We start from the raw sequence: 72,089 nt of genomic DNA on the forward strand, positions 1-72,089 counted from the left end.
AATTTTGAGAGTAATAGCTAGCTTTTTAAACCAAAATAGTTCCAAAATTACCCGCGATAGTAATGAAAGGGCTAAAAATAGGCCAAAGTAAGTCCTGAAATGATCCAGAGGTAGTCCCGATATTATCCCAAAATTTACCCCGAAATTATACTGTAATTATTCCGAAAACTGAATGACGGGATGTCTGGATGTTTGCTTTTGTTTTCAACTGCGTTAGAATAGCTAAACTTTTGTAAAATTTGGCATATAGAAAGCTTATGGTTCGGAAGAACTTAAAATTTCCCGAAATGGTCTTGAAAATTTCGGAAAAAATATGCGGCGAAACCCGAAATTAAAACCTGAAATTTCTTTTAAAACATCCTCGAAATGGCTCCGCAAACCATCCCGTAAATATACGAAATAGCGCCAAAATGATCTATAAAACAATCACGAAATCATCCGAGGTTATGACCTCGAAATAGTATCGAAATGATATTACTTCGAAAGCAATCAGTAAACTGATCCGAAAAAGAGGTAAATTATTTTAAGCTACACCTTCGCAGTCAAGCAAATTTTGGAACAGTTGGCAACCCATATTGTTAAAATTATATCTACGACTAAGCCGCAATAAATGTTTATAAATTTTAATTGTCAAAGATAAGTAATTATATTTAACTACCAAGTATTGATTATTTTAAATATACAGGGTTCGCAACGCTTTAATAGCGATTCTAGATACTGGCCCGTTGGTCATGCTAAAATTCCAGGATTTCCAAATAAATGTTGTTGATCAAAACTTAAACCAAACAAGTAAGGAAGGCTAAGTTCGGGTGTAACCGAACATTACATACTCAGTTGAGAGCTATGGAGACAAAATAAGGGAAAATCACCATGTAAGAAAATGAACCTAGGGTAACCCTGGAATGTGTTTGTATGACATGTGTATCAAATGGAAGGTATTAAAGAGTATTTTAAAAGGGAGTGGGCCTTAGTTCTATGGGTGGACGTCTTTTCGGGATATCGTTATAAAGGTGGACCAGGGGTGACTCTATAATGTGTTTGTACAATATGGGTGTCAAATTAAAGGTATTAATAAGAATTTTAAAAGGGAGTGGTGGTAGTTGTATATGTGAAGGCGTTTTCCAGATATCGACCAAAATGTGGACCAGGATGACCCAGAACATCATCTGTCTGGTACCGCTAATTAATTTATATATGTAATACCACGACCAGTATTTCTGCCATGATTCAAAGGGTTTTTGATTGCGCCCTGCAGAACTTTTTCATTTTCTTCTACTTAACATGGTAGGTGTCACACCCATTTTACAAAGTTTTTTTCTAAAGTTATATTTTGCGTCAATAAACCAATCCAATTACCATGTTTCATCCCTTTTTTCGTATTTGGTATAGAATGATGGCATTTTTTTCATTTTTCGTAATTTTCGATATCGAAAAATTGGGCGTGGTCATAGTCGGATTTCGGCCATTTTTTATACCAATACAAAGTGAGTCAGATAATTATGTGAACTGAGTTTAGTAAAGATACATCGATTTTTGCTCAAGTTATCGTGTTAACGGCCGAGCGGAAGAACAGACGGTCGACTGTGTATAAAACCTGGGCGTGGCGTCAACCGATTTCGCCCTTTTTTACAGAAAACAGTTATCGTCCTAGAATCTAAGCACCTACCAAATTTCACAAGGATTGGTAAATTTTTGTTCGAATTATGGCATTAAATGTATCCTAGACAAATCAAATGAAAAAGGGCGGAAGCACGCTCATTTTGAAATTTTCTTTTATTTTTGTATTTAGTTGCACCATATCATTACTGGAGTTGAATGTTGACATAATTTACTTATATACTGTACAGATATTAAATTTTTTGTAAAAATTTCACTTTAAAAAATTTTTTTTTTTTAAGTGGGCGTGGTCGTTCTCCGATTTTGCTAATTTTTATTAAGCATACATATAGTAATAGGAGTAACGTTCCTGCCAAATTTCATCATGATATCTTAAACGACTGCCAAATTAATTTAAATTATTTTAAAAGTGGGCGATGCCACGCCCATTGTCCAAAATTTTACTTATATACTATTCTGCGACATAAGTTCAACCCGCCTACCAAGTTTCATCGCTTTATCCGTCTTTGGTAATGAATTATCGCACCTTTTTGATTTTTCGAAATTTTCGATATCGAAAAAGTGGGCGTGTTTATAGTCCTATATCGTTAATTTTAAATAGCGATCTGAGATGAGTGCTCAGGAACCTACATACCAAATTTCATCGATATACCTCAAAATTTACTCAAGTTATCGTGTTAACGGACGGACGGACATGGCTCAATCAAATTTTTTTTTCGATACTGATGATTTTGATATATGGAAGTCTATATCTATCTCGATTCCTTTATACCTGTACAACCAACCGTTATCGAATCAAAGTTAATATACTCTGTGAGCTCTGCTCAACTGAGTATAAAAAGTCGTTCCTGCTGCATAAGAAGTAATGCGGTCCCAAATGCACAGACTACCGATAAATGAATTGATTGTAAAATATTATTATACTCAGTTGAGCAGAGCTCACAGAGTATATTAACTTTGATTGGATAACGGTTGGTTGTACAGGTATAAAGGAATCGAGATAGATATAGACTTCCATATATCAAAATCATCAGTATCGAAAAAAAAATTCGATTGAGCCATGTCCGTCCGTCCGTCCGTCCGTCTGTCCGTTAACACGATAACTTGAGTCAATTTTGAGGTATCTTGATGAAATTTGGTATGTAGGTTCCTGGGCACTCATCTCAGATCGCTATTTAAAATGAACGATATCGGACAATAACCACGCCCACTTTTTCGATATCGAAAATTTCGAAAAATCGAAAAAAGTGCGATAATTCATTACCAAATGTGGATTAAGCAATGAAGCTTGGTAGGTGAGTTGAAGTTATTACGCAGAATAGAACACTAGTAAAATTTTGGACAATGGGCGTGGCACCGCCCACTTTTAAAAGAAGGTAATTTAGAAGTTTTGCAAGCTGTAATTTGGCAGTCGTTGAAGATATCATGATGAAATTTGGCAGGAACGTTACTCTTATTACTATATGTCTGCTTAATAAAAATTAGCAAAATCGGAGAACGACCACGCCCACTTTTAAAAAAAATTTTTTTTTAAATTAAAATTTTAAAAGAAAAGTTAATATCTTTACAGTATATAAGTAAATTATGGCAACATTCAACTCCAGTAATGATATGGTGCAACAAAATACAAAAATAAAAGAAAATTTCAAAATGGGTGTGGCTCCGCCCTTTTTCATTTAATTAGTCTAGGATACTTTTAATGCCATAAGTCGAACAAAAATTTACCAATCCTTGTGAAATTTGGTAGAGGCTTATATTCTAGGACGATAACTGTTCTCTGTGAAAAAGGGCGAAATCGGTTGAAGCCACGCCCAGTTTTTATACACAGTCGACCGTCTGTCCTTCCGCTCGGCCTTTAACACGATAACTTGAGCAAAAATCGATATATCTTTACTAAACTCAGTTCACGTACTCATCTGAACTCACTTCGTATTGGTGTGAAAAATGGCCGAAATCCGACTATGACCACTTTTTCGATATCGAAAATTACGAAAAATGAAAAAAATGCCATAATTATATACCAAATACGAAAAAAGGGATGAAATATGGTAATTGTATTGGTCTATTGACGCAAAATATAACTTTAGAAAAAAACTTTGTAAAATGGGTGTGACACCTGCCATATTAAGTAAAAGAAAATGAAAAAGTTTTGCAGGGCGAATCAAAAGCACTTGGAATCTTTGAAAGGAATACTGTTCGTGTTATTACATATATAAATAAATTAGCGGTACCCGACAGATGATGTTCTGGATCACCGTGGTCCACATTTTGGTCGATATCTCGAAAACGCCTTCACATATACAACCAAGGACCACTCCCTTTTAAAACCGTCATTAATACCTTTCATTTGATACCCATGTAGTACAAACAAATTCTAGAGTCACCCCTGGTCCACGTTTATGACAATATCTCGAAAAGGCGTCCACATATAGAACTAAGGCCCACTCCTTTTTAAAATACTCATTAACACCTTTCATTTGATACCCATATCGTACAAACAAATTCTAGAGTCACCCCTGGTCCACGTTTGTGGCGATATCTCGAAAAGGCATCCACCTATAGAACTAAGGCCCACTCCCTTTTAAAATACTCATTAACACCTTTCATTTGATACCCATATAGTACAAACAAATTCTAGAGTCACCCCTGGTCCACCTTTACGGCGATATCTCGAAAAGACTTCCACCTATAGGACTAAGGCCCACGCCCTTTTAAAATACTCATTAACACCTTTCATTTGATACCCATATAGTACAAACAAATTCTAGAGTCACCCCTGGTCCACCTTTATGGCGATATCTCGAAAAGGCGTCCACCTATAGAACTAAGGCCCACGCCCTTTTAAAATACTAATTAACACCTTTCATTTGATACCCATATCGTACAAACAAATTCTAGAGTCACCCTTGGTCCACCTTTATGGCGATATCTCGAAAAGGCGTCCACCTATAGAACTAAGGCCCACGCCCTTTTAAAATACTCATTAACACCTTTCATTTGATACCCATATCGTACAAACAAATTCTAGAGTCACCCCTGGTCCACCTTTATGGCGATATCTCGAAAAGGCGTCCACCTATAGAACTAAGGACCACGCCCTTTTAAAATACTCATTAACACCTTTCATTTGATACCCATATAGTACAAACAAATTCTAGAGTCACCCCTGGTCCACCTTTATGGCGATATCTCGAAAAGGCGTCCACCTATAGAACTAGGGCCCACGCCCTTTTAAAATACTAATTAACACCTTTCATTTGATACCCATATAGTACAAACAAATTCTAGTCACCCCTGGTCCACCTTTATGGCGATATCTCGAAAAGGCGTCCACCTATAGAACTAAGGCCCACGCCCTTTTAAAATACTCATTAACACCTTTCATTTGATACCCATATCGTACAAACAAATTCTAGAGTCACCCCTGGTCCACCTTTATGGCGATATCTCGAAAAGGCGTCCACCTATAGAACTAAGGCCCACGCCCTTTTAAAATACTAATTAACACCTTTAATTTGATACCCATATAGTACAAACAAATTCTAGAGTCACCCCTGGTCCACCTTTATGGCGATATCTCGAAAAGGCGTCCACCTATAGAACTAAGGCCCACGCCCTTTTAAAATACTAATTAACACCTTTCATTTGATACCCATATAGTACAAACAAATTCTAGAGTCACCCCTGGTCCACCTTTATGGCGATATCTCGAAAAGGCGTCCACCTATAGAACTAAGGCCCACGCCCTTTTAAAATACTAATTAACACCTTTCATTTGATACCCATATCGTACAAACAAATTCTAGAGTCACCCCTGGTCCACCTTTATGGCGATATCTCGAAAAGCCGTCCATCTATAGAACTAAGGCCCACGCCCTTTTAAAATACTCATTAACACCTTTCATTTGATACCCATATCGTACAAACAAATTCTAGAGTCACCCCTGGTCCACCTTTATGGCGATATCTCGAAAAGGCGTCCACCTATAGAACTAAGGCCCACGCCCTTTTAAAATACTAATTAACACCTTTCATTTGATACCCATATAGTACAAACAAATTCTAGAGTCACCCGTCCACCTTTATGGCGATATCTCGAAAAGGCGTCCACCTATAGAACTAAGGCCCACGCCCTTTTAAAATACTCATTAACACCTTTCATTTGATACCCATATAGTACAAACAAATTCTAGAGTCACCCCTGGTCCACCTTTATGGCGATATCTCGAAAAGGCGTCCACCTATAGAACTAAGGCCCACTCCCTTTTAAAATACTCATTAACACCTTTCATTTGATACCCATATTGTACAAACGCATTCTAGAGTCACCCCTGGTCCACTTTTATAACGATATTCCGAAAAGGCGTCCACCTATAGAACTAAGGCCCACTCCCTTTCAAAATACTCATTAACACCTTTCATTTGATACCCATATAGTACAAACAAATTCTAGAGTCACCCCTGGTCCACCTTTATGGCGATATCCCTAAATGGCGTCCATCTATAGAACGATGGCCCACTTCCTCTTAAAATACTCTTTAATACCTTACATTTGATACACGTATCATACAAACACATTCCAGGGTTACCCTAGGTTCTTTTTACAACATGGTGATTTCCCTTACTTTGTCTCCACAGCTCTCAACTGAGTATGTAATGTTCGGTTACACCTGAACTTAGCCTTCCTTACTTGTTTTTTCTATATTTTTCTATTTGATGAGAAACAAAGCAAACAAGCAAAAGAAAAAGCTCAAAAGTTAACTGTTCTTTCCAATTAAAAACTTGAAAATAAGTGTTATTATCTGAGCGAAATATAAAATCGGAGCAAAATAAAAAATTCGTTTACGATTTCATTTGCCTTTGGGGATAGCGCTCGCAGATGTTTTGAAAAAATCAAGACGCAGAATACTTGAAGCCGGCTGAACATAACGTTAGAACATAAGCTTGGCCTAAAACTCCCCACAATTAACACACATTATATATACATTATTATATATCGACTGCGTAGTGGAATATCACCCTATCTCGGCTCGTCTCTCGTTTCGAAAACGCTCTATTTCAGAATTTCTTTCAAAAACGCCCTATCAGAATTTGTTTTAAAAACACTCAACACCCTAACCGGGCTCAAATTCAATATATTTTGACATAAGCTGACGTGTTTATGAAAAAAGTTCTGAGATAGGGCTCTTTCTTCAACCGAATGCTGAGATAGGCCGTTTTTTAAACAAATTCTGAAATAGGGCGTTATTCAATCGTTTTCTGAGGTACGATCTTTCCGAACCGGCAGCCGAGATAGGGTGACATTCCATTAAGCAGTCGATATATACATAAACCTCGTTACTTTTCGGTGCCCTTATGTAAAAAAAAGTGCCAAATGATAAATCTACACATACAAATGTTTCCGCCGTATATTGTGAAAGCTTTTGCATCACCATCGACAATTTATCTTTAAACTTTAGAGCTTATTACTACCACTGATAAGATTCAGTTGAAAGTTATATGTCTATATTTTTATCTATGCAGGTTACACTGTCGTATATAAAAATAGCTTCACTTATACAAAAACTGGTAACCGAAAAAAAAACCGAACTACATTAAGAAGAGATTTGAGGTACTGGTAATTTAAGAGCGACTCTGAACCCAGTAGCAATCTAATCTTAAATCGATTATTCCACTAATTTTAATCGAAATATCGCACAAAGCAGAGTTGAGCAAAATATATTCAAATAATGAAAAAAGTAAAATTATTTTGTTGTAGGTCATTTACGAATACAAATCATTTTTTTTATTTAAAGAAATTTTATTTAAGGCAGGAATAAATTATTTTGTTCGTTATTCGAATATTAAATAAACAAGAAAAAAAACACTTGTTTTCTTTCAGTTCAAAAAAACAAATCTCTATGAAAAATTTATTCAACGATAACTCATTCACCAATAAATGAACTGTGAATAATTTTCTTAAGAAACATTTTCATTCGAATAATAAAATAGAAATTTATTCGAATAATGCCTAGCTCTGACACAAGGAAATGTAATTATATTAAAGCGAATTATTATTATGTATTATGCTAAATGCGAAAAGTTACAAAATATATATGAAGAAGTTGCAGTATTGTTAACATTAATACGCAGCCAATGAATTAAGTTAGGTTGAACTGGCCGGTCCGCGAGGACCTCACATAGACTATCAAAAACTTGGACCTACATATGTTAAAAAAACTCCATCCTCTTGGTAAATACGAGAAGCACTCTAGGACCTATGCCACTTGCTGCTTCCAAATCTGACAGATGTATCACAGCCAAATTGGACTTTTCTCTTTAATTTTTCTATTTTACTTTCGATTTTCACTTTTGCAATGTGGCAATTATACTGAATGTTATTCTTACTCTACTTAAAATTTGTATACCTTTAATGAAAATGAAATGGTTTATTAAGATTGTTCCGAGCGCCAAAAATCGTAAGTTCTTGAAGGATAAGACATAGACCCACTAATAAGTATACCGAAATTATCAGAAAGACGAGCTGTCTGGATTTAGCCAGTCTGACAGTCGTTTTAACGCAAACAAGTCCCTCAATTTTCGATATATGTATCTTGAGATTCGGTGAGTGGGTTTATTTGGGTGTCCAATTGATCATTTGTCGGAAACGATCGGGTCGGAACACTATAGCATATATTTGCCACACAACCGATTGTTCAAATAAGAGGTTTCGTGTTCCGATAGCGCTGGTGACGTGATTTCGCTTTATCTTGCTTTGATTACCTCTGTTGGTTAGCCGTTCACCAGGGTGTCGTTTGGCATTTCGATCGGTTCAATACATTATATATATCCCAAACAACCGATTGTTCATATCAATCGATAAAAGTATGCAAGTGAGGTTTAACGTCATTTCTTCCTCATTTTAACAGCCAGAAGCTTGCTTACATATAAGGCATACATTGTTGTCTGAAAAAATTGTCAAGATCGGTCGTTTGTATAATACATCGCATACAACTGTTTTTTTTTTTTTTTTTTGTTCAGGTTTTATGAATTTTTTTTAAATTTCATCAGAGTTTTTCCTAATGCTACAAAACTTATCTCAAATCAAGGAAGAAAGGGCAAAATTTAAGGACATTGTATAATTAAAACCAGTTCATATTTCGGTCGCTTCTTTATTACAGTTAATGTACACTACAATAACAATATTTTCTAATGTCATGCACGAAATATACTCAACTGAAAGCTGCAATAGTGTTACTTTTCTTTTGACACTGTGTGTAAGAATTTGTATATTTTTTAGCAGTCTGTATAAAATTTTGTTCAGTTACAGTTGTGACTTCAAATCCGAAGGAACGTCGAGTTTGACGATTGAATCAAAATCGTAAAAGACAATTAATTCTAGTTAAGTTATTTAGAAAATCTAAACAAAATGGGTAAGTAATCAACTAATCGATACAAGTATGCAAGTGATTTAGAACCTATATATCCGAAGCCGGTAGAATAAAACTATCAACGAAAATCGCGTAAATAATTCATACAAATTTTTTGAAAATGTTTCACTAATAATTAATAGCTTTGCCAAATAATAAAGGTATAAACCGCTTTTTTTGATAGTGGCATAAAAAAATACTTGGTGCGAAATACCTCTGAGAAGATTTAGGCCGAGCGTCTCTTCCAATTTGCGTCGTGCTCCTTTTTAATTTGTCCCTGAAATTGGCGGGAGGAGACCTTTTTATACCGACTCCGAACGGCCGTTGCAAAACAGTTGAATTTTCACTGAGAAGCTTTGAAAAACTTGTTTCTAACTTTTTGATGTTGCTTTGCCCACAACCTTCGGTGTGGTAGGCTGAGCACGTTACCATCACAGCACGGCGGATGTATACTTAAAAAAAACAGTTCTGGTACTAATGTTAGTACAAGCAGTTATCCCACTTACAAAGATGAGCATTAAGAAATTAAAAAAAAAAAAAACTGGACTTATACCACTTTAAAAACGGCCATGTTATGGTTTTTATACCAAGACCTTGAGAAAGTGGTGTGTTAGTGAATTGAAAGAAGACTGTCGCAGAAAACATTGCCTTAACAAAACTAAAAATAGAGCGAAAAGTTAACTAAACAATATAAAACCTAACAAACCTGGTATGAGTTTTGTTTTTACAGCTGTTAATGAAAAAATGTTTAAATTAAAGTAAAAAAATTTTTTAAACACACATAACTCATTAGCTAAATTATGAATGTAGGCACATACAAAAGTACATACATAATACATCAATTATTATTTAAATTTTTTTCTTTTCAAAATGTCCCACTTGTTTCGAAATATTCGACTATATAATTAGCTCATACCTGGAAAAGGTTACATGTCTTTCTTTGTCTACGAGTTAAATTTGTTTTCGATTTTTTTTATCTTATCAGTCACCTTTATAGTAGGTACTAAACTAAAATACAACAAAGAATTAATGCACCTTCACTTATTCTGCATGTGATACTAATATTAAAAAAAAATATTTAAAAATATATTTGTATTTGAATAGAGTTTTCAAATATGTACATATGTGTACTATACAAGCACTAGGGTGTGCCTTATTTAGCAACTTTGTTGCACAGAGAACTATCTTATAAAAATTTGCTCTACAAACAGATACTTATCTGTACTTTCAAGCATAACTCCTTTGTGAGTAAACGCAGCTATTGGAAGTGGCGAAGCACTGATGGAAGAAGAGCCTAACTTCAATAATTTTACAAACGACCTAGGCGGTTACCGCTTATAACTACAAAAATATAATTTTTTAGTCAACAAAACACATTGTTCACACCACGGAACCAGTACAAAATTTTCGATATTAATATGAGGTTATATTTTTTAATCTATATATATAAAAAGAAGTGTACATTTTGATTGTCACTCCATAACTCGAGAACGGCTCGACAGATTGCCATGAAATTTTTAGGAAAGATACAGGAAGGAGAGATGATGGTTAGTTGATTTTGAAATCCCAAATCGGTTTAGCCATATATATATAAAAATCAAATTCTGTGTGTGTGTGTGTTCGCTATGGAAACGTATTTCCCACACATCAATCATCACCAAATTTTGGTTATGGGTTCCTTCGAACATCGGGATGGTTTTAGGCTAAAAATAATTTCGATATATAAAAGGGGCGTGGCACCTCCCATACAAATGGAATCTTTGGTACTGCATACCTTTGAAGGTATACATGCCAGAACATTGAAATGAAAATTAGGTCAATCCCTAACACCACCATGAAAATGCGGAATTTGGAGAAAGGGGGCGTGGCACCTCCCATACAAATGGAATCTTTAGTGATGCATAACTTTGAAGGTATACATGCCAGAACATTGAAATTCAGTAAGGAGTTATATGAGGTCAATCCCTAACACCACCAAGAAAAGGCGGAATTGGGAAAAGGGGGGCGTGGAGCCTCCCATTCAAATGGAATCTTTGGTACTGCATAACTTTGAAGGTATACATGCCAGAACATTGAAATTCAGTAAGGAGTTATATGAGTACCGACTCTTATTTCATGTAATAAAATTTGAATTAGATTAGCATATGGTGTGATTAGCATTTTATCTTCGTAGTTGCATAATGTTATCTTTAGTGCTTTCAAAACCAAAATCCAACCTATTCCCGAAAGCTCTTAAAAGTAAGTCACTTTCTATCTGTATCTCTCTACAGCCAGACGTACGCTTCCTATGTGTCGATTTTGTAATTCTTTAGTTTAGTGTCAAAATTGTACTGAATGAAATGTCAAACCACATTAAAAAAATAGCAATCAGCCAGTTTCTGTATTTTTCCACCGTGATATCTATGCCACTGGAAAGTTGAATGTTAAACAGATGTAGAATATATCTGATGATGAGTATGACGAGGAGACTTGATAACGACGAGATGTTTGATAAATATTTTACGTACCTCTCCATAAGGCTGGCTTTTCGCATCATCGCAGATACATAGAATGAAATACTCCTTTTACGAAGCTTCACAATTTGATCGATCCTTCAATAAACAAATGTACATATGAAAGATAAACAGTAAGCTTCTTACTCAGTTTATAAAAAAAATATCGAGGAAAACATCAAATAAAAAAATATTCGATGAACATTTTTGTATGCCCATCACTAATGTTCATTTAAAAGCATGGGAAAAATTAAACAAAGAGCACATAATAAGTATTTTTTATAAAAACGATGGAATATAACAAAAATTTAAGCCATGGTTCCAATCTATACTAATATATAATTGGAAAGGTACCAAAAATTAGCTTAAATTCCATTTTTTTCAATTGCGCTTTTCGAATAAAAATAAAATAATATTTCAAGTTTTCCATTGGAATTTTTTTTTGTTTGAGCATCACTAAAATTAATTAAAAAATACGAAAAAAATGCTACGAAAAGCACTAAATAAGTATATTTATAAATATAATAAAAAATCATATTTATAAATACGTTTTACAGAAATAACAACATTTCCTTCCCCTTTATCATGTATCCCAATGTTATTAAGTCTTGCTTTTGGGGCATATATGTAAGTTGAGGTCAAATAGTAAAACAACTCTGAAAAGTTTCATCAAAATTGGAACATAAAAAATTGTGGGTGGTACTCTTGGGAAACTTTACCCCATATTTGCCTTCCTACAAATAAGGCACACCCTAATCTATACATTCAGACACAGCATGTTTCCTTAAAAGCTTCGCATAAACGGCATAGATCTGGGCAAACTTACTCCAAAATTTTAGAATAAAAGATATTTAATCGTAATTCAAATTCATGATTATTTGAAAAAGATACGCCCCTTAGATGGAAAAACCCCCAAATATTCATTTGGGAGTTTCCACCATTTCATACCCCTCTGAGCCAATAAACAAATTCCATCTTTAACTATCTAAAATAGTCTACATGTGTTCAAGTAAGGCTACGCCATTATAATTTACCAATTTTTTGCATTTGGACCCAGTGACGAAGACGTAAGCTAAGCTCAAATTTGATAACCACATAATTTGAAAAATCTTTAAAATCGTAATCGTAATTACAAAGAATTTTTATAAAGTTGCCCTTCTTTTACAAACATTTGACATACTTTTTCTATGATTCGAAACAAATCTCGAGATCTTTTCAAGAATGTGCGGCTCACAGTAAATAGCTCAACTTTGAAAGAAAAGGTGTATCGACCGTTACTGCGAAGGAGAAAAGTTTAAAAACATGAGAATTAGAATTTTCGCAAATTTAATTCTTTGCAAACGTGCCAAGCAATCGTGCCACAATACCAAAATTTCATTATGAAAGGATAAGCCATTAAATTTATCTCTAACTTTATATACGTACGTGTCGCGCCCGTTACATTTGATACATTTTCATTGAGAATGAAGGCACTGTACTCAAATCAGATATTTTTTAATCAAGCGGGAAATTGGACAGATTTAACTATATGAAGTCCACTGATGTTAGTGGTACTAATCATTTTTCTATCGTTGTCAAGATATTGACCGAATTTTGAACCTGATGACCTTAAAATATTTTACTTTAATATGGGTATCACACGAAAGGAGCTGTTAAGACTATCAAGATAGGATGCGTTTCGTTTGTAAACAGCAGATGCAATTTCAAATTAAGATATGGTAAGATGGTTTTCGTGAGTTTAGTGGGAACATTTTATAGTGTATGGTATGGAAACGATGAATTTATAATGTCGCAACCTTTACGCTTGTCTTCGACCTTTCCTGGACACTACTAAATAAGTTTTTACATTGTAATTTATCTCATTATATTTCTAGCTACTTGAAGTTTTTTGCATATAATAATTCAATCAATTGAAAGTTTTATTTAAAATTATAATAGTTTTACACAAGAGTGTCGCGACCGAAACAATGGAATTTCCCATTTATGTTATCTTTTACGAATTATATTAAAGCGAATTATTATTATGTATTATGCTAAATGCGAAAAGTTACAAAAAATATATGAAGAAGTTGCAGTATTGTTAACATTAATACGCAGCTCTAAAATAATCATTTTCTGATTTGCTGCTACCAATGAATTAAGTTAGGTTGAACTGGCCGGTCCGCGAGGACCTCACATAGGCTATCAAAAACTTGGACCTACATATGTTAAAAAAACTCCATCCTCTTGGTAAATACGAGAAGCACTCTAGGACCTATGCCACTTACTGCTTCCAAATCTGACAGATGTATCACAGCCAAATTGGACTTTTCTCTTTAATTTTTCTATTTTACTTTCGATTTTCACTTTTGCAATGTGGCAATTATACTGAATGTTATTCTTACTCTACTTAAAATTTGTATACCTTTAATGAAAATTAAATGGTTTATTAAGATTGTTCCGAGCGCCAAAAATCGTAAGTTCTTAAAGGATAAGACATAGACCCACTAATAAGTATACCGAAATTATCAGAAAGACGAGCTGTCTGGATTTAGCCAGTCTGACAGTCGTTTTAACGCAAACAAGTCCCTCAATTTTCGATATATGTATCTTGAGATTCGGTGAGTGGGTTTATTTGGGTGTCCAATTGATCATTTGTCGGAAACGATCGGGTCGGAACACTATAGCATATATTTGCCACACAACCGATTGTTCAAATAAGAGGTTTCGTGTTCCGATAGCGCTGGTGACGTGATTTCGCTTTATCTTGCTTTGATTACCTCTGTTGGTTAGCCGTTCACCCGGGTGTCGTTTGGCATTTCGATCGGTTCAATACATTATATATATCCCAAACAACTGATTGTTCATATCAATCGATAAAAGTATGCAAGTGAGGTTTAACGTCATTTCTTCCTCATTTTAACAGCCAGAAGCTTGCTTACATATAAGGCATACATTGTTGTCTGAAAAAATTGTCAAGATCGGTCGTTTGTATAATACATCGCATACAATTGTTTTTTTTTTTTCAGGTTTTATGAATTTTTTTTAAATTTCATCAGAGTTTTTCCTAATGCTACAAAACTTATCTCAAATCAAGGAAGAAAGGGCAAAATTTAAGGACATTGTATAATTAAAACCAGTTCATATTTCGGTCCCTTCTTTATTACAGTTAATGTACACTACAATAACAATATTTTCTAATGTCATGCACGAAATATACTGAACTGAAAGCTGCAATAGTGTTACTTTTCTTTTGACACTGTGTGTAAGAATTTGTATATTTTTTAGCAGTCTGTATAAAATTTTGTTCAGTTACAGTTGTGACTTCAAATCCGAAGGAACGTCGAGTTTGACGATTGAATCAAAATCGTAAAAGACAATTATTTCTAGTTAAGTTATTTAGAAAATCTAAACAAAATGGGTAAGTAATCAACTAATCGATACAAGTATGCAAGTGATTTAGAACCTATATATCCGAAGCCGGTAGAATAAAACTATCAACGAAAATCGCGTAAATAATTCATACAAATTTTTTGAAAATGTTTCACTAATAATTAATAGCTTTGCCAAATAATAAAGGTATAAACCGCTTTTTTTGATAGTGGCATAAAAAAATACTTGGTGCGAAATACCTCTGAGAAGATTTAGGCCGAGCGTCTCTTCCAATTTGCGTCGTGCTCCTTTTTAATTTGTCCCTGAAATTGGCGGGAGGAGACCTTTTTATACCGACTACGAACGGCCGTTGCAAAACAGTTGAATTTTCACTGAGAAGCTTTGAAAAACTTGTTTCTAACTTTTTGATGTTGCTTTGCCCACAACCTTCGGTGTGGTAGGCTGAGCACGTTACCATCACAGCACGGCGGATGTATACTTAAAAAAAACAGTTCTGGTACTAATGTTAGTACAAGCAGTTATCCCACTTACAAAGATGAGCATTAAGAAATTAAAAAAAAAAAAAACTGGACTTATACCACTTTAAAAACGGCCATGTTATGGTTTTTATACCAAGACCTTGAGAAAGTGGTGTGTTAGTGAATTGAAAGAAGACTGTCGCAGAAAACATTGCCTTAACAAAACTAAAAATAGAGCGAAAAGTTAACTAAACAATATAAAACCTAACAAACCTGGTATGAGTTTTGTTTTTACAGCTGTTAATGAAAAAATGTTTAAATTAAAGTAAAAAAATTTTTTAAACACACATAACTCATTAGCTAAATTATGAATGTAGGCACATACAAAAGTACATACATAATACATCAATTATTATTTAAATTTTTTTCTTTTCAAAATGTCCCACTTGTTTCGAAATATTCGACTATATAATTAGCTCATACCTGGAAAAGGTTACATGTCTTTCTTTGTCTACGAGTTAAATTTGTTTTCGATTTTTTTTATCTTATCAGTCACCTTTATAGTAGGTACTAAACTAAAATACAACAAAGAATTAATGCACCTTCACTTATTCTGCATGTGATACTAATATTAAAAAAAAATATTTAAAAATATATTTGTATTTGAATAGAGTTTTCAAATATGTACATATGTGTACTATACAAGCACTAGGGTGTGCCTTATTTAGCAACTTTGTTGCACAGAGAACTATCTTATAAAAATTTGCTCTACAAACAGATACTTATCTGTAGTTTCAAGCATAACTCTTTTGTGAGTAAACGCAGCTATTGGAAGTGGCGAAGCACTGATGGAAGAAGAGCCTAACTTCAATACTTTTACAAACGACCTAGTCGGTTATCGCTTATAACTACAAAAATATAATTTTTTAGTCAACAAAACACATTGTTCACACCACGGAACCAGTACAAAATTTTCGAAATTAATATGAGGTTATATTTTTTTAATCTATATATATAAAAAGAAGTGTACATTTTGATTGTCACTCCATAACTCGAGAACGGCTCGACAGATTGCCATGCAATTTTTAGGAAAGATACAGGAAGGAGAGATGATGGTTAGTTGTTTTTGAAATCCCAAATCGGTTTAACCATATATATATAAAAATCAAATTCTGTGTGTGTGTGTGTTCGCTATGGAAACGTATTTCCCACACATCAATCATCACCAAATTTTGGTTATGGGTTCCTTCGAACATCGGGATGGTTTTAGGCTAAAAATAATTTCGATATATAAAAGGGGCGTGGCACCTCCCATACAAATGGAATCTTTGGTACTGCATGCCTTTGAAGGTATACATGCCAGAACATTGAAATGAAAATGAGGTCAATCCCTAACACCACCAAGAAAATGCGGAATTTGGAGAAAGGGGGCGTGGCACCTCCCATACAAATGGAATCTTTAGTAATGCATAGCTTTGAAGGTATACATGCCAGAACATTGAAATTCAGTAAGGAGTTATATGAGGTCAATCCCTAACACCACCAAGAAAAGGCGGAATTGGGAAAAGGGGGGCGTGGAGCCTCCCATTCAAATGGAATCTTTGGTACTGCATAACTTTGAAGGTATACATGCCAGAACATTGAAATTCAGTAATGAGTTATATGAGTACCGACTCTTATTTCATGTAATAAAATTTGAATTAGATTAGCATATGGTGTGATTAGCATTTTATCTTCGTAGTTGCATAATGTTATATTTAGTGCTTTCAAAACCAAAATCCAACCTATTCCTGAAAGCTCTTAAAAGTAAGTCACTTTCTATCTGTATCTCTCTACAGCCAGACGTACGCTTCCTATGTGTCGATTTTGTAATTCTTTAGTTTAGTGTCAAAATTGTACTGAATGAAATGTCAAACCACATTAAAAAAATAGCAATCAGCCAGTTTCTGTATTTTTCCACCGTGATATCTATGCCACTGGAAAGTTGAATGTTAAACAGATGTAGAATATATCTGATGATGAGTATGACGAGGAGACTTGATAACGACGAGATGTTTGATAAATATTTTACGTACCTCTCCATAAGGCTGGCTTTTCGCATCATCGCAGATACATAGAATGAAATACTCCTTTTACGAAGCTTCACAATTTGATCGATCTTTCAATAAACAAATGTACATATGAAAGATAAACAGTGAGCTTCTTACTCAGTTTATAAAAAAAATATCGAAGAAAACGTCAAATAAAAAAATATTCCATGAACATTTTTGTATGCCCATCACTAATGTTCATTTAAAAGCATGGGAAAAATTAAACAAAGAGCACATAATAAGTATTTTTTATAAAAACGATGGAATATAACAAAAATTTAAGCCATGGTTCCAATCTATACTAATATATAATTGGAAAGGTACCAAAGATTAGCTTAAATTCCATTTTTTTCAATTGCGCTTTTCGAATAAAAATAAAATAATATTTCAAGTTTTCCGTTGGAATTTTTTTTTGTTTGAGCATCACTAAAATTAATTAAAAATACGAACAAAATGCTACGAAAAGCACTAAATAAGTATATTTATAAATATAATAAAAAATCATATTTATAAATACGTTTTACAGAAATAACAACATTTCCTGCCCCTTTATCATGATATCCCAATGTTATTAAGTCTTGCTTTTGGGGCATATATGTAAGTTGAGGTCAAATAGTAAAACAACTCTGAAAAGTTTCATCGAAATTGGAACATAAAAAATTTTGGGTGGTACACTTGGGAAACTTTACCCCATATTTGCCTTCCTACAAATAAGGCACACCCTAATCTATATATTCAGGCACAGCATGTTTCCTTAAAAGCTTCGCATAAACGGCATAGATCTGGGCAAACTTACTCCAAAATTTTAGAATAAACGATATTTAATCGTAATTCAAACTCATGACTATTTGAAAAATATATGCCCCTTAGACGGAACAATCTATCAATTATTCATTTGGGAGTATCCACCATATCACACCCCTCTGAGCCAATAAACAAATTCCATCTTTAACTATCTAAAATAGTCTACATGCGTTCAAGTAAAGCTACGCCACCATAATTTAACAATTTTTTGCATTTGGACCGAAGACGTTAGCTAAACTCAAATTTGATAACCACATAACAAAGAATTTTTATAAAGTTGCCCTTCTTTTACAAACATTTCCATAATTCGAAACAAATCTCCAGATGTTTGCGGCTCACAGTAAACATCTTAATTTTGAAAGAAATTGTGTCTCGACCGTTACTGCGAAGGGGAAAAGTTTAAAACATGAGCACTAGAATTTTCTCAAATTTAATTCTTTACAAATGTGCCAAGCAACATCTTTATATTACAATACCCAAATTTCATTAAGAATGGTTAAGCCGTTTAATTTATTTCTTACTAATCAGATTTTTTTTAATCAAGACGGGAAATTGGACAGATTCAAGTATACGAAGTCCACTGATCTTAGTGGTACTTATCATTTTTCTATGCAAGCCTTCGTTAACGAGTTATTGACCGAATATCGAGCCTGGGTGACCTTAAAATATTTTCCTTCAATATGGGTATCACACGAAAGGAGCTGCACAGACTATCAAGATAGGATGCATTTCATGCATGCCGCGTCCGTCAGACTTTAAAATGTTAAAAAAATCAGATGTAATTGCAAATTTAGATATGGTAAGATGGTTTTAGTGAGTTCAATGGGAACATTTTACAGTGTATTGTAGGAAAATGAACTCCACACAATTTATGAATTTTATAATGACGCAACCGCTGTTCTTTGACCTTTCCTGGGCACTACTAAATACATATTTAAATTGTAAACTATCTCACTATATTTCTAACTTCTTGAAGTTTTTTTTTTTTGCTTATAATAATTCAATTATTATTTTGAAAGTTTTATTTAAAATTATAAAAGTTTTACACAAGAGTGTCGCGACCGAAACAATGGTATTTCCCATTTATGTTATCTTTTACGAATGTTGAAGTTCTTTCACTGAATATTTTAATCATTATCGACATTCAAACTCAACCATGCTTTATCGGATAAAATGTTACGCGCGCTGTCATTATCTTATTTAATTTAATTAACTATAAAATTCTTTTTATTATTTCACTTTGCTTAGTGACATCGCTTATAATCCATACTTCCATCTTTCACCATCGAATTTAAATCACAGTTATCGTCTGAGTAGTCACGATTTTGTTTACTATCATGAATGCTTTTTTTATACTGTGTGCGATCGTCTATATCTTTTATTCCTAATATTATTGCAACTGCCTATCTTCATAAAATATATATCTTAAACATAGAAGCTTCAACTAAGGAATTACCCTGTACTATACTCTTCTCAAGTTTTTAGGAATTGTAAATAATAATGTTAGGCCTTAAATGTGAATGATGTCATTTATGGGCTTTCAAGTTCTATCAGCTGTTATTTGACTAGCAAGCCGACTTTCGGGCAGAAATCAGTCAATCAAATTTGTTAGTCGTTCAGAAATGTTAGTTACTGGGTACAAATCATTAACCATAGATGATTCTGGGTAAAGCGACAATTACGTATACCTTGCTTAATTGAAAACACTATTATTTACAATCTAAGTGACCTGATTTTAAAAAAATTGAACACAGATAACGTAACTTCATAGGTTATAAAACCCCAGCTATACTTTGGACAATATAATTTGTATTTTATACAGGTGACATTGTGGAGCCCTGGGATAATGTTACTCGGGGGCCCTGTTTTCTATGGAGATGCATAGTCATCAGAAAAAAAATCAGCTTATAAAAACATTTATTTATCAAAACAAATATGACAATAAAGAATAGTAAATTACAAATCAACCTTTCTACATTTTCGTGCAGCGAATTCCTTTATTTGCTCATCAACTGCTAAATCCATTGTTAGATCACAATTTATAGAAAGAAGAGATAAATTTTTAAGTCGATCGTTCGACATTGTTGTCCTATATTTATTTTCAATATATGACATCCTGGAGAAAGAGCGCTCCGCTTCGCAGCTGGTGATGGGCAACGTCAAACAAATTTTTTAAATGGTGTAACAATTAGGAAATACACCAACAAGTTCCTTTTCATAGATAAGCTTATAAATTTCACTGCAAGATGTGTAGCAGTCTGATTTAGATTGTAGTAAATATGATTTTAATTGAATGCATTCATTTACTAAGTTTTCATCTACGTCATCTGAATAATATTTTACAATATTGCATACACTTTCCAGATCCACGCTTTCCTGGTTTTTATTCTGCAAATCCATTAAAAAATTAAATTTTTTGCTGGTTGTCTCATAGACTTGACCCCTTTCATTTAAATCCATAATTAACTTATCCAATGCAACGTTTAGCGTGTCTCTTAAGCTGTAGACTTATCGGCAAATTTTGAAGTAATTTGTCTCTTGGGCGTCGCTGTAATTTGTTTCCACACTAGTACTTAATTTATTAGCTTTCTCTTCGTACTCTTTTAGCATCTGATCTGAATGCTGTCGTACGTTGTATACGAACTCTTTCAACGAAACAATTAATTTATTGCCTTCGCATTTTTTTATTTACTACATGAAATCTCTCCAAAATTTCTTCCCAAAATGTGATCAAAATTGCAAATGAGAGTTTCGCCAGTTTATTAAATAACCTTCGTGCGTCTTTTCTGAAATCAGCTTTCTCGTCCTCATTTTCGCTAAGAGTTTTTAAAATTTTCATAATTTCAGAATAATGATTTTTTAAAGCTTTGACAGCCTCATAATGACAAGACCATCTGGTTTGACGTAAACTTTTTAACATAAATTTTAGTTGCATTTCACGATGTAACAATTCCCACCTATGGGTTGAACATGAAAAGAAACATATATTTTTTGCACCAATCGAAAAAAAATTTACAATTTCGGTTGCAACTTTAACACATTCTTCACTAACAAGGTTAAGGGAATGTGCAGCACATGGTACATAATCCGCACTTTTATTTTTTGTTTAAATAATGCTTGGAAACCTTTGTACTGACCCGACATATTGGCTGCGTTGTCATAAGACTGTCCCCTACAATTATCCAGTATCAGCCCATTTTTTTCTAAAAAGTCTTGTAGAATATTAAATAAGTGTAAACCACTACTTATTTTGATGAACGAGACACATCTTTCGTACACATTTCCCTGAAAACAGTGTCGTAATACAGTAGCAAGTTGTTCATTGTGAGACAGATCTGGATTTAAATCCAGCACGATTGAATAATACTTTGTATCGTCGTTATTTATTTGATTTATAATTTGTTTCACTATTTGTTTGCCCATAATATCAATAACTTCCTCATATACTGTTTTTGATAAGTACGATATTGTCGATTTCGGTCGCAGCTCTCGTTGTTCAATATATTCCCGAATGAATGGGTCAAACTCTGCCAATAGATCCAGAGCTCCCATGAAATTATGTGGTGAACCAAATACTTCTTCGGAACTTCTAAATACTAAGCCTCTTGTACTCAAAAATTTTATCACTGCAATAACCCGCTTCATGACAATATGATAGTACTCTGTTCCTTTCTTTGATTGATCCTGCAGCTGCTTATCTACAACAGACTTATTTTCTTTTCGCGTCAGCCAAGCTAACATAGAAATTTTATGTTCATTAGAATTTTCGTGATTTTCTAAAGACGTTCCTATGTGTTTCCAATCAGGAAATCCCGTTTAAACGGTTCTGGCCGTCTAGTGTTTGTAGTAGTAATATAATGTGAGTGTGGTAGTAAAATATCAGTGCGTCTTGTAGGGCATTGGTTTTTTATTTTTATTGGTGGCTGGGGCCCTTAGCATCTACGGGGCCCTGGGCTTATGCCCAAAAAGCCATTAGGTAGATCCGCCTATGATTTTATATCTTAGTTTTGGGGAAAACTCAGGCATGGGAAAACCCCCATTTCCCCTAACTTAAAACGGGCCTGTATGTACTCTACTAAAATATTACGCCCCTGATTCTATGTTTCATTTAAGCTATACATTTAAGAGGTTTTATAATAACAGGGCCTCCTCCAAATATTCATATGGCCTACATAACTAGAAGTATTTTTATGATTCTACTATTGAACGCTAAAAGTTTATTGATAAGTAGGTACATACAAAAAATGATAAAGGTATTATGTACATTGTACTATGTACTTATTTCTCAGAAATATCTAACAATTTTGTGTACAAACGAATTTGGACATTGATAAATTATTAGTAAATATCTTCACTTATGAGTAATGTTTTAAACATAATTACTAAAATAGTAGGTTTTTTATCAAACTAGGTATTTGTTAGAAAGCGAAAATATGACAGAAAAATTACACGCTAAGCAAGTAGGTACATATAATATTGTTCAGATAATACATATCTACTTATTTACTTAAAACAAAAAAATTATGGTAGGATGGTTCATTAGTTATGAATTTTATTTCACTGCCTCTCAAAACTGACTGCTTTCATATTGTAACGAATTTACTGCAAATCCTCTTATTTGCAACCTTCTGCTAAGTTCGAATCACTAAACTGTTGAATAAATAACTCCAATATTGAATAGTGGAAAAATGGCCTTTATTAAAGTACTTCACAATAAATAATACTGCTATTGCTCGCCAGATAGTGTCTTAATCGAAACTGATTCTAGCGCCTCTATCTGTCGCTGCCTTTTATAATCTTTGATTTCCTCGTTCGCATCTTCTAGGCGCTTCTATTTCCAGAATCTACTAGTTGACCATCAGCTATCAAATTTTTCAGCTGTAACTGCAATTGCACGATTTTATAGCTTCTCTCATTGCATACTTTCGGGAGTATCTCAGATATATGCATGTGGTTGTGCGTTGCTTCTCAACTGCGTATACGTACAAATGTGTAGACATAATGATTGATTCGTTTATGTAGATACATAATGATTGATTTATGGATGTGCATGATATCACTGTTTAGCATCGGCTTAGAGATGACAGTACCCCTTAGTGTTGCTAATATTCGTAACACTGCCCTCCACCTAAGTCTGATCGTCCCGATCAGACAAATCTCTCGATCTAACGGCTGCTAGCATCATGTACCGCTCTTCTATTTCGTGGTCTCCCAATTGCTTGTATGCGGTAGATGACACCGACACCACTGATCGTCTTCACAACTCTGTACGGGCCTTCCCAACTGCACCGATATTTGGATGGAACACCTTTCCGCCGGTTAGGGTTGTATGGCAGCACCAAATCTCCCTCCAAGAAACCTTCCGAATTAAAGTTCTTGTCATGTCAATGTTTGATCTTACTACTCATTACCCTGGGCCGTTCCCTCACACTCTGTTGTTTGGCCAATGAACTACTTCGTAGAGCTTGCGCTTGACGGATTGGCTTCGCATAATCAGTATCGTTCCCACGTTTCACAACAGTAGCGGGCTCCGGCTTGAAACTACCCTCGCATTCTTTCTGGGAAATTCGTTGCTTCGTTTTTGTGCATCCATTAGGGGTTGTCAATGCCAGTGTTTCTCTCGCAGGTACTTTTGATTTTGCTTTATTTGGCCCATTCGATCTATCAACCTTTGCCTTTGACCTCCGTGGTCTTTGTCGAGTCTTCTTCATCAGTACTCGATTACTACTGAACCCTTTCTGCAAACTGAAGTTAAGTGGTATATCCTGGTTCTTATAACGCATAATCTTTCTCCGCATATCGATCCTGATGTCATGGTCAACTAAGAAGTCCACTCCCAATATGACTTCATCAACAATCTCCGCCACAATGAATTTGGGTAGAACCATGACCTTTCCAGTTAATACTTCACATATCACTTCTCCTTGGACCTGGTTATACTCGCCCGTGACCGTACGCAACCTTTCTCCAGGTAACGGTTTTACTCTCCTGTTGACCAAGTCAGATCGGATTAAGGAATGAGATGCGCCCGTATCTACAGTCAGTACACTCTCCTTGCCATTCAGCTTTCCTTCGACGGCAAGACTGCTCGATTTTCTTCCAATTTGCGACACAGATATCACAGGACATTCAATAGCTGGGGCAAGTTTTCGTTCTTTACATCTGATGCTCATCTCCTCCAGCTTTGCGTTTACGGCCACCCAAATTGATGCAACTATTAGGACCAAGATCGCAATGACGTGCAATGTGACCGGGCTTTCCGCATTTGAAGCATTTGATAACTCTTTCACTCCGCTTTTGCGATCCTTTCAGCGCCTCCAATATTGCGTCTACCCACTCTGGCCTTTCTACTTCCACACGGCGTGCTTTGAAAACTGGCTTACACAGAAGCGACGCTGTTTCCTGAATCAGAGCTTGTGATACCGTTTCTGCGAATGTTGGCTTTGGGTTTTGCGTATGTAGATCGCTTTGTTTCGACGTCCCGTATGCCATTTATAAAGCTCTGAATCTTTACCCTTTCAGTGTATTCCATGGGTGCTAAGTGTGCCAGCCTTTCAAGATCCGACGCAAACTCTTGCAATGTCTCACCAGGCTAGAAGCGGTTCAGTAACTCCATTTGGTATATCTGTCTCCTATGCTCAGTTCCGTATCGTCTCTCTAAAGCACCCATCAATGCTTCATAATAGTTCCGATCGCCCTCTGGAATGGTTTGTAAAATCTCAGCTGCCGGCCCTTTCAATGCCAGGAACAGTGCAGCAACTTTATCTTCAGCACTCCAGTTGTTCACTGCTGCGGTCTTCTCAAACTGAATCTTAAACACCTGGAAAGGAACAGAACTGTCAAAGGATGGTGTTTTTACCTTTGGATTACTCGCTGAAACAGCTGGGCGATTTAGTTGTAATTGCTGCATACGACCCTTCAAATCATCGACTTCTGCCTGAAATTGAGCAATTTTTGCATCCTGCGCTTCCAGTTGTGATGATACCCTTGCTTCTTGTTCTGACAGTTGCGACGATATACGAGTTTCTTGTGCTTTCAACTGCTCAGCCATATATGCCTTCTGTTCTTCTAACTGTGTTTCCATCTTAGATGTAATCTGTATCGCTTGGGATTCCATCTTGGATGTTATACGGTTCTCCTGGGATTCCATATATGTCTTCTGTTCTGCCAGTTGAGATGACACTGTCGATGTTTGAGCAGATATTGCAGCTAAAATTATGTTCAACTCAGTGCTCGTAACTGTCTGCGATGTTTCATTTTTTCTTAAATTTTTGTTGTCTCCTCGCTATCAAGAGGAAAGACATACTCTTCCACGTTAATTCCTTCTGCTTCCATTTCCTCTCGTAGTCGTGCCTGAAGTTCGCGTTTAATGCCGGTTGTATTCAATCCACGGCTCTCCAACTCCTTCTTCAGTTGCTGGATCTTCAATTCACTGAATTTTGCCATGTCCTTGTTGTCCTCTGGAATTTATTCAACAATTCCTCTTCTACCACCAATTTTAACGAATTTACTGCAAATCCTCTTATTGGCAACCTTCTGCAAAGTTCGAATCACTAAACTGTTGAATAAATAACTCCAATATTGAATAATGCAAAAATGGCCTTTATTAAAGTACTTCACAATAAATAATACTGCTATTGCTCGCCAGATAGCGTCTTAATCGAAACTGATGCTAGCGCCTCTATCTGTCGCCGCCTTTTATACTCTTTGATTTCCTCGTTCGCATCTTCTAGGCGCTTCCATTTCCAAAATCTACTAGTTGACCATCAGCTATCAAATTTCTCAGCTGTAACTACAATTGCACGATTTTATAGCTTCTCTCATTGCATACTTTCGGGAGTATCTCAGATATATGCATGTGGTTGTGCGTTGCTTCTCAGCTGCGTATACGTACATATGTGTAGACATAATGATTGATTTATGGATGTGCATGATATCACTGTTTAGCATCGGCTTAGAGATGACAGTACCCCTTAGTGTTGCTAATATTCACAACAATATTAATATTAGCCGTGTTTTTTAACACGCGCGTATACGTTTCTTTTGCGCGTGTTAAAAAACGCCTATCTTCGCTTAGATAATGCTTAGGAGACCCATCTAGCGGCTGTGGTTAAACAACTAGCTACAGCAACACGGTGTACCGAAAAGCGGAGACGCAACGCTCTGATGGCCATAGGGTATAACATATAGCTGAATCAGTTGCGATGAATTGTGGACACACATAGAATACATAGAATTAGTGTAGAGGGTGACACAAAGACACATATTTCAGTTACATCTGAGTATAATGCGTATTGAAATTTAGTAGGACAAAATTTATGCGCAGCAATTTCATAGGTGTATTTATAGTTTGTCCCTTAGCAGTCAATATAAAGTTTAAGCGTAAACGGATATACGCGTGTTAAAAAACACGGCTATTATTATAGTTAAGGAAACCAACTTCTTACAGCCGACTTACGAAAAATGTCTTAAAAAGAGAAGAAAACCTGTCGCAAAATGATTAATCAAAATGTATTAGCCAGTCTAAGGCAAGGGTGCCCACGCAATAGCTCTTTGGGTTCCATATGGTTCCCAACAACATCACTTTAGATCCGGCTGCGTCGAAACAACAACCAAATAAATTTCGGCAGAATAACACAGAAACTAATCACAGCATGCTTTGAAACTCAATAAAATTCAAATTTTGAATTTTACTTTCCACTTTAGCTCCGGCTGACTCCCAACAACAACCAATAATTGGCCGGCGTGCACCCACTGCTCTTTAATTGTATTTCGTTGCTAGTTGTTGTTGCTTTCCAAGTGTACTCTTGCATTTAACTGATTTGTTTTGTTGTTTCTTATTTCAGTATATAAAAAAATGTTTCGAATTATTTGTTGTGATTCTGGGAAATATGTAAGTGGTTGTACTGTACGTTTTTGTCGTTTGGCTCCGTTAGTCAAATCAATCGTTAGTCACCATCTTCTAGACAGTCGTCACGACGTCTAAGCTTGGGCTGCCTTAATATCTGTTGCCAAACCGAACCCCTTGCCAAGTCTAAGACAACAACCAATCCCCCCAAAAAATGATATACCCAATAAACATTTTTGTTCAACATTTGAGAATTATTTACATTGAGCAAAATTTTAAGAAAACTTTAAGTCCCAAATATCAAACAACACCAAAAATTTAACACAGAATTAATATTTTCTCAAATCTTTGAGATTTTTCGTTACGTTCTTTATTGGATATATTAGCCGTGTTTTTTAACACGCGTATATCCGTTTACGCTTAAACTTTATATTGACTGCTAAGGGACAAACTATAAATACACCTCTGAAATTGCTGCGCATAAATTTTGTCCTACTAAATTTCAATACGCATTATACTCAGATGTAACTGAAATATGTGTCTTTGTGTCACCCTCTACACTAATTCTATGTATTCTATGTGTGTCCACAATTCATCGCAACTGATTCAGCTATATGTTATACCCTATGGCCATCAGAGCGTTGCGTCTCCGCTTTTCGGTACACCGTGTTGCTGTAGCTAGTTGTTTAACCACAGCCGCTAGATGGGTCTCCTAAGCATTATCTAAGCGAAGATAGGCGTTTTTTAACACGCGCAAACGAAACGTATACGCGCGTGTTAAAAAACACGGCTATTATAATATACTAATACAATGCTCACTTAACGACCATATGGCGTCCGCGGTCGCTCGCAACAGTAAAAACTTAGCTTGTGGATTCGAAGTTTATCCAAAACAAGTAAAGGTGTCAAAGTTCGGGTGTAACCGAGCATTATATACTCAGCGTGAGCTTCAATTGTATATTTCATTTCAGACAAATTACTTTTCTACATAACACGTGGCACCGCCCGTTTAACAAAAAATGTCTCCACATTTCCTCTTACAATAAAACTTGATAAATGAAATATAATTGATTCAAAACTATTTTTTGCTGAGTTATAGCTTATTATTCTAGCCTACGACCCTTTTAAACTTGTTTTATATCTAAGTTGCCGTAGTCTTTAACCGATCCCGTCCATTTTTACTAAAAGTATTTTCTGCTATATGGAAAATTTGTGTACCCAATTTTATTACGATCCGTTAATTTTTCTTCGAGTTATGGCTCCGGAAACTTAGGGAATGGCTTAGTCGTAAAAGGGGCGGTGCTACGCCAATTTGTTTAAATTTTAATTTTTTCCTATTTATTGTTATAAATCCACTTGGAAAATGAAATACCATTGATATAAAGTTCTTTTTTGCAAAGACATAGCTTATTTTATTCGTCCACGACCCTTTGAAAAATCTTTTATATAAAAGTGGGCGTGGTCCTTAACCGATTTCGTTAATTTTTCTTCAAAGCATTCCTTATAGTAAAGGCAACCTCTTTGCCGAATTTTGTTACGATAGGTTTAACGATTTTTGATTTATGATTAATAATATTTGTAAAATTGGTTTTATCACAAGTGGGCGGTGCCACGCCCATTTTAAAAAATTTTGCAAATTTTTATCAAGAGTCTCAATATCAGTCCACATGTCAAATTTCAACATTCTAGGTGTAGTATTTACTAAATTATCAGGTTTTTTAGTGTTTTCCAAAATTTTATATATATAAAAAGTGGGCGTGGTTATCATCCTATTTCGCTCATTTTCAATACCAATCTATTCTGTGTCCAGATAAGCTAGTGTACCAAATTTGGTGAAGATATCTCAATATTTACTCAAGTTATCGTGCTAACGGACGGACGGACGGACGGACATGGCTCAATCAAATGTTTTTTCGATACTGATAATTTTGATATATGGAAGTCTATATCTATCTCGATTCCTTTATACCTGTACAACCAACCGTTATCCAATCAAAGTTAATATACTCTGTGTGCAAAGCACGCTGAGTATAAAAAGTAGGGATGATTAAACTCTTAGTAATCCAAGTTTGTAAGGGATATTAATGTACCGTCGGGAGACCGTAATATACAGAATGACATGACCGTTGAGCTAAAACGGTGCTGCATAGCTTTTGATTTCGCAACAGCGGAAAAGGTTTCGGTGTCCATAGGTCTTACCAAGAGTTTTATCTCTTTCCCGAAGAGAGTTGTACGACTGTCTCTAAAAAATTACTTGTACGGTTGCTCAGTACATTGCTCAAGTATAATATAATTTCTTGTGAAAACCTTTTTTAGGAAAAGGGTTTTAGAACTCAAGAATGTCTGGCCTGAACTATGTGGATATAGGAATAAATGATTGCCCGACAGTTCATTATCCCCAATTTTAATACCTTGCGGGCAGTACAACACTAAGAAGATAATGGGCCTTGACTATTAAAAGCGAACATTTGTTCAGACTCGGTTTTTTTGTATAAAAGGTGTTTTTTTTTTCTTTTACTTATAAACTCGAATCTCAGCACGCGTTTGAAATTTGTATGCACAAGGCCCATTGACTCACCAGCAAGTACACCGAAATGATTAGGATAACGATCTGAGTTGTTTTAACTATGTCCTCTTATCTGTCTGATTGAAAGCCAATTAGTGTTTAAATTTGCTTCGCGTTAGTATATATTTTCGAAATGGATAGCATTGGATCACTATGGCATATATATACCTCCAATAAAACCGAATGATTAGATGTTTCGAATGTTTGTCATAACCCTCAGTAGAAAATCTTCATGCATCGTCCATAGTTTGGATCGTTTAGATAGGATTAAAACAGTAATTTTTGAAATAATTGAGTTCTCCGGTACGACAATTTTCGTATGAGTTGGGCTTTCTACTTAAAAATTCAAACAAATGTAATATAGCTTAGTTATATTCATAAAAGGGAACGGGTCACCCACATAGTTCGAGATAAACCTTCCTTACTTTTATAAATATCTAAATTCTTTCCCTCTACAGAAATAAGTTCCCATATGAGTTTTCAAAACCAAATCGAACGGTAAAGAGGTCCCTCTTAATATTTTCTATGCTATCAAAATGGATCCAATCTGGGCATACTAATTGAATCCACTCTGAATTTTTAAGAGTATTTTTATTCTGCGAAGAGTCGTCCAATTATTAAATTGCTTTTATGTGCGTAAACTTTTTTAATAGCTTTCCTTATAGCACCCTGAAATCCAACCCATTCGAGGTTATTATCGGTCATGAAAATATTGTAACGAATGTTAGCAGCACTGAGCGATGCTATCGTCTCTAAGCCGATGCTAAGCAGTGACGTGAATTCACATCCATAGATCAATCACTATGTATCTACATAAACGAAACAATAATTGCGTGTACACATATGTACCATGTACGTATACGAGCAGCGGAGAGTCAACGCACAAACACATGCATATATCTGAGATACTCCTATAAGTATGCAATGAGAAAAACTATAAAATTGTGCAATTGTAGTTACAGCTGAGAAGTTTGAGAGCTGCTGGACTAGTAGATTTTGGAAGCGCCTAGAAGATGCGAAGGTTGAAATCAAAGAGTATAAAAGGCGACAATTGTAGAGGCGCTGGAATTCAGTTTGATTTGAGTTTTCGACTGAGACGATTAGCGAGCAATAGCAGTATTATTTTCAAAGTCAGTTTCATTTAAGCTATCAGTTTGGTTATTAAGCCAGCTAGTTGAAAAGTATAAGTGTTATTGTGAAGTACTTTAATAAAGGCCACTTTTCCATTATTCAATATTGGAGTTATTTATTCAACAGTTTAGCGATACGAACTTAGCAAACGGGCAAATAAGAGGATTTGCAAGTAAATTCGTTACAATATTGTCACGGATATTAGCATCACTAAGCTATACCATCACTAAGGCGATGCTAAGGCCATGCCAAGCAGTATTTACGTTAATAATCAAATCATGTATACACATATATAAGGCAGCCGAAAGAAATGTTACACACAGATGCATTTACTTATACGCCTATGTGTACTCGAGAGACTGTAAACTACAAACATTCACATCAATAATTCAATCATTATGTATCTACATAAACGAATAAATAATTGCGTCTACACATATGTACCATGTACGAATACGAGCAGCGGAGAGTCAATGCACTAACACATGCATATATCTGAGAAGTTTGAGAGCTACTGGACTAGTAGATTCTGGAAGCGCCTAAAAGATGTATAAAATTGTGCAATTTTAGTTATAGCTAAGAAGTTTGAGAGCTCATGGACAATGCTAGTAGATTCTGGAAAAATGCGAACGAGGAAACCAAAGGGTATAAAAGGCAACAGATGTAGAGGCGCTAAAATTCAGTTTGAGTTGAGCTATCAATCAGTTTGATTAAGCACGCGATCTGGCGGCTAATAGTAGAGTTTCATTTGAGTTATCAATCAGTTTGGTTATTAAGCCAGCGAGTAGCAAAGTATAAGTGTTATTGTGAAGTACTTTACCAAAGGCCATTTTTCCATTATTCAATATTGGAGTTATTTATTCAACAGTTTAGTGATTCGAACTTAGCAGAGGATTGCAAATAAGAGGATTTGCAGCAAATTCGTTACAATTGGTGTCAGAAGAGGAATTGTTGAATAAATTCCGAAGACTTCGAATAAACTTGGACATGGCAAAGTTCAGTGAATTGAAGATCCAGCAACTAAAGAAGGAGTTGGAGAGCCGTGGATTGAATACAAGCGGCGTTAAACTTGAACTTCAGGCACGGCTACGAGAGGCAACGTAAGCGGAAGGAATTGATGTGGAAGAGTAAGACTTTCATCTTGATGGCGAGGAAGTAACAAAAATTGAAGAGAAAAACGAAACATCGCAGACAGTTACGAGCAGAGACTTGAACATGATTTTGGCTGCAATATCTGCTCAAACATCGACAATGTCATCACAGATGGAATCCCAAGAGACACGAATAACATCGAAAATTTAAGCACAAGAAACGCATATGTCAGAAATGTCGACACAGATTACATCCAAGATGGAAACGCAATTGGAAGAACAGAAGACATATATGGCATCCCAACTGGAATCGCAGGAGACACGCATATCATCAAAGATGGAAGAACAAGAGGAGCGCTTATCATTGCAGGCGGCACAAATGTCTTCACAGTTAGAAGCACAGGAAGCAAGGGTAACATCAAAGCTTGAAGCGCAGGATGCAAAAATCGCTCAATTTCAGGCAGAAGTCGATGATTTGAAAGGTCGTATGGAGCAGTTGCAATTAAATCGTCCAGCAGTTTCAGCGAGTAATCCAAAGGTAAAAACACCATCCTTTGACGGTTCTGTTCCTTTCCAGGTCTTTAAGCTACAGTTTGAGAAGACCGCAGCAGTGAACAACTGGAATGTGGAAGATAAAGTTGCCGCACTCTTCGTAGCATTGAAAGGACCAGCTGCCGAAATCTTACAGACTATTCCAGAGTACGAACGGAACCGTTATGACGCATTGATGGCTGCTGTAGAACGGCGATACGGAAGCGAACACAGGAAACAGATATTTCAAATAGAATTGCAAAACCGCTACCAAAAAGCTAACGAGACTTTGCAGGAGTTTGCTTCTGACATTGAAAGATTGGCTCATCTTGCAAATGCGGATGCACCCGTGCAATACACGGAAAGAGTGAAGATTCAGAGCTTTATAAATGGCATACGGGACGTCGAAACGAAGCGAGCCACATACGCGAACCCAAAGCAAACATTTTCTGAAACGGTATCCCATGCATTGACTCAAGAAACGGCGTCATTATTGAGTAAACCAGCATACAAAGCTCATCGTGTGGAAGTAGAAAGGCCAGAGTGGGTAGATACAATTTTGGAAGCTCTGAAGGGATCACAACAGAAAAATGCCGGAGTTATGAAATGTTTCAAGTGCGGTAACCCAGATCACATTGCACGTCATTGCAGTAGCAATTCCAATAGTTCCAACAATGTGTGTGGTCGTAAACGCAGAGCAGAAGGAGATGAGCAAATCTCCAAGACAAATCAATCGTTAAACTAAAGCGAGTCAGCCGCAAGGGGCGACAGCTGGCTCCCTCAATTGAATGCCCCATAATCTCTATCTCACAAATTGGAAGAAGGTCAAACAATCTTACTGTCGGAGGACATGTGGATGGAAAGGAACGTTTACTGACTGTAGATACGGGTGCATCTCATTCCATCATTCGAGCGGATTTAGTCAACAAGATGATAAGACCATTGCATGGAGCAAGATTGCGTACAGCCACTGGAGAAGACAGCACGGTTCTAGGAGAAGTATCGTGTGAAGTCGCAATTGGGAACGTCACGGTAGTACACAATTTTATAGTGGCAGAGATTGTTGATGAAATCATAATTGGAGTGGACTTCTTAATCGACCAGGGCATCAAGATCGACATGCAAAGCAAGACGATGCGATATAAAAACATGGATGTACCACTTAATTTCGGCTACGAGAGAGGTTACAGCAGTAAACGAGTGATGGTGGAAGAGAGTCAGCAAATACCAGCAAAATCAGAAGCAGTCATCTGGGCAAAGGTTGATGGAGATTGTGGGACAAACAAATTGTGGGTTGTCGAAGCAGCAAATAAATCACCACTGAATATACTTGTAGGAAAAACCCTGGCTATGACAAAACAAGATGGACGTATTCCGGTAAGAGTACTCAATGAGTTCAAGTCACCACTCAAACTGACCAAAGGAGCTATTTTGGGAAGATGGCAAGAGGCTGAAGTAGTTATTAACTGTGAACAGCTCCAGGAACACGTTTCATCTAGTAATACTGATCTTTCAAATGACACCACGGCATGGACGCAGGGGCTAGAGGAAGCCTATCAGAGTAAGGCAAAACAACTGCTCCTAAAGTACACGAACATATTTGACCAGGATGGTTCCAAACCAGGCCGCACCAATGTTGTGAAACATCAAATGGACACTGGAGATGCGAGGCCGATCCGTCAAGCTCCACGTAGTATTCCACTGGCGAAGCGGGAAGTTGTGAGTCAAATCATACACGAAATGAGCGACAGCGGCGTCATTGAACCATCAGCTAGTCCATGGAGCTCACCGGTAGTACTTGTAAAGAAGAAGGATGGAAAAATGAGGTTTTGCGTGGACTACCGGAAGTTGAATGACGTAACAAAAAAGGATAGCTACCCATTACCAAGAATTGACGACACTCTGGACTCGCTATCTGGTACGAAATGGTTTTCCACGCTGGACTTGAAAAGCGGCCACTGGCAAGTGGAGGTGAAGGAGGAAGATAAAGAGAAAACAGCCTTCAGTGTCGGTGATGGTCTTTGGCAATTTACAGTTATGCCTTTTGGACTTTGTAATGCACCAGCTACTTTTGAGAGACTCATGGACCAGGTACTGAAAGGACTACATTGGAAAACATGCTTGTTGTACCTGGACGACATCATCGTATTGGGTAAGAACTTTGATGAACATCTTAAGAATTTGGAGGAAGTCTTCCAGAGAATAGCTGGCGCTAGTCTGAAGTTAAGTCCCAAAAAGTGTGCGATGTTTAAAAAGGAAGTAAATTATTTGGGTCACAAGGTAACGACAGAGGGCATCTGCACAGCGAACGAAAAGATAGAGGCTGTAAAGGATTGGCCAAGACCACAGAACCTTCATGAATTAAGAAGTTTCCTTGGGCTGTGCACATATTACCGCCGATTTGTACCAAATTTTTCCAGCGTATCCCATAGCCTCCATGAGCTTCCATGGAAAAATAAAGCTCTTGAATGGAAGAAGGAGCAAGAAGTGGCTTTCCAAACATTGAAGGAGCGTTTGTGCACTACCCCAATGTTAGCATATCCGATACCAGGAGCAACATTTATTCTAGATACAGATGCGAGTGGATATGCTATAGGAGGCGTTTTATCACAACTGGTCGATGGACAGGAGAAGGTAGTTGCATATTACAGCCGTTCGATTGGAAAACCAGAGAGGAACTACTGTGTTACGCGGAGAGAGCTGTTTGCATTGGTGGAGTGCATTAAACATTTTCACAAATTCCTCTACGGCCAGCGATTCCGTGTCAGGACAGATCACGCAGCATTGAAATGGCTTCTGCAGTTCCGTAATCCGGAAGGACAATTGGCACGGTGGATCGAGCGACTTCAAAGCTATGACTTTTCCATTGAGCATCGAAAAGGTAGTACCCATGGGAATGCCGATGCAATGTCACGAAGGCCATGTAGTTTGGAATGCAAGCACTGTTCAAAGGCCGAGGCTAAAGAAGACATTATAGATGTCCGGCTAATGACTATAACGTGCACGGATGAATGGGACAAGGAACAACTAAGAAAGTGTCAGCTAGAAGATGCAGATGTGTCACATGTTATGCAAGAGCTCGAACGAAACGAAAGACCAAGCAGAGAGGAGATGTCAGCAGAGAGTCCCATTGCGAATTCATATTGGGCACAGTGGAACAGTTTAGAATTGATATCCGGTTGCTTGCATCGAGTATGGGAGAGTGAGGATGGTCAATGCAAGAAGAAACTGATAGTTGTTCCCAGAAAGAGGATTCCTGACGTGCTCAGCGAACTGCACAATGGTCCAAGTGGAGGTCATCTTGGAATCACCAAGGTACTCGAGAAAATTAAGCAGAGATTCTATTGGGTTGGTTGCCGTCAGTCGGTCACCGAGTGGATTGCCAATTGCGAGGTATGCAACAGAGCGAAAGGGCCCAAAACCCGAAGTCATGGCCAGATGAAGCAGTATATTTCAGGTGCACCATTTGAAAGGATCGCCATGGATGTCGCAGGCCCATTTCCTACTAGCAACCGCGGAAACAATTACGTACTGGTGGTTATGGATTATTTCAGTAAATGGCCAGAGGTATACCCAATCCCAAACCAAGAAGCAGAAACAGTAGCAGAAGTGGTTAAAAACGAATGGGTTGCAAGGTATGGTGTACCAATGGAGTTACATTCTGACCAAGGCAGGAATTTTGAATCAGCTGTGTTCCAAGAAATGTGCAAGAAGTTGGGCATTCGAAAAACACGGACAACTGCATTACATCCTCAGTCCGATGGTATGGTGGAACGTTTCAATAGAACATTGGAGGAGCATTTAAGGAAAGTAGTAGACAAGTACCATAAGGACTGGGATACACACATATCATTATTCTTGATGGCCTACCGATCGGCAGTACATGACACAACGGGCCAAACTCCCGCAAAGGTAATTTTTGGCAATGACCTTCGACTGCCAGCTGATTTGAAATATGGGATAGATGCCAATGCGGAGAGGAATGTCAAGAAATCCACTGATGTCTTAGAAGAAGAGCTGAGAGAGATACACGATCTGGTAAGACAACGAGCAAAAATTATGAGTGACAAGATGAAAGCGAGGTACGATAAAGCAATTAATTCGGAAGGGTTTCAGGAAGGAGATTTGGTGCTGCTATACAACCCACAACGAAAAAAAGGTTTGTCCCCGAAATTGCAGTGTAACTGGGAAGGCCCATACAAAGTTGTAAAACGGATCAACGATGTAGTGTACCGCATACAAACCACTACCAAACCACGAACCAAAATGAAAGTGGTTCATTTGGAGAGATTAACAGCGTTTAGATCGAGAGATTTGCCTGATCGGGACGATCAGACTTAGGTGGAGGGCACTGTCATGGATATTAGCATCACTAAGCTATACCATCACTAAGGCGATGCTAAGGCCATGCCAAGCAGTATTTACGTTAATAATCAAATCATGTATACACATATATAAGGCAGCCGAAAGAAATGTTACACACAGATGCATTTACTTATACGCCTATGTGTACTCGAGAGACTGTAAACTACAAACATTCACATCAATAATTCAATCATTATGTATCTACATAAACGAATAAATAATTGCGTCTACACATATGTACCATGTACGAATACGAGCAGCGGAGAGTCAATGTACTAACACATGCATATATCTGAGAAGTTTGAGAGCTACTGGACTAGTAGATTCTGGAAGCGCCTAAAAGATGTATAAAATTGTGCAATTTTAGTTATAGCTGAGAAGTTTGAGAGCTCATGGACAATGCTAGTGGATTCTGGAAAAATGCGAACGAGGAAACGAAAGGGTATAAAAGGCAACAGATGTAGAGGCGCTAAAATTCAGTTTGAGTTGAGCTATCAATCAGTTTGATTAAGCACGCGATCTGGCGGCTAATAGTAGAGTTTCATTTGAGTTATCAATCAGTTTGGTTATTAAGCCAGCGAGTAGCAAAGTATAAGTGTTATTGTGAAGTACTTTAATAAAGGCCATTTTTCCATTATTCAATATTGGAGTTATTTATTCAACAGTTTAGTGATTCGAACTTAGCAGAGGATTGCAAATAAGGGGAATTGCAGTAAATTCGTTACAATATGTATGCAACGAAAGAAAAATTAAGCTCAAACCTGGTAAGTGCGTGAAAAACTTGCAAAGTTGTAGACGAAAAGTTCTAAGGTCTAATAAATGGTCAGATTCTCACTGCTGCATCAAAAACCCCTATCTCGGCACAATACAAAAGTTTGGAGATAGGGGTTTCTCTAAACGAATTCTGAAATCGGGCGTTTTGAAAACAAATTCATACATACATAGGTCGTTTTCGAACTTACCGCCGAGATAGGTTGATATTCTACTCAGCAATCCATATAAACTTGGTTTCCGACTCTATATAAAAACACATTCTCCTTTCTAGATTTCTTTTTGTAAGCATCATATCTCTTATTTTTCTACTTACAGCCGAACACGCATGGGTATCTACAAACGTATTCAGCTCATTGCCAGAATTTGCCATTCGTGCTGGCCAAGACTCAGATGGTGATCCAATCTACGTTGGTCGTGCTTTCCACAATGGTGACATATTACCTTGCAAAATTGTGCCTAACAAACAACAAGCCTATGTTGCATGGGGTGGTGAGGAAATTAGTAAGGTCGATATTGAAGTACTAACAGGCCATCATTACACCTGGGTCCCCGCTTCGGGCGGTCATGTGCCACCACATGCGCTGCGTGTCGGTCAAACTGGCGATGGTGAACCACTGTACATTGGGCGCGGACATTTTAATGGTAGTCTTACACCCGGCAAAATACATCCTTCACATGGTTGTCTCTATATTCCATATGGTGGACGTGAACAGAAATTGGAAAGTTATGAAGCTCTAACACAACCTGAAACTTGGGTGAGCTCGTCGGGTGATAATATTATACCTGGCGCGATTCATGCTGGTGTTGATGCAGATGGTGATGCGATCTTTGTGGGACGTGCTTATCATGAAGGTGATATATTGCCTGCCAAGGTTATACCAAGCAAAAGATGTGCTTATGTTCCGTGGGGTGGTCGTGAAATAGTTAAGCATGATTACGAATTATTGGTTGGTTACGGTTATGGTTGGGTACCCGATGCAAATGGTGCAGTACCACCAGGTGCGGTTGTCTGTGGTCGCACCGGCGATGGTGAACCGTTGTATATTGGACGTGGTCATTATGCGGGCAGTACAACACCTGGCAAGATTCATACATCACATGGTTGTTTGTATATACCTTTTGGAGGTCAAGAAGTTAGACTGCCCCACTACGAGGTTTTGGTACGCGTTTAACCGAGAACAGCGTTCTTAAATGGAATTAAATTGTGTATTAATTAAAATTATGTATTAATTTGGTATTGTAATTTTTTTAAATAAATAAAAATAAATACAACTATTTTATTTTTAGAATGTATGCCATGGTAGATGAGAACGTGACAGCGCAAAGGGTAGTGATTTGCAAATCGATGTCTGATAAATGGATCCACGCCTTTCAGATTTCGCTTAAAATATTTTCTCTAGGTGGCACCATCAACTGAAAATATCTTACGGAGAGCAGTTAAGCAAGTTGACGGCCGCAAACGTTCGAGGCTCGAAAAAAGTGTTCTGGTGACGGGGTAGTAGCAGAAGGTGTCAGTACTCCTTCCCCTTTCGGTTGCAGTTTTTGCTGTTGCAACATCTAATATCTGATTTTTTCATTGGCAGGCCGCCGTGTTGTGGTGGTAGCGTGGTCCGCCCACCACATCGAGGGTCCTGCAACATTGAAATTGAGATTAAAGTTTTTTCAATTAGAAACAATTTATCTTAGCGGGGTCACCCCCCAGCAGTGGCTCAGCAAACAATTCCATCGTACTTGAAAATTTATCAGCCTTGTAGATGCCGCCCGGAGTTGGCATACAACCTGTAGCTCTCTTCCCGCAAATTTCTAGGAAAAAGGAAAGAAAATTCTTTTTGCGAGTTTTGAGTAAATTTCTGCCTTGGGGAACTTACCTACAAAAACGGCTTCTTTTGTTGCGAGATGGTGTAAAAGTTGTATGAGCTTCCAAATAATAGTGCAAACAAATTAAAGTTTGATAGCGCAAATGAGGGAAGACGCTCGCATATACATACATACACAAAATCACACGAAACTTGTCTTTATGGCGTGCTACTACCCACTCGCCTTTATTTAATATGAAAATATTTCCTTCCTTTGCTACATTCCTAAATAAGGAGGACATCGATCTTAGCCTAAGCCGCTCCAACTTGAACTTGAAAGAGGATCACGTGGTGAGCATTTTCCGGATGATCCCTACTAATAATTAGAAAAATTTAGCAATTCATACTTCTTCAATCCGATTGTAAACCTCACCTACCTGTGGCGAATCCTATTTATTTAGCTAGCGACGCTCTGGCGACCCCAAATTCCTCGCGGAAAAAGGGGGTTGGGTGACCTAGAAGGTTCAATATGCTTCTACCAAACGTGCCCATGATGGAACGTATTGGCAAAGGACCACCAACATCGATAAAACTCCCGAAGGCGTTAGCGGAGTCTTCTTATCGCCGCAAGAATAAGAAGAAGAGCCCTGATAATTTCGTAGATCTTGATCTGGAGTTAAATTCCTATCGACTTAATATTTTCGAATTATGGGAGAAGTTGTTGTTGTTCTTGTTGTTGTAGCAGGAAAAACAAACCAATCTACTGCGCCTTATAAAGGCTTGCCGTGGTGAAATTTTTGCGAGTCAGGCACACAATGGCCTCATGGGAATGAGTTTTCGCCGATAACAAGATGTAATTTTAAAGTGGTATTTTTCATCTTCTAATAACGCTACAGACACTCCTCGACGGTTTTTAGGGGGTATTCTCGATGATGATGGTCCTTTGTCGGATATTGATACGGCATGCTCTGAAAATTAGCAGCATTATATCTCGGGTATGGCGGCCACCGTGGTGTGATGGTAGCGTGCTCCGCCTATCACACCGTATGCCCTGGGTTCAACTCCCGGGCAAAGCAACATCAAAATTTTATAAATAAGGTTTTTCAATTAGAAGAAAATTTTTCTAAGCGGGGTCGCCCCTCGGCAGTGTTTGGCAAGCGCTCCGGGTGTATTTCTGCCATGAAAAGCTCTCAGTGAAAACTCATCTGCCTTGCAGATGCCGTTCGGAGTCGGCATAAAACATGTAGGTCCCGTCCGGCCAATTTTTAGGGAAAATCAAGAGGAGCACGACGCAAATTGGAAGAGAAGCTCGGCCTTAGATCTCTTCGGAGGTTATCGCGTCTTACATTTATTTTTATTTTTATATCTCGGGTATGATTTGATATGACCACACCGAATCTTCGAAGTCTATGAGCTTTAGCCGTCTCTTACGACAGCTTTATCTACTGCGACAATCTCCAAAGCTCCTTAACCTGAGGGGCTGATCATGAATTCTCTACTAGTACAATATTCCCAACAATCTAGACAACTTTGACCCTCTTGAAACAAAACGCCCCAACCTGTTCTATATACGACAACTGACGCCAGTTGAACATTTCAAAGGTGTCTCAGTGCCATTTTTCAACAGTCTCTGTCTATTCTTCTACATCTTCTTTCGAAAGGTTTGATGATAGACTATGATTTTTGTTCGTCGAAGGAGGTCTTGACGATTGCCTATTTAGATCAAGGTAGCACTTGTTCGCAAGAGCGATGCTCAGTAGAGTTTCTGGTGTAACGTTGATATAAAGAACAAGATCCATACCTTGGTGTTTAGTATCATGGGAATGAGCTCTCTCTCCACCACCTCTAGCCGTGCAATTCAATCGTATTGACTTCGTTCTGCGCTGCCACTAATGGAAGCGGGCAGTTCATCCGGTCCCGCATCAGCATGATTAAAACACTAATTAGTTTCCTCTCTATACCCCCTTTGCGATGTACTTTTGTGTAGAAGGATTACTGATATCAAGAAGTGCTACGATCACGGACTGCTTCGCCAAGTCTCCCATCTGGGGTCTTCTTGTTATTTCTCTTTTGCGCATCCGAGTTTCGATGTTATCTCCCACTGGCTCTTATCAATAAAACTAGGGCAATGAAGTATTTTTTTTTTTGCGGGAGGGCTGAAAAATGCCTCTTGCACCATAATTGCTGCCGTCGCAGTAATCATGTGTCCGTAGACTAAAAAACAGACCCGCCATACATAGCGACTTAGTGATTTGAACCGAATGGTGTTCCGCATGCGATCTTCGTACTATGGCATCCTTCCAGATAATATCAAATATTTGTGGATCGAAAAGGTGCTGTTTCCATTGTCTACTTTTTCGATGTTTTGCTGCTACCGTTCGTGGAGTGTCGAGCAGCTCCACGCTATTAGCTTTATGGTCGCTGTGTGTCTAGACGTTGCTTATGGACCATTTTGCTCGTCTTGCTATTTCGCTGCTAGCGAAGGTTAGATCTATAATGGATCGTCTGTTACCTGTATCGAAGGTATATATGCCTGGTTCATTTAAGAGTTCTAGCCTCAAAGAAGTAAGGCTTTCGAGAAGAACTCTGTCTCTTTCGTTGGTTCGTCTACTTCCCCACACAGATGACCATGCATCGAAGTCTCCACAGACTAGAAGCGGGTGTTTTCCTCGTGCTTCCACGGTGATCCCGTATATCATGTCTTCGTACTCGACGAGGGTCATGCTCGGAGGGGCATAGCAACTGAAGACGTATTAACTGTTGATTTTTGCTCACGTGCCCCAGCACCTATAACAGCGTTTCTCTTGCTTGACCTCTCTAATTCGGCAGGAACCCCATCCTACCCGTATTCTTTGCGTAAGGCTTATAAGTGCCGACTTCGTGCCACTGTACCCTGTGCGTATGCTTTTTATGGCAGTCACATCTGGAAGCAATATGTCGGGGTACGTCGCATCTCCCGCCTTGGAAATGATGATTGCGTCCGGCCTAGCCTTAAGTGATTTTTTCTTGCTCTTCTTTTCAGCTAACTGCCACACTCCCGTCTTTTGGGCTGCAGTGTCTTCCTTCCGCTCCGTCTTAAATTCTTTACCTCTAGGGCCGACTCGATGTACAGCACTTCTATTACGGAGGCCAAGCGCTTGATTTCCGCGTGTATATTATTACGCCCTATGAAGAACTTGCCTAGCTTGGTCATCTTTTTTTCTCCAGATGGGCTTTGCAGATTTAACTCAGCTAACGCCTGCTTAATTAGCTCACTTAATGTTGGTGTGCATGTTTGAGCTTTGCTGTCGGAGCTCCTTTTGCATAGCTTCGGTGTAGCACCCGGTGACGATGCTCCTTGCTTGCTTTCGGCCTCCGCTCCTTTGGGTTTCGTTAGCACTTTTTAAGGCCCCCAGCCGATGGGCTACGCCCTTCTGGAGAGCGAGGTAGCTTCCTTCCAACGAATGGATTGAACGCCATTTCTTTCTCCTGTGTTTGGTTTTTTTATTTTATTATTGTTGTTGCTCATCATCTATTTAATTGGGTCCCCACTTGAGGCCGCTATCTTGATCCAAGTTTGCAGTTACTTATATAGATCCCGCTCTGCCTTGGGACGTGGCACTTTCCTAGATATTCTGGTCTCCGCGACGGCAACCCCCCGACGGGTTTCATTGCGCCATGTTGCCAGGTCGCAAACCCCAATCTACCGGGTACCCCAATGCTTGCCCAAGGACGCCCAGTCCCAGGGCCACAACAGCAGTTGCGTCCTGGCCTTCCTCAACCCAGACGTAGTCACCCGTCACTTACTCCCAGAATGGCGACGTCTCCCCCTATGCACTTCAGAATTCTGCAGTTAAACTGTAATGGATTAACTGGGAAGATCACGGAGATAGTCGATTTCATGAAGCGGCACAACATCCGCATTGCTGCGATTCAAGAGACTAAACTCACAGCAAGATCTGCACTGCAAACCTGTTCTGGGTATAATGTCCACAGAAAAGATCGCGAGAGCGGAAACGGAGGCGGCTTCGCGTTTATCATACACCACTCTGTGCAATATTATATATTTGACCCTGGCATCGACCGCAGGGACAATGTCTTAGAACGTCAAGGCCTATCTGTCCGGTCAGGCGATGCAAACCTAGAAATCATCAACATCTACATCCCTCCTGCCACCTGTTGCCCCAGTGGATACCGCCCTAATATTAGCGCCTTACTCTCTGGAAACAATCGCATTATCTTAGCCGACTTTAATGCCCATCACGATCTATGGCATTCAAACTTGCGGGCAGACAGTAGGGGTGAGATGTTTGCGGATCAAATAGAAGAATAACAATAAACGGAGACGCCCCCACACGTATGGTAGGAAGCTGTCAGAGTTCGCCGGATATCTCAATCGTGAGCACAGAACTCGTAAATTGCGTCAACTGGCAGCCGATGGTAACATTGGCATCCGACCACCTGTCTATACTAAGTTCGTTCGAGCGTACCGCCGACTTCATCGTTACAGAAAAACGCACTTTCATAAACTTTAAAAAACGAAAGTGGGAGGAATACAAATCTTTTACAGACAACCTCTTTGCTGCCCTCCCTATCCCGACTGATGCCCGCCAAGGGGAGCGTGCTTTCCGCAAGGTCATTGAATCCGCTTCGGCACGTTTCATTCCCGCCGGGAGAATTCCCGAAATTCGGCCCCACTTCCCGTCGGAGGCTGCAAATTTAGCGAGAGATCGTGACCTTATAAGACAGCTCGACCCAGGCGACCCCCAAATAAGGGACATAAACCAACGCATCAGATTGCTTGTGGATGAGCACAAGCGGGCGAAATGGGAGGAGCACCTAAGAGGTTGTAACCTCTCTGCCGGTGTGGGTAAACTTTGGTCCACCGTAAAGTCTCTATCGAATCCGTCTAAGCACAATGACAAAGTTTCCATCGCCTTCGGCGATAAAGTGCTGTCGGATTCGAAAAAATGCGCGAGCGCTTCCTGCCGTCAATATGTAATGCATTCTACGGTCGACAAAGATAGACGGAGGACCAACAGACACGCACATAAACATAAGTTCAGCGCGTCACCAATTACCATCAACGCCAGAGAGGTCGAAGATGCCATTGGTCACACTAAACCATCCAAGGCAGTGGGCCCAGACGGCATAGCCATGCCGATGCTTAAAAGCCTAGGGAAAGAGGGTTTCAAATACTTAGCACATGTCTTCAACCTGTCTCTTTCCACCTTTGTCATAGCCGAAAAATGGAAAATGGCCAAGGTGGTCCCGCTACTAAAGCCTGGGAAACCAGCTAACATAGTAGAGTCGTATCGTCCGATATCTCTCCTATCGCCAGTAGCAAAGACGCTTGAAGCCATTTTGCTCCCCTACTTCCAAGCAAATTTGCAGCTAGCCTCTCATCAGCATGGCTTCAGAAAACTCCATAGCACCGCCACCGCGCTAAATGCCATCAGCACCCAGATAAATTGCGGTTTAAATCAAAACCCCCACCATAGAACAGTACTCGTAGCGCTAGAACTATCAAAAGCTTTTGATACGGTCAACCATGGCACGTTACTGCAAGACCTGGAAGGGTCTACCCTCCCCCCATGTCTTAAAAGGTGGACCGCAAATTATCTGGGTGGTCGGCAGGCATCGGTGCAATTTAGAAATGAAACATCAAAACCAAGAAGGATTAAACAAGGGTGCCTCAGGGTGGGGTCCTATCCCCACTTTTGTTTAATTTCTGCATATCTAAGCTACCTTCACCACCAGAAGGAGTCACTATCGTTTCATATGCCGATGACTGCACAATAATGGCCACAGGCCCAGACCCACAGATCGATGAGCTCTGCAACAGAATAAACGGCTACCTCCCTGATCTCTCCAGTTTTTTCGCCTCGCGAAACCTGGCATTATCACCGACTAAATCTTCCGCGACCTTATTTACAACATGGACGTCCCAAATGTCGACCATTTTGAACATCCACGTCGATGGCACTGCCCTACCGACTGTCCTACACCCCAAAATCTTGGGTGTGACGTTTAATCGGGATCTACATTTTGGTGAGCACGCAGCCGCAACTGTTCCGAAAATCCAGAGCCGTAATAAAATCCTCAAATCCCTTGCTGGCAATACCTGGGGAAAAGATAAAGAAACGCTCATGACTACATACAAAGCAATTAGCCAGCCGATTACGTGCTACGCGTCACCCATATGGTCGCCAAGCCTAAAAATTACCCACTGGAAGAAGCTACAGGCCTGCCAAAATACTGCTCTCAGAATCGCCACGGGCTGCCTTCTTATGTCCCCAGAACACCATCTACATAATGAGGCGAGAATACTCCCCATCAGGGAGAGAAATGAGATGCTAACCAAACAGTTCCTGTTGAACACCCAGAAACCTGGGCATCCAAACAGACATCTGATTGATGAGCCAACACCGCCTAGGGGCTTAAGGAGTCATCTCCGTAAGCATTTTGAGGAAATACGGCACCTGAGAACCCAGCAGTATGAAGCAAAAAAACAGAAGCAGGTCCTTGGTGAACTCCACAAACAGGCGTCGGACCTTTATGTCAGGAATTGCCCGGTGAATCCAGTACTCAAAGAAAAGTACCCAAAACTTGTGGAAGAGGAATGCATTCTCCCCAGGGAAATGCGTGTGACTCTAGCTCAACTTCGATCTGGGTGCTGTAACAGGTTAAACTCTTACCTATCCAGAATCAACCCCGACATACAAAATGTATGCCCCGCTTGCAATGTGTCCCCACATGACCATCTCTTCAACTGTATTGTGGAACCAACGCCTGTAACACCCCTTTTCTTATGGTCCACCCCTGTTGAAACAGCAAGTTTCCTTGGTCTCCCGTTAGAGGATATTGATGACAATTTGTGATCGGTCGCGGCTGTTAGGTGGGGCGAAGCACTACTGCAACAACAACAACAACAGCCGCTCTTCGTCGAGTACTGCTTATTTGATATTCGCAGCTAACCTAATTAATAGGCCGTTCATTGTCCGCCAGCAGTGGCCCCCTTGACCTGAGCACAGCCTGAAATGTAGGCTACATCTCGTGTCACAGTTTTCAAATCTAAAAGCAGCAAGTAGCAAGGGCCTAGAAAGCTTCTAGTATTTGCCTATAACATAGGTACTAGTTTTTGATGGGGTTTTTTTTTTGTTTTGTCGGGGTGCAAACTTCTGGTAACACTTTGGACTCATTCAGTCTACATATATGTACATATGTATGAGGACCTCATGGACCGGCCAGTTCAACCTAACCTTACCATTACCCATGACTTGCCCGATTGGATGCTCCTGGATTGGTCCCTCCTCCGACGATTGCTGGCTCTTCTTTCCTCTCGTGACCTCTTACTCCTCGAACGTTCTGAAGTATAGGGGTTTCCTAGCTGTAAAGCTGTTGTCGTGCAATTTGCTCCGATCTGCTTCACGGGCTCAACCAGCTGGCAGCTCTCCCGGTCGGTAGAGTGATGAGCTTCTCTTATGCATTCCGTTCTTTCCTCATCGTCCTTATTGTTTCCCTCACCTTCCATATTATTTTCAATTTTTCAATATCTTTTACGTGATTCATCCTATTAGTTGACCACGTTCTAAAACAGTTGTAAAAACCATGGATTTTCTTATTATAAAAGTAAAAATGGGAAAGTCCCTACATATGTACCTATTCTTGTGCTTCTATTCTCTTTAAATCTCGTGAATTTTCATAATATCGTTTAGATTCCATATTTTTACACTTCCATGCTATGAGGTTTCCTTGACAAGCACTCTCAGGTAGCCTATAATATAGACTATGCTTAAGAGAGGATATACATTCATACATACTTACATACATATATACATACATATCTACGAACGTACAGTTTAAAAAATGTTTATGGCCCTGATAATTCCAGTGGCTCATTAATGTTTCATGGAACGTCCAATGTTTTTCAAAGATATTTAATTTTTTTATTTCCCCTTTCATGAAAATGCCAATTCATTTGTCTATTTGCTAAATTTTTGTGTTGTAATCCAAGGCTTTTCGTATTGAAAATTGTAGATTTTTCAGACCCTCACCACAAACTGCTGGGACTACGCGCATCAAGTATACACACGTACACACACACACAACCTTATTAAAATAAAATCAGGTATCTATACATACATAAAAACATACCCATTTTGAATCTCTTTAATCATTTCAATTCAACATATTTATTCATTCTGCCTTTGCTCGTTTCGCTTTTCTGATGGTGAGTTTTTCATTCTTCGTCTACCTTTTACTCACTCAAATCGGTTAAAAGAGAATTAGAAACTGGAATTAAATCTCCATTTTCATCTCTCTTTACTTTATGCTCTCTCTCAGTGTTCCTCTCTAGAGGGCGTGTCTACAAAATGTCCGCACAACAGTTATAGTCTTTTATATACTTTGTGCCTGTTTCTCATTGGCTGCTGCTAGCCAATCAACGCTACACAATTCCACTCTAACCATTTCACTCAAAGCAACGAATGTAATTTGCCAATGTGTTCGTTTGCGTGAAGCTATAGGTTGGGACAAATGACGAAGGGGTAATCGTACTGAACAAATGAAAATTTGACGCTACAATCGTGCTTTAGCTTAGGCCTTAAAGATAAAATTTATGATGTTTAATGTAACAGCGCGGGGCTAAGTTTTACATTATAATAACTTCCCTCACAGCAATCATGTGTCCGTGAACGAAAAACCTCCACCCACCTCGATTTGGAAATTTCGCCTAGCCCGGGAGCGCTTCCGCCTTGCTTCAGAGCGGAGTTCAATATTTCTAATTGCCTTCCGTTGCCCTTGCGCCCAGGTCTTGTGTTTTTTTTTAGCTAAGTAATTATTACGAAGGCTGATTTTTTGGCAATTTTCTGGTTCGCTCAAAATTTTTCCAAAGCATTATGGACTGCAATTTTTCCGACTCTTTGTTCGAGCATTTTGCGGCCCTCTAGTTCTACTACGAGCAGTAGAGCGTCACGCACCGAGCAGTTTTCCTCACCAAACCTTCTATTGACCCATGCTTTCATATCTGCGATTAGTGTCGCTGTCCATCTGTACCGTTGTTTATTTTCACGGCGGTCTTTCTTCTGTCTCGTGGCTATCCAATTTCATGTACTTTCGATCCGGCTGTGTTTTTGCTTCCCATTTCATAATAGCTACTTATTTTCTTCTTGTAGCGATAAAGACACTCCGGTTTTTAGCAATTTAGTTTACGAACTGCGAAGCTTTTGTCACTGAATTGTCCACGATCTGCTTCAACTGCTTAGGGGGCTCAACAATATGACCGCTCTCCCGGTCGATACAGCGGCACAAGCCAGACGCTTTCGCGATGAAGTTAGAGACGATTCACTTTTGTCGATCTCCGAGCCTGTTCGTTACTCTCCCCTTCCTTATTATTTCTAATTTTCAATATCTTTTACGGGATCCATACTAATCGTTGACCACATCCTCAAGAAAGCGGATACAGTGGTCTAAGATATAAACAACAGCATCCCTTCCTATTGTAAGGCCAGTGTTCCACAGGCGGCACGTGTCCGTTTAAATATTGGCAATATAGTCACCAACTGCAAGTCATTCAAGTTATTTTAATCCCCAAAAACACTCCTCGAAAACATACATAGGACAAATTACGGCCATGCCCTGCAGCAAAAATGGCAGACAGTCATACGCCAACTTTGCACCAACGGCATAATGACTACCCCGAATTGGTGCTTGCCAACAGCGCTTTAGTCTGAGCTGTATGAATTTAAATTAATTACCCACTGAAAGGCAAAGAGTATTTCAAAACCACCTATGACTGAACCAGTTAAGGGCGCGCTCAAAAGGTCTAGGTACTAAGGGGGACAATTGCCATTTGGTAGGACATCACTTCAAGGGCCAGAACTAGAACTATGTAGTAACATCTCTCAATGAACAGTTTGCGCTTCATTGGAAGTAATCCGGTTCGTTGGAGCTAGGCAAGTACTTTTTCACGTTCCGTTGGCTATCAAAGGTTTTTAGGATATGATAACTACTGATAAAACGCTGTACTTGAGATAAACGGTAGACGGTCCTAACCATACAATGTTCGAAGTGTCGGTTGAAAGCACTTCAAAGGGTCAGAATTAGAAATAGTACCGTTTCTCAATGAGACAGTTTTGCGCTTCATCGGAAGTAGTCTGGTTCGTTGCAGGGTGGGAAGTACTTTTTCGGATTGAATCCGGTTCGCTCCCGGTACTAGCACCTTCAAGTACTATCCCGACTGCCTTGAACTTTTTGTATTTTCTTCCGTTCTTCCGTTGGCTATCAAAGGTTTGTTAGGATATGATCTCTATGATAGCTTCTGATAAAACGCTGTACTTGAGATAAACGGTAGACGGTCGTAACCATTTTGGAGAAATAAGCAGGGGACACAATTTATCTACATACATACATAAATACATTAATGTTAATTAATAATTTTACCAAACTAAAACGAGAATAATTCAGCAGCGTTGTCGTGTTATTGTCAATCGACAATGAGTTCTATGTGCGTGTTTGCCGTCGGGAAAATGTTGTGATGTGTTCTGGAAATTTCTAAAACATAGAGTAAGTTGGGTAAATATGGATAACCCTTATCTTTTTGGTGAAAAAAAGCTATATTCAAAGCTATTCAATTCGTTTTTTATTTTGAAATTTTTCGAAAATATTGCGAATTCAGCATGCAATAACAATTAGTCAATAAAATAAAATATATAAAAGATATTTGTTTAAGCGACTTAAACTATGACTTTTTTTCTTTCGTTTGTTTCATTAGCCATTGAGTGTGCTTGTAATTCTCAACTTGTTAGTGAAATATTCTAAAGATATAGTTTTAGTTTTTAATTTAAAATTGCGGTTGTTCGAGTAGAATAATACCTCAGAGCCCAGTGCTCGCCTCCATATCACATTTTTTAAGGGTTCTTCAAATAGAAGATGAGGTGGCTCATTAGAGCGAAACCTCAGAGCCCCAAGTGCTCGCCCCCAATGGATAAATACAAGAGGTTCTTCAAATAGAAGATGAGGTGGCTCATTAGAGTGAAACCTCAGATCCCCCTGTGCTCGCCCCCAATGACTAAATACAAGGGGTAATAGGGGTTTTTCAAAGCAAAACAAGGTGGCTCATCCCGCAGCCAATACCTTGGAGCCCCCAATGAATAAATACAAGGTGTAACAGGTACATAGGGACCTCTCTCTAAGTAAAATAACATACAGTCCATTAAAATAATAATTTATAAAATAAAAAAAAGATAATAAATTTAAAAAATGCTTGCTTGCAGTGGGCTTTGAACCCGCAACCCCAAACGTGTGAGCCGGGTACGTCATCCACTGTGCCACGACTCATACGCCTACAAGCGCATCAAATTACTCCCTTATAACTCATATTAAACTGCTCGCCCTCAACTGCACCACGCTTAGCTAATATTATTAAAAAACGTATGGCACTTCAATTTTAGCCATAGCAAAAATGTGCGGATAATATGGACCATCCCGTGTTAAATATGGACTACGGTGGTCCATATTAATATGAGTTTAGGAGCAGAAAAATTCGCAAATGAAATATTCTTTTTCATTTCCTGAACAAAGTTCATTTGGCCACATTGCGAGGATGTAGACGGTTCCTAAGAAATAGGTTCAATTATATTAATATTTTGGTCTGAATCCGGCAATTGATCAGTGTATGCAGGTGATACAGAAGTTTGATTACTGTTTTCTATGCTGCCTACGGGTGCTTCAACTTTTTCTGATGCCAAAAAGTCATAGTCGTTAAATATTTGACTATTAAAAGTGTATCTTCCTGCTGAAGAAAACCCTTTGACAGCTGTCTCACCGCTCTGAGCTTTCACGTACGCTCGACCAAATAATTCAATAACGTCATATTGAGCCAATGCTTTAGCATGATTTATAATCTAACACCTGATTTCCTCGGTCAGATATTTTTTCAAAGGCCCCATGAAGGAGTTGAATTTGGTGTCTTGAGTGGGGAGGAATCGTGAGAATGCGTACGTGATTTTTTCTTGCTAGCTCTATGATTTCAATGTTTCTTGTAAGACTTGTATGGTCATTTAAAATTAGTAATACCGGAAATGATTCAGAAGGTTTAACTACTTAAAGGGAGTGCTGGAACCATTTGGTGAATAAATTATTTTGAACCCATCCAGAGGGATGATTAGCATGTATGGATCCAGGAGGTGTTCCTTTCATTGGAAGTGGATTGTCTCTTTTTCGGGGAAAAATTAACATGGGTGATATGAACGATCCACCTGCACTCACACATAAAATGGCTGTAATGAAAGATCCTCTTTCAGCTGAAGCAAGGGCACGAATTTGCTTCCTGCCTTTCAGAGCCAAATTCATCAAAATTATAAACACTTATTATTGGGGGAAAATTTGTATGTTTCCATCTCTCTTTGTAGCAGATCAAAGAAAATTGCAACATTTTGTGTAGAAAACCCCTTTGCTCGAGCTACAGATGTACACGTTGGTTGACGGAACGATAAAGACGCCTCTTGAAAAGCTGATCTTATGTCATATATGTCATTGCTCGTTAGACCGAACAATTTCGCCTCCTTGAGCAATATATATTCCACAAGAGAATCATCAAGTTCTGGAGGCAGCTGCCACAACTTCATCAATAGGAGGTCCATCATCAGCAAATAAACGGGGCAATGTGGTTTTAGGTACATTATATTCCTTACACTACTTCAGAAACCTCATCTGCTTCACTTTTACATCCGAGATTGCCTTAATCACATTCTCCTTGGTCCACGTCTGTCGTTTTTTGGAATCTTGAGTCGGATTTGAAGTCATTTTAATCCTTAAAAAAAAAAAAAGAAATAACGTTGCTCGTCTTAATAAAAAGTTGTCAAATATGGCCTACTGGTCCATATTATCAACATCGTAATGGGCCATATTGTCTGCACTAAGCCATTTTCCAAACTTTTACATTTTTCTACAGATTACGAGTTGTTCATTAAAATTTAATTCCACTTCCAGAAATATATATTTATTCACTACACTTTTAATACGATACTGAGTGGCGCTGTGACGAAAAATGTACGAAATGAATTCACAACGTGGCTTCTTGGAGTTGCGGTTCAGAGTATATTAATGTTGGCCATAATATAAGCATGGGCCATATTTACCGAACTAACTCTACAACAAATTTAAACAAGCTGCAATTTCAGTTTGAACACAACAGTGATGCAGTCGAGGATAGTCTAGGAATGCTTAGCCTCTTGCCGATAGCCTCGACGTATTTTACGATGAATGCTATCGCGGCTTTCCTGATCCTAATGGCATTTTGTGTCGCTCTACGATCCACAAACTCCGCGTACACAAAAATTGTCGGAAAACTCGATACATTTGACTAGACCCACATAAAATTTTGAATTAAAGTAGGAAATCTAAGTTAACTGTTCAGCTTATGGGGTGTACCACAAATTGTACAACATACACGAAAGTTTTACCGCGCTTAATGAGTACGACCCGTGTTGGTATCGCATACCTACTTTCTCTGGATACATCTTTGGTATCTTACCTCTTTCGTTTTAAATGAGAATAGGTATCGAGCAAAAGGTGGCATCGAAACAACATTTGATGCGGGGAAGTTGAAAATATATCTGGAAACCTTGAGATTAGTGGGTCATAATAAACGTTTGAAAACTTGTGTCTTCCTACTTTCTCTTTTAATTACATACTTACATATGTCAAACCTAGTTCAAATACGTATTGGACTGCTTCTTTTTCAAAAGTTCACCTCTTTCAATGTCCCTCTCTTTACCATCTTCTTTCTCCCCCCGTCTTCATTTTTCTCTCCCTGCTATATCAAATACCCGATATCTATTTTATCAGTTGGGGAGATTAGCTAAATTTTGTTTGAAATGTATACAAATTGGCTCGCGGTATGAGGGAATGCAGAATGTGAACGGGAAGTAAGTGTACGCGTATTCTTTCGAATCGTTACGCTATAAGGGGAAATTTATAATGTAAGCGTAAGCGTAGGCACCCTCATTGTAGTTAGTGTTGTTCCAATATCACCTTACTCAGATTCGCAATATCTTCTTAACCATGAAAACCTGGCAAATGAAAAGTTTGTGAGGTTGCCACGGCTTACGAGGGATTTTCGAGCCTTCATGTGTGGGCTTATTATAAAAACATATTGTTTTGATTCATTTACTTATAACTTTAGAACGAAGAAAATAAGTCAGGTTCTGGATTTTTTATTTTGAATACTCGTCTTTGAATACCTCACCAAAAAAATGAGGTCCAGTTTTCACAGTGTCGCATTTCTTACTTTTATTTTAAATTTCATGTGAGTCTTGTTAGATTTACAGACTCCTTCTATTATTAATTAAAATCTACATAGATTTTTTTGTACCAGCTGGTTTATAGCGGAACTCAAAATGCTCAAAATCTATCGTTTGTCCAAAGTCGAGGAACTGATTGGATCTTATCACTGCGGCTTCTGATTTGGTAAATCCCCGATACGTACGATCCTACAGAACACTCTGAAATGATTCCTATCGGCAACCGTATTTGGAAACAGAGTACGTTTGGATTGCCTATTTACGCAACGGCCAAATTCGCCCAAGCGCCAATCATTAATTTCTTCTGAAAAATCCAAAATGCGGTCTCTTTTTTGAAGCCAATTTATGAACGGGATTTATTATTCTTTTTGGGAAATTTTCAAATGGAAGCTCGAAATTGCCAAATGGTGAGGCAAAATTAACAAAACAACGTTATTTTACTTGAGTAATCGATACTGCGTCAACGTACTCGATAGCTAAGAAGGTACCTGTACGAGGTTATCGACTACGAAAATTAGTTACTCGTATCGGATTGCAAGGAAAGAAAAGGAATGAAAAGAACAGGAAAGGAAAGAAAATAACCAAAACCTGTTGGTGTGCTATCAATTACTTACCGATGAGTTATTGGTTTGTTATCTATGGGTTATAGGAGTGTTATTCATTCCTGCACGAGGAGTGATCAGATTGTAACGGGTGTGTTATCGACCAGGTAAAGACGAGTTATCGGTCTGTAATTGAAGTGTTATGAACTTGCAGTCGATAAAAAAGGCTATCAATGAGTTACCTATATTTTATCGACGTTCTTTCGTTTTGTGATAGAAAATTTGAAAATTTTTGATTTCCTATCACAAAGTTATCGATTTACTATCGAAAATTTATCGATATAGTATGAATAATTTTTGGATTTGCTAATGAAAGAGTGTCAATTTGTTATCGAACGTTTACCGATTAGTTATCAAAAGTTATTGATTTTATAACGAAAAATTTTGTCACCGAAAAATTTTATCGATTTCTTATCGCAGTGCTAGAGTCTTCTTATAATTTGCCGAGGCTTTCAACAATGCCTCTAAATGGGAGATCATGGATGTTCTTAATTACATTGAAGTACATTCAGCCATAACCAGATGGATCGGCTGGCAGATGATGTTGCAATTGTCACAAGTGGAAAGTGTCTTCTAACACTTATTTAGCTCATTTAAGGGATCGGGAACTTTGGGATACACATACCTGGCCATCGTATGTCGGGTTGACAGCCAATGCAGAGAAGGCGGAAATGGTCTTGTTTTATAAGAGGTACACGATTGGACCAGGCCTAAGCTAGGAGGGATGACCCTGCAGGAGAAACCTTGCACAAAATATCTAGGAATCATTCCAGACAGTTAGCTGTCGTCGAAGCTCAACGTGGAAAAGAGTGTGAAGACAGCTTCGACGGCAGTTTATGCATGTAAAATATTGCTAGGGTTTACGTGGGGTTTATCCCACGCTCTCTCTCATTGGGTTTTTAGAGCGATTGTAAACCGTGTACTCAACTATGGAGTCCTTGTTTGGTGGACTGCCAACCTTACTCAAAAAATTAGAGGGGGTATGCAGGCTATCAATTCTTAGCATCACGGGAGCCCTGAAAATAGCCACGACGGCTGCACTGTATGCCATTCTGCACATTCCACCTGTAGACCTCGCGACAAAGAACATAACATTAACAACTGCAACGAAGCTCAGTGCCTCGAAGCTGCCTGAGTGCAGACCATACGGCCATAGTAGTACAGTGTCATCAATAACAAGGCGAACAGACTACCTGTTTCCGTATCTGCACTTCGAAGGGTCTCTTAGAGCCACAATAGAGGTGAATGGTTGCCGCAAGGCTGCCGAAATGGCGGACGAGGATATACACGGTTACACCGATAGTCAAAACATAGTGGAAGGAGTGTGGTCTGCCGTGCTGATCCGGAAATAAAGCTGCCAGATCACTGCAGCGTTTTCCAGGCGGAATTAGTAACCGTAACCAAAGCAGTAAAAACACTGGAAGAAAATAGCTTAACCTGCAGCCGCGTCAACTCTTATATTGACAGCCAGCAGCAATTAAAAATTTAAAAGTGTGTTAGTGTAAGCAATCCCTGGAAAGAATCGGGATAGGGAGAAGCATACATCTATATTAGGTCCCAGGGCATATGGGAATAGATGGGAATGAAAAAACAGATGGACTAGCTAAAAAGGGCGCATCCCTTGAAGCTTGCTCCATAGACGTCTCAATTAGATTGGGTGAGATTAAGAGAAGGCGAGAGATGAACATGATAGACCAAGCGGGAAAGGCGTGGGTCCAAGCGCGGGGCTGTAAAGTGTCGAAGATTGTGTGTAGGTCATACAACCTTAGACTAACAAAATTGCTTCTATCGTTAAGAAGAGAGGGCTGTAGACTCATGATGGGTATTCTGACTGGACACTGCCTTCTGGCGTCACATGCTTTTAAGTTAGGCTTGATCAGTGATAGTGTCTTGACGCGAACCAAAAACTCCGAAAGTTTGATCGGTCAAGTTTCAATGGAACGAAAATAATAAAAAGGTTGGTATTAATGTTACGTATAAAGGTGCTTTTAATAATTATATATTATTTGTAATAAATATAAAGGTGCTTTTAATAATTATAAATTATTGTTTAATATATATATATGTAACAATATTTAATTACAGGTTACCTTGTAAAATCTGGAACAGGACGGCTGCGTGCGATCGGTAAGCAATCAAAATCCAAGTGGCGGAAAACTTATAAAAATGTTAGCACCGGTTGTTGTCGAACGGTTTATTCATCTGTGCGATGTTTTAACATAGATAGCTTAAACCGTTCGATCACCTCTGTTAACCTTGTTGAAACAAAAAGAAATACTAGGGCTACCCCAAAAGTATAAGGTTTTGGACCGCCGGTCTAAACATGCCGGCCTCCTTGCGTCACGCAACCCTGAACTAGAACCGAACGCTTGCACCGCCGTGTTCCATTGACTACTGAAGGCTACTTCTTATTATCTAAGTATTTCTATCGCCTAGTCCTGGAACCTTGTACCTAGGCTAGAGAGAGAAAAGAAAAAAAAATAGGAACAAAGGTGGTTTCAAATTTCAATGGCACATTTATTCATTAAAAAAAAATCAGATAAGAATGCATATTCAAAATTTACTGTGAATTCATTTTTAGGTTCATCTGAATATAAATGCGAAAAGAAAGAAAAAATGATAAAATAAATAAAAAAAAATACGTATAGTTAGCACGCGCCCGACAGGACCCATCCAAATATAGTATTTTGGGCCAGTAGTGGACCCAGTATTCCAGCTGGAATGACCCCTAGAAAAATTTTAGGAAAAATGTCTGCCCCCAGCACGAGACGAACTGGAGCAGCGCCGTGGAAGCGCGGGTCCGCCAAACGTAGATTTGAATATTTCCCCGCTATTGTGGCATCTAGTGTGGTTAGTGGCGTGCGTCGATTGAAGTTCCGGAGGCATACTGCGTGCGTGGTGATGGTCGTGGATTGACCATGCTTCCCGCGCAACTTGATGAAGCAGCCCATCTGGCGATTTATGTAGGTCACACCTAGCTGCAGCTCTCGCGCGAAATCTTCGCTGATTATTGAGGTGGTGGCACAGGGATCGATCAATGCCCTCACGAGATGCAGACGCCCTCGGGCTTCAATTTTCACCACCGCGGTTGGAGCCACTGATGTGAGGGACTGAACTGGTTGTGGTGGCGCTCTTACTGGGGCCACACATCCGGACCGGAAATTCCTCGAAGGCGTGAGGTGGAATGCTGACGATTCCACTCTCTCGTGTTGACGGTGTTTACGGGATCTCTGTCGGGCTTTTGCGCTCTTTCTATTAGACGGTTGGAAAGTTTTCATTTCCAATCCGCTGGTTCTTCTTATTTCGTGCTGAAGTTGCGGTCGGAAACGCTGAGGTTCCGATCCGCCGACTATAGCTGGGTGGAATGCATGTGATTCCACTCCAGCCAGGTTTTCTAGGCGGAAAGCGAACGTTTCCGCTCCAGAATGAGTATCGTTTCCTACTTCAGAGGCGTACAACGAGATTGCATCGCTGTCATCGGCGTCATTTCCCTTGGGTCGTGGTGGTCGTCGTTGGCGTTTTGGTGCTTCCCCAATGTGGTCTATATGGAGCATTGTGTGATGGTGCTCGCTGCATCGACGGCATAATCCCTCGTTGGTGCATTGAGATGCGAGGTGAGCCTCTGATAAGCAATTAGTGCAATAATTATATATGTGAGTATCGCGTAAACGTGCGGCTGGTTCTTTCGCCCGGAAAACTGGGCATACTCTAAGCGGGTGCCGGTTACCGCATACACGACATACCAATGCGTAATGGTTTGCTTCAGCCCGTTTGCGAATGGTGGTGAAACGCGTCATTTCTGTAAATAATAATTTTTCCATTGCAGCGATTTGCTTTTTTTTGTTTTTGGTGGCGAGCAATATTTGCATGTTTGACTCTCTTATTGATGGTTGGTGGAAACAGGGTTAACTAATTTACTAGCAAAATAGCCATTGAGCTATTGTCGAACAAGTTCATTTGGCTAACAAATGATATCCTGGCGCCCTCAACACAAATCCAACGAAGAAAGAAAAACGCTTCGAAAAATGCCCTAGAAAATCTCCCACACATGCCATTCATTCAGTTCTATACATTTATCTTGATGTGCACCCAATTCTTGGTCAAACTTAATCGTAATGGTCAGTGACCATAACGATTGACCGAAAAATTGATGGTATCCAGTGCCTATACTATCATGCAAATGTATCGAATTTAGTACATATTCGATAGCATATGCATATCCCTATAATGATGAAGCCGGAAGTTTTTGATTAAAAGTGAAACGTGTCGGTTTAATGTTTTAATGTTTTTACGTGCGGGTGTGGTTTTCGCGTTTGCGACTTTGGATTTCCACGGGAATCCAAGAAATAAGTCTCGTGAGTGATAGTGAAAGTATAAAAAACTGAAATAATATGAGGAAAGTGAAAAAAAATGTGCGCCTTTAATTAAGGCAAAATTGATTCCTCAATCAAGTAAAAGAGCCTGTAAGGCCATTGTTTTCGTTAAACACACAATAAGTGGCGGTGGTGTGATTTAGTTTTGTTGTTGTGCATAGTGAAAATGAAATAATGAAATGGCATGTTCCTACGGCACTTGTGTGTTAGGGTGTTTCCAAAGAAGTTTTTTTTTTTTTTGCTTGTGAATTCCCTTTTTTTTGTGTTAATAAAGGTTAGGACTGGAACGACCAGTGAAACTAAAATAGGTAATTCTAGAGTTTAGCTTGCTACTGCGCCAGGGTGTCCCAAATGTTGTGAGAAAAATTTTTTTTTTTTTTTATTGTGCGCGGTTTATAAATGACGGAAAAGGGTGAATTCAATGGAATTGGTAGCGGATAAATATTTCTTGAGTGACGCTGCCTTTACCATTGTGATATCCTTTCCCCATCCTCCAATACACTTCGCGAAAGAAAAGAGACAGGAAAATTTACATTTTAAGGGCACCCTTATAGTGCAGTTTTAGCAACATAAAACGGATTAAGCTAGGTGACTACGTTTGTATGTGCGGTAGAGTGTGTGGCCCCCTAAGAAAAATAAATATTTTGCACTTGCAAAAAAAAAAAAAAATAAATTGTTTTCTGAAAAAGTAGATTTTCGAGGTCAGTCCAATGCGTATGCACGCGGTATGTATCTTTGTACATATGATAATGGTGACTACCCAGCAGGCAGTCTGTTCGGCCATGAGCCGAAAAAAAGCCCCGAAAGAAGTGAAGTTAAAAGGTGAAAAAATATTATTAGCTGAAGTTGCTAAAAATGTTCGGCACCCTTTTTTTTCACTTTTAAAGGGACAAGACAAACCTTTGACGTGCATGCATTAGGCTGGACCATACAAATTTTTTTTTTTTGATATTAAATATTGTTTGTACCTTCTTTGCTTTGTGCTTATTGTGTCTGTAAATTTGGGGTTGTCGTATCTTCGGTTTCTGCACTATTCGACGGTAGCAATACCAATTTGACGAGCGGTCTTGTCACTTCTCCTCTCTCAGTTAGGACATCTACCACGCGTACCCGGTTGTCGGAACCAGGGTGTAATTTGACAACTCGCCCTAATCTCCATTCATTGGGTGGCAGGCTGTCCTCCCGTATGACCACCATGTCTCCCACTTTTATGTTGGACTTAGAATGTTTCCACTTGGTCCGCTTTTGAAGTTCTGAAAGATATTCTGTTTTCCACCTTCTGCAAAAGTTCTGATGCAAAGCCTTGAGTTTTTGCCACCTGTTCACAATTGAGGCCGGGTTTTCATCGACGTTGATTTCCGCAGGGGCTAGTAGGTGCCCTCCGACTAGAAAATGCCCTGGTGTTAGAGGTTCAAGGTCTGATGGCTCATTTGAGGCCGGACTGAGGGGTCGTGAGTTAAGACACGCCTCAATTCTGCATAATAGTGTATTAAATTCTTCGAAGGTGAACTTTTGGCTGAAAGCTACCTTTTTGAAATGGGCTTTGAAACTTTTCACCCCAGCTTCCCACAGCCCCCCCATGTGCGGAGCCCCCGGTGGTATAAAATGCCAAGTCAATGCCTGATGGGAATGTTTGGAAAGTGTTTGGGTGCGGGCGTCAGCCAGAAAGGCTTTAAATTCCGCCTTAAATGCGCGTGACGCTCCGACGAAATTGGTCCCGTTGTCTGAGTAGACATTTCTGGGGCATCCACGTCTGGCGACGAATCGAGCAAAAGCTGCTGCAAAGGATGAGGTGCTCAAGTCGCTAGTGCCCTCTAAGTGGATGGCCTTAGTCGAAAAGCACACGAACAGACAAGCGTAACCTTTGGAAATGCGACACCCGCGCCCACTATAACTTTTAATATCGAAAGGGCCTGTGAAGTCCACCCCGGTATTAGTAAATGCGCGCGAGAAAGTCGTTCGCTCCTGGGGAAGAATACCCATAAGCTGATTTTGGGCGCGTCTCTTATGGATTGTACATATTTTGCAATTGTGAATGATTGACCTAATCAGGGTTTTCACTTTTATAATCCAGTACTGCGTTCGAATAATACGCAGCATGAGTTGGTTTTCACCGTGGAGCGAATCCTCATGAACAAACTGGACAAATAGACGTGTAAACCTACAATTGTATGGTAGTATTATTGGATGGCGCTCAGGATAAGGCATATCTTTGGATGCGCCGAGTCGCCCGCCAACCCTTAATACTTCGTTTTCATCAAGGAAAGGGTTAAGTGAAAGGATTTCACTTTTAGACTCAAGTGATACTTTGGCTTTCAATTTCGTGATCTCTGATCCGTAATGTTGCTTCTGAGCTAGTTTTATCAGACGGTTCGTCGTTGTTTTAATTTCATCGGATGAAATTAGACAAGAGTCCGGCTGGCTAGAAGCTCTTGTTTTCGGATGGGTTCTTTGAAGGAATCTCAAAATATACGATATTACCCTCAAAGCTCGCGAAAGACTGGAAAACCTGTCAAGAATATCACTAATGTTGTCATTAATTGTTGCTGCATGAGCCTGCACTCGTTTTTCCTCAACGTTTGTTGTGAAGTCCGTTTCCTGGGTTGGCCACTTTTCCTTATCTTCTTGTAGCCAAGAAGGTCCCTGCCACCACAGAGTGTTGTTGATCAATTCTTGAGCTAAAACGCCTCTGCTCGCTAAGTCTGCTGGATTTGTAGCTGAATCCACGTGATACCAAGTCGAATTTCCTACTTTGTCTAAGATTTTTGTGACTCGATGAGATACAAAAGTAGACCATGAACATGGGGGTTTGCGTATCCATGCCAGTACGATCGTCGAATCAGTCCAAAGATGTATCGTAGTGTGGCCGAAGTCCACATTGTTGGATATCGATTCGATGATTTCAGCTAGTAGTACCGCCCCGCAAAGTTCCAATCTTGGGAGCGAAATGGTTTTGACTGGAGCCACTCTCGTCTTTGCTAAAAGCAGGTTAACAAGTATGCCGTCATCCCTTTCCACGCGCAAGTAGACTGCTGCGGCATATGCCTTTTCAGATGCATCACAGAAACCGTGAATCTCGACGTTTTCAGTTGGCGAATAAAATACCCATCGAGGAATCCGTATCTGGTCGATTTCCTTGTATGTTCTGGCAAAATTGTGCCATTTGTCTAATGTGGAAGGAGATAACGTTTCATCCCAACCAGTACCCTCGAGCCATATATTTTGCATAATAATTTTTGCGACAATAATTGTAGGAGCTAGCCACCCTAATGGATCGAAGAGTTTCGCTATAGTTGACAAGACTGTCCTTTTGGTGAAAGTGGAATCTTCTTCTATTGACTTTGCTATAAAGTAGAATTGGTCAGAATGTGCATTCCACCTAATGCCCAGAGCTTTCACGCTACTGGAATCCTCGAATTCTAAAAAATCTTCGCTCAGTAGATGAGCTTTTGGAATGCCTTTCAATACTTCGTTACTATTCGAGGTCCATTTACGTAAAGGAAACCCGGCTGATTTCAATGTCCCTGAAACTTCATTTCTTGCCTTTACCGCGGAGGCAATAGTATGACCACCGGAAAGCACGTCATCTACGTACATATTTTTTCTCAAAATGTTAGAGGCAATTGGATGAGAACTTTCTGAGTCATCCGCCAGTTGGAGTAAAGTCCTTATTGCTAAATAAGGAGCGCAATTTATACCAAAAGTAACCGTTTTAAGCTCGTAGAGACTGATTGGTTCATCTGGGCTTGGGCGGAAGACTATTCGTTGGTACTTTGTATGGTTAGGCTCTACGAGGATTTGCCTATACATTTTTTCAATATCGCTGTTGAAAACATATTTGAAAAGTCTCCAGCGAAGAATTAAGGTCGGTAAATCCGACTGAAGCACTGGGCCTGGCATAAGAATTTCGTTCAGACTGACGCCATTCGAAGTTGAAGACGAGGCATTAAAAACCACCCTAACTTTTGTTGAAACACTCTCTTCTTTAATAACAGCATGATGAGGCAGATAATAATTGTCCACAGCGTCAGCTGACTGTATTGACGTTATTTTCGACATATGACCCATTTTCTCGTACTCCATAAGTACTCTATTATATTCCCTTTTCAACTCTGGGTTTTTTCTAAGTCGCGTCTCAATTTTGTAAAATTGAGAGCACGCGATTTTCAATGAGGGCCCCAGGCAAATATCTGCAGGAAATTCCGCTCTGAACGGAAGGGACACGATGTATCTTCCTTCTGAGTTTCGCTGCGTTGTGCGCTCGTAGAGTTCTTCGCATATTTTCTCTTCTACTGTGGGGGATTTTGCCTTGGATATATCCTCAATTTCCCAGAATGACCTAAGCTGAATGTCTAAAGCCACTTCATTGAAAAAGGAAACCCGATTATTATTAGTTGGGCTGGCTGCATCAGCACGACCAGTCAGTATCCAACCGAAAACTGTTTCTTGGGCTAAAAGTGTGCTGAGAATGTTTTTCTTAATCCCGCCTAAGATTATTTGCGGGTAGATGTCTCCGCCCAGAACAAGATCGACTTGTTCATTGACAAAGAATCGTTTGTCCGCCAGTACAAGGTCAGGGAATGCCTGTTGTGTTAATGAACTGACGTCATGTGTGGGTAAATTGCCTGTCAATTGTGGCAAAACTAACACAATAACATCAATTGATATAAGTGGGTCAACCGGTGACCGCAGTTCTATGGCACATGCCTCTTTTACCTGCGCAGAGATTGAGTTATTGATGCCCGAAACTTGGGCATGCATTTTCCTAGTTGGCAGGTTGATTCTGCGTCTGAGTCTTTCTGTAATGAAAGAGCATTCAGAGCCAGAATCTATGAGGGCTCTTGCCGAAAAATCTGTACCATTATAGCGAATGGTTACACGAGCCGTTCCTAGTAATACACCTCTACTAGTATTCGCGAAATTTGATTTCATATTAATTGTTTCTCCTGAACCTTTTGTTTTTTCCGAACTGTGGCGTAATCGCGCTTGTTTCGACGTAGACGCCGAAACATCCAATGATTCTACAGCCGCTTTCGCCGAAGAAGGCTTCGTTTGAGCTGTCTGCAAATGCAGAAGGGAATGGTGTCGTGTATGGCACGTGCTGCAGTTGTGTGAGCTTGTACACTTTGACACGGAATGCCTCGAAGAGAGACAGTTCAAACAGCAGTTGTTACGTTTGATAAAGGAAACCCTTTCAGATGGTGTCAAATTTCTGAATTTCTGGCATGTGTGGATTTTGTGGTCGCTGTTTTTGCACATTTTACATGCGTATTTGGCGACTGTGGTTTGGAATGACCCTAACTTTTTAGGCGGTGGTTCAGAGGAATGCTTGTTGCTTTGACCCTTTGGTGGTTTCGAAGGCTTGATTCCTCTTAAACCTGAAACCGATTCTAAGGTTTGGAACCTATTTGTGAGGAATCGATCCATATCCGCCCACTTGGACGTTTCAGTTTTATTTTCTACTGATTGTTCCCATAAGGACAGGGTAACATCAGGTAGCTTTGTTGAACAGAGGTATGTGATTATCGGATCCCAGTTAGAAATGTCAATACGATGACTCTCTAATGAGGATATACAATTGTTAATATCCCTCTGTAAACGTTTAATGGACGCGCCGCATTCAGTTTCAACAGCATGAAGATTGAAAAGAATTTTTAGTTGGGTGTTGACTAAGATTCTTTTGTTCTCGTACCTGTCACACAAATTTTTCCAGGCTACATTAAAACCATCGTTTGTCAATTCGCACTTCTTGACAATTTCGCGAGCTTCACCTTGTGTCTTTTGGATGAGGTAATAGAGCTTTTGAATTGGCGACAGGTGCTTATTTAGTATATAAATGGCCGTGAACATGTCACGAAAGGTTGGCCATGTCATATAATCACCTTTGAATACATCGGTATCACACGGTGGTAAATGTAGGTTGCGTGGAGCGAAGGAGGTTTCACTTTCCTTCTCTACCTTCTCCAAATTTTCCGCCAGGTCATTTATTTTCGTCATGCACCGTACATAAACGGAATAGCATGATTTATTTTTCTTTTTAATTGCGGTAATGTCTTTAGCGCTAATGTCCTCGGCCACTAGCAGAGCTTCGAAAGCAGCTTTGGCTTTCTCCCACATGGACTTCAACTCCTGCTGCTGAATTTTCAGCGAATTTTTGGAGTGTTCGCTTGTGGGTTTGCTTAAGAATTCGATGTCGAATTCAATTACCGTGTCTGCTAGGCGGTTGAATGCTTCCATTTTTACTTTATGCTTGGAAAATTTGAAATAATTTGAAATGCACCAAGCTTTTGTTGTTGCAAATCTTGCTTATTTTGACAGAGACAGAATCTGTATCGAGGTAACCCGCTTTATATTATGTTTATTAAATAGCAATAACCACCAATAAATCGTAAATATGTTAAAATGATTTAATTTTTATAAATTTATTGGAAAAAAAATCAACGAAAATAAACGTTTTTTAGGAGTGTGAAAAATGGACTGTAATGTTACATTTCACATGTGTGTATATGTATGTGTTATTATGTTAAAAAAAATTATTGCTCGCCAACCAAACTTGAATTATGTACTTGTGTATTACTGCAAGCACTAAAGTTATGGGAATAATTTTTCAAAGCTATTTTCCCAAAATTAATTTTGTTTCTTTGGAAAGTATTTAATTTAATAACGTGAAGTGATTTTGTGAACAAGCTTTTGTAATTTCAAATGCTGAGATTCAAATGGAAAATAAGTGAGGTTATGCCCACAGTGTAGTGTTGTTGTTTGTGGAATATTAAAGCGTAAGTGCAAGTAACGAGAAGAAAAAAAAATAAATGGGATTTAAGTGATCTCCGCAAGAAACTGCTTGCAACTTGTATTGTGCTTATTCCAACAACAATAATTGTACAATGTGTGAGTGTGTGTAACTCAGCAAAAAACCTTAAGCTGTGTCAGGTACTCCTTACCACTGGTGGGGAGTAATACCTGATATTCAAAATGGGCTATTTGTAAAAAAAAAAAAAAAAAAAAAAAAAAAAAAAATCACTGCAATTTACTTGTGGTGAAAAAATTTTTTTTTTGCTATGCTCACTAAATCACTTGCATGTATTTTATTTTGCAAAATACTCCAAGGTTTTGTAAAACTGAATTATCGAAAAAAATGAAAAATGGAAACGGTGAAGTGATTTTGTGTGAAAAAAATTCTGCCGTGCAAATTTAATTAAAGTGGGGTTATGACCACCGCGCAGTGTTGTTGTTGTGGGAAGTGAAGAGGATATGAAGAGCAAGTCACGTCTAAACTCCAGAGTCAGTTGGATTACTTAATCCTCAACAGAAAATTACGTGCACTTCTCTATCACTCTCAAACACTGATTTGTACAAGTACGTGTGTGCGTGTGACACTGAAGACCCTTAAGCCGTGTCAAGTATTCCTTACCACTGGTGGGGGGAAATACCTTTAAATCACAGAACACTCGTTTCACCTTTTACCTTTCACAAAAAAATATTTTTTTTTTCTCACTTTATTATTTATATAAAACTATTCATGTGCGCACTGATAATTTAAAACCACTTACTTTTAATTTTATTGTAGTTGTCGTGGATTGTGTACTTCGATAAAAAATTGCTGTTGTTATGCCTTGATTAAATTCAGCCGCTGGTAATTTGTTTTATCAGAACTGGACTCCAAATTCTCGGTTGGCTAGCAAGGATTTCCACTGGTGCTGGAATTGCAATTTGTAAGGCGTTGTAAGGACCAAATGTCTTGACGCGAACCAAAAACTCCGAAAGTTTGATCGGTCAAGTTTCAATGGAACGAAAATAATAAAAAGGTTGGTATTAATGTTACGTATAAAGGTGCTTTTAATAATTATATATTATTTGTAATAAATATAAAGGTGCTTTTAATAATTATAAATTATTGTTTAATATATATATATGTAACAATATTTAATTACAGGTTACCTTGTAAAATCTGGAACAGGACGGCTGCGTGCGATCGGTAAGCAATCAAAATCCAAGTGGCGGAAAACTTATAAAAATGTTAGCACCGGTTGTTGTCGAACGGTTTATTCATCTGTGCGATGTTTTAACATAGATAGCTTAAACCGTTCGATCACCTCTGTTAACCTTGTTGAAACAAAAAGAAATACTAGGGCTACCCCAAAAGTATAAGGTTTTGGACCGCCGGTCTAAACAGATAGCAAATGTAAGAAGTGCGGGTTGGAGGAGGAAACGATCGATCACGTTTTGTGCTCGTGCCCTGCGCTGGTAAGTCTAAGACTCCAGCTATTAGGAGTGATGCAGCTGTCAGATCTAGAAGCAGCTAGTGGCATAGGCATACGAAAGCTTATAGTAATTGCCAAGAGGATGGAGTTATTTTATAACATAGGTCCTGGTTTTTGAATGGGTTTTAAGTTTGGTCGTTAAAGAACTTTTGGTGACACTACGAACTTATTCAGTTTATTCAGTCTACGTGAGCTCCTCATCGAACGTCCCGTTCAACCTAACCGAACCCATCGGAGTGCTACCAACTTGATATCGTCGTATTAAATTGATAACACATCTGTAACCCGTCGATAGCATCCCAATAAGAAGCAGATGACTCGGCGATAACGAGGCGACAAACTCGACGATCTTCGACAATAAGCCGATAGCACAACAATAACTTATCGGTATCGGTTGTTACTGATAAGAAGCCGATGAAGCTCTTTTCAAAAAATTCGAAATTATATGTTTTTGTACAAGTTACATCTGTTGTTATTTAACTGGGTGAACTCTACACGGTCGAATCTGAAACATGTTTGTACTACGTATATGACCAAACCAAACTAAGATTATACTCCTGAAGAAAAAAAAAGAAAAATCTAGTGGCGCTGGCCCAGTTTCCAACCGAAGTACCGAGGATTTCAGTAGATTCGTCTATCTACTGAGCTATCACATCTTTTGTAAGAAAACATATTTGACGAACATTAGTATCACTAAGTGATACTCACATCACTAAGCGGTTATTAAATAAAGGCACATCAACAATAAAGCAAGCTGCCACTCTTGTACGTAAACAAATCATTCATCATCTACACACATACATACAAGGCAACGGAGAGTTACTCATAAACACATGTAATCATCAGCCGAAGTAGTACTCACGCATATGGCTATGCCAGAGACTAAACTAGAAATATACATGTACATATATGGCTGGTAACCAATCATGAAGTTCGCGAAGTTACTAGACCTTAGGAGAAATGGGTGGACGAGGCAACAGAGAGTGTAAAAGCAGCGAAAGCTGAGTAGTCAGTATTCAGTTTTGATTTAAGCACGCTATTGGTTGTGAAGTATTAGTGTTATTGTGAAGTACTTTCAAAGTAGTCTAATAAAGACCATTTTGCATTATTTAATATAGGAGTTATTTATTCAACAGCTTAGCGATTCGAACGTTAGCAGAAGGTTTCAAATAAGCGGAATTTCACTAAATTCGTTACAATATCATAAGACCTTATATCACACACCTAGATCAAAGCGGCGATCAACTAAAAAAATCACAATGTTCAGAAAATGTGCGTCAATGCAATTTTAATTTTTCAAGAAACTTTTTCACGCTGATTAGTAGAAGTATTAGTGGTACTCATAACTTCGAAATTTCATATTTTTGATCTAGGTGTGCGATGTTTCAAAAACGAATATATGACTTTCAGCACTTTTCACAAATGAAATTTTAAATTTTTAAATTTTAAGCACCAAGTTTAAACTCTTGAGCATTGTGAATGAAACTTAGTGTGGTATTTTATCTGTCAACTGCCTGACAGGATGTTCAATATGACTACTTTTTAGCGTTTTGACAGGGTGTTCAATATGGCGGCGCCTATCTCCAGCGGGTGATAGAAAGAGATACAGAATGAGACAGCGGTAGTCAATTACAAATCAGGTAATCCAATCACTTTGGAATTTTGACGTCTATGCAGAAGATATCACACTTAGTTTCATTCACAATGCTCGTGAGGTTTGCTTTAAAATCAGATGTGTATAAAAGTTTCTATTTTTATAATTTCGAAACTTTTTGGTTTTGTTTTAACACATTTCGAATATTTTAGACTTATTGTTCAAATAAGTTTTAAAATGAAACCAATTAAAATTGAAAAAATGCAGTAGTAAATTGAGAGGATTCGATTTAAGAACAAAAAAGTTTCAAAAATTGCTTAAGCCGATGAATGGTTTTAAATTTAGGCTCGAAATTCTAATCGTGTTTTTTTTTTTATGGGTTAACCCTATTTGTCCGGGAAATTCAGTACAATTATAAAACTTTCATCTTGTAAATTAAAACTACTAGTTTTCTGGGCCGTTTGTTTACACATCGAACTTCGCGAGTACTTTTACTCATTTTTTTATCAATTATTTTCTTCTTTTGTTTATTTTCGTTAATTTTAGAAAAAATTTGAATGAATTGTGTAACTGAAACCATGCAACCAATCTCAAAAACATTTACAAAAAATCGAGAAGCTATTAAAAACCTGCAAAGAAATTTCGAGTTGCTAAGAATTTTCACTCCTATCCTCGTGCTCGCAACTGTACAACCGTACATATATTTAGATATAAGTATTACAACAAAACTTCCACTATTTGTGAAATACTAATTAAAAATCACTTGTAATATAAAAACAGACAACAAATGGAATGCTACAAAACTCGCTAAAATAAGTAGGAGTGGATGAGGGTATAAATTACATACATACACACTTACAAACAACGAAATTATCCATACTTTTTTTATTTTGCTTTTTTTTCAACTCTCGTTGGTGGCTGTTTGTGTTGGTGTAACTGCTGCTCGAAACACTTTGTGGGTTGTGTATTTCAGCTTTAAGCTGCTTTAAGTGTTATTGATGTGCTTAGACGATGGTGAATGGGAGAACGGGGGGTTCAAGCTGTGGCACGTCAATCGTTCAAAAGGGTGTTCAACTTGGATTGCTGTCGGGTTGGTCTGGTGGTAAGAAAAAAAGAATGTCTGCTTTAGAAATAAAAGCTTAGTTGATGTATTGCATTGTTGTTGTGTTATTTTTATTGAATTGGATAGAGATAAAGTGTTCGTTACGACACAATTTTAGGTAATATTATGAATCAATCACATTAAACATTAAAGGCTACCAATTAAAGTAGACACTCTATACACTTGGCACAGAATTTCTTTGGTTTATTTACTTAAAAACCAAGTCTTAATCTTTATTTAACCAAAAATACTTGGACATGTGTTAGATGTGTTTTTTATTATTATTGTGTAAACATTAGTTAGTGTGTTATCGATTTTTTATCGACGAATTATTGAAATGTATCGAAAATTTATCGGGTTTTTGTACAAAAGTTATCGATTTATTATCGAAATTTTATCGATATCCTATTGGTGTATTATCGACTTCGTCGAAAAGTTGCACGCTGTTATCGAAATATTTTCGAATTAAAATGTTATCGATTTGTTTTAAATTAGTTATCGATTCGCTATCAAAATTTTTTCCATTATTAATTGAAAAGATGTCGATATGTTATCAAGAGGTTATCGATTTGTAACCGAGAAGTTTTTTCATCTGAGATTGATCGATTTGTTATTAAAAATTGTAAAATAATCGATTTCTTATCGGCGTATTACCATCTTGTGGATGGAGAAGTCCGCCTAAATCTTATCGGAGATACGTCTACTATTATTTACTCAATTCTCATACTCCAATTCCTTCGCTATATGGCAGCCACGTCACTATTGAAGGATATAAATTCGAGACTGTGAAGGATTTCGTCTATTTGGAACCAGGTTTAACGGCAAAAACAATGTCAGCTAAGAAATCTAACGTAGAATATATAAATCTTGCCAACAAGTTCTACTTTGAACAACAACTCGACAAAATCAAAATCCGTGCGTCATGCGGATGCGCCCTTCGTGTCGATTGAGCGGGCTTTGGAGCGTATTAATCCGTTTGGGTTTATTATTATTTTTATATGTAGGCAATTGAACAGCAAAGTCCTCTGTTGATGAAAAAAATCTCGATCTACAAGTCGCGCATCATTATAGACGACTCGGATTCATGGACGGTATCGAGAGAAGATGAGATAGCTCTTCGAGTGTTCGAGAGAAATGTTCTCCGGCAGATTTATGGTCCTGTCCGTAATGCCGTAGGCGAGTATTGACGGAGGTATGTATAATGATGGACAGTATGAGCTTTACGCAGATATGACGATAGTGCAGCGAAAAACAAACCCAAAGGCTTCGCTGGCTAGGTTACGTTATGCGGATGGACAAAGACGCTTCGGCAAAGAATTTATATTAGTCGACATAGCAGTTTGGAAGCAGAGGAAGGGGCAGACCTCCGCTAAGTTTCCGTTTAGTGGTGATACTTGTATTCCAACGTGATCGATTGCGTTCTCCGGTTTAACACGTCTTTTGCTATTTGGAATAACTAAAGTAAGCTCTTAAAGTCGGTCACAAGGTCATGATCCGTATGTTCTGATAATATTTCCATGCTAAGATGATGTCTTTAGGTGCGCAATGGAGTGAGTTAGAAATGTTTTTCCCGACTGCCCCGAAAAAGGTTTTTGGTTAAACCCTGAACCCTAGGGTCTGTGTAGTTTAGTCGGCTCTTACGATAGGTAAGCCCCATACCCCACTAGGGACAGCAGTGCATGTAGGGTTTTTTGTACCGTACATAACTAGGTACCTTGCTGGGACCTCTATGCTAGTGCTTGGTACTACAAACCAGGGTCGCACCATGAGATTGAAATAGATAATCACAGTTGTTTTATCACGATGGCGGCAGCGTAGGACACTGAATCCCTGTGCAAGACAGCACTAAGATAGCACGGGAGTGAACTTCCTACGAGGGATTCAGACATTCGAAGCGCACGCACCCAAGATCCTTTCCAACCAGCCGGTCCCAAAACCAGCTTACAAATTGTACTGCGGATTGTTAATATTTGTTTACCATAATGAAATGGCAGTTTTCATAGTAATCATTACAGTGAGTTTTTTAAGCCATAAGAATAGAGATATTAGTCTCTATATTTTAAAATAGCCAAACTGAAAATGTGCAGTGTATTTACATGTGCATTCTCTAAATTTTCCCCTGTGTACTTGTATTATTAACACAATACAAAAGTATGAATGAGCAATTCAATGAACCAACCACAATCAAGTGAAGGAAAGCCAAAAGAAAAATACCAAATAAGAGGATGAAAAAATACTGCATAGGTGCGTAGCTAATCCACAGACTATTAACTGCATTTGATTACAATAGAGCCTCTATTAGAGGTAATAAAAATGAAACCGAGGTAAAATCAAGAATAAGAAAAAAAAAATAAATAAATACGAATAATAATGCTTAAAATTATGTTTGAAATTCAAAATCAAATATGGGATCGTCACAAGTTGCATAAACAGTTAGGTTAGGTTAGGTTAGGTTAGGTGGTAGCTGCCCTGATAGGGGAAGTTCACTTGGACAACATGAAGGTCCGTTGTAATACCACATACAATAA

General features: G+C 38.6%; 1 protein-coding gene and 1 long non-coding RNA gene across 3 annotated transcripts; one reads left to right on the forward strand and one right to left on the reverse strand.

Annotated features, from left to right (window-relative positions):
- Positions 1–8,940: 8,940 nt before the first annotated feature.
- On the forward strand, positions 8,941–38,823 carry LOC137246942 (uncharacterized). 2 transcript variants are annotated; one of them, XM_067777996.1, is made up of 2 exons: positions 8,941–9,029; positions 37,864–38,823. In XM_067777996.1, the coding sequence occupies exons 1-2, from the start codon at positions 9,026–9,028 to the stop codon at positions 38,718–38,720; spliced, it is 861 nt and encodes a 286-aa protein (XP_067634097.1). In that variant the 5' UTR covers positions 8,941–9,025; the 3' UTR covers positions 38,721–38,823. The 2 variants fall into 2 exon arrangements, with proteins under 2 accessions (XP_067634097.1, XP_067634095.1); XM_067777994.1 differs by lacking the exon at positions 8,941–9,029 and adding an exon at positions 14,808–14,918.
- An 18,076-nt stretch (positions 38,824–56,899) lies between these two features.
- LOC137246943 (uncharacterized) lies at positions 56,900–66,689 on the reverse strand. The gene is made up of 3 exons (XR_010951743.1): positions 66,543–66,689; positions 66,155–66,301; positions 56,900–58,030 (listed from the first exon to the last, which is right to left on the reverse strand). It is a non-coding gene; the product is annotated as an uncharacterized lncRNA (long non-coding RNA).
- Positions 66,690–72,089: the final 5,400 nt, after the last annotated feature.

This window comes from Eurosta solidaginis, chromosome 3, assembly GCF_040869045.1.
Source record: "Eurosta solidaginis isolate ZX-2024a chromosome 3, ASM4086904v1, whole genome shotgun sequence".
Taxonomy (NCBI): Eukaryota; Metazoa; Arthropoda; class Insecta; order Diptera; family Tephritidae; genus Eurosta; species Eurosta solidaginis.